The sequence below is a fragment of the Dipodomys merriami genome, unplaced genomic scaffold (genome assembly GCF_024711535.1).
Source record: "Dipodomys merriami isolate MVZ:Mamm:240054 unplaced genomic scaffold, mDipMer1.0.p SCAF_37, whole genome shotgun sequence".
NCBI lineage: Eukaryota > Metazoa > Chordata > Mammalia > Rodentia > Heteromyidae > Dipodomys > Dipodomys merriami.
The window spans coordinates 7,472,916-7,545,004 of NW_027205270.1; the positions used below are offsets into that span (position 1 = coordinate 7,472,916).

The 72,089-nt window shown below is 37.6% G+C and overlaps 3 protein-coding genes and 1 pseudogene across 3 annotated transcripts; all 4 read right to left on the bottom strand.

The window, feature by feature from the left end:
• Positions 1-15,046: 15,046 nt before the first annotated feature.
• On the bottom strand, positions 15,047-18,954 carry LOC138804576 (lithostathine-1-like). Its single transcript, XM_069988896.1, has 6 exons — positions 18,868-18,954; positions 18,475-18,578; positions 16,701-16,822; positions 16,264-16,401; positions 15,466-15,577; positions 15,047-15,272 (listed from the first exon to the last, which is right to left on the bottom strand). Exons 2-6 carry the CDS (start codon positions 18,542-18,544, stop codon positions 15,205-15,207), a joined length of 510 nt encoding a protein of 169 aa, XP_069844997.1. The 5' UTR covers positions 18,545-18,578; positions 18,868-18,954; the 3' UTR covers positions 15,047-15,204.
• A 17,472-nt stretch (positions 18,955-36,426) lies between these two features.
• LOC138804577 (regenerating islet-derived protein 3-beta-like) lies at positions 36,427-38,678 on the bottom strand. Its single transcript, XM_069988897.1, has 5 exons — positions 38,603-38,678; positions 38,016-38,134; positions 37,684-37,821; positions 36,961-37,087; positions 36,427-36,692 (listed from the first exon to the last, which is right to left on the bottom strand). The coding sequence occupies exons 1-5, from the start codon at positions 38,676-38,678 to the stop codon at positions 36,625-36,627; spliced, it is 528 nt and encodes a 175-aa protein (XP_069844998.1). The 3' UTR covers positions 36,427-36,624.
• A 1,406-nt stretch (positions 38,679-40,084) lies between these two features.
• Positions 40,085-44,793, bottom strand: LOC138804602 (eukaryotic translation initiation factor 3 subunit E pseudogene; annotated as a pseudogene).
• A 339-nt stretch (positions 44,794-45,132) lies between these two features.
• LOC138804578 (regenerating islet-derived protein 3-beta-like) lies at positions 45,133-54,427 on the bottom strand. Its single transcript, XM_069988898.1, has 6 exons — positions 54,399-54,427; positions 47,308-47,354; positions 46,851-46,969; positions 45,774-45,911; positions 45,426-45,552; positions 45,133-45,200 (listed from the first exon to the last, which is right to left on the bottom strand). Exons 1-6 carry the CDS (start codon positions 54,425-54,427, stop codon positions 45,133-45,135), a joined length of 528 nt encoding a protein of 175 aa, XP_069844999.1.
• Positions 54,428-72,089: the final 17,662 nt, after the last annotated feature.

Below are 72,089 nucleotides of genomic sequence, written 5' to 3' on the forward strand. Positions count from 1 at the left end.
TCATGTCATCTGCAAAGAGTGAGAGTTTTATTTCTTCTTTCCCTATTTGGATCCCCTTTATGTCTGCATCCTGTCTTATTGCTGTAGCTAGGCATTCTAATACTCAATTGAAGAGAAGTGGAGAGAGTGGGCATCCTTGTCTTGTTCCTGAGTTAAGAGGAAATGGCTTTAGTTTTTCACCATTGAGTATAATGCTGGCTGTAGGTTTGTCATATACAGCCTTTATTGTATTGAGGAATGTTCTATGGATTCCTAATGTTTCCAAAACCTTCATCATAAAAGGGTGTTGGATCTTGTCGAATGCTTTTTCTGCATCTATTGAGATAACCATGTGGTTCTTATTCTTGCTCCTGTTGATGTGATGAAAAATATTAATTGATTTGTGTATATTGAACCAGCTTTGCATCCCTGAAATGAATCCTGTTTGATCATGGTGTATGATTTTTTGGATGAATTGTTGAAGTCGATTGGCCAAAATTTTGTTGAGAAGTTTTGCATCAATGTTCATCAAAGAAATGGGTCGATAGTTCTCTTTCTTTGATGAGTCCCTGCCTGGTTTTGGGATGAAGGTTATGATGGCTTCATAGAATGTGTTGGGTAGTGAGCTTTCTCTTTCAATTTCATTGAAGAGTTGGAGGAGTATTGGTGTGAGCTCTGCTTTAAAGGCCTTGTAAAATTCCGCTGTAAAACCATCTGGTCCTGGACTTTTCTTTGCTGGGAGGTCTCTTATTGCTGTTTCTATTTCAGTGCTTGATATGGGCCTGTTAAGCTGGTTTAACTCATCTTGGTTTAGTTTTGGCATGTCAATATTTGCTAGGAAAAGGTCCATTTCTGTCAAGTTCTCAAACTTATTAGCATAAAGTTTTGAGAAGTATTCCCTTATAATGTTCTGAATCTTGGTTGTTTCCGTGGTGATGTTTCCATTCTCATCTCTGAGTTTATTAATTTGGGTGTGTTCTCTTCTTTTTCTGATAAGATTTGCTAAGGGTCTGTCAATTTTGTTAAGTTTTTCGAAGAACCAACTCTTTGTTTTGTTGATTCTTTCTATAGTTTTTTTGGATTCTAATTCATTTAATTCTGATTTAATTTTGATTATTTCTTTCCGTCTACTGGATTGGGGTTTATCTTGCTGCTCTTTTTCAAGGAGGTTTAGATGTGTCATTAAATTGCTAGTTTCAGATCTCTCCAATTTCTTGATGTAGGAGCTCAGAGCTATAAACTTGCCTCTGAGTACTGCCTTTGCTGTGTCCCAGAGGAGCTGGTAATTTGTGTGTTCATTTTTTTGAATAGCATGAACATTTGAATTTCCTTTCTAATCTCTTCCAGGACCCACTCTTGATTCAGCAGTGTCCAATATTTTTTGTGTCTTTTTTTTATTATGAAAATACTGTACAGAGGAGTTACAATTACATGGGCAAGATAATGAGTACATTTATATCAAGCCTTGTTGCCTCCTCCTTTGTATCCCCTTCTCATCCCTTCCCATATTCCCTGCGCCCCCCACCCAATGCCCCCCCCAATGAAAGTTGTAAAGTTCGTTTTTGACAAATGGACTTGTACATCTCATTGTTGCAATGGGTAAAACTGTATCCCTATTTAAAAGATTTGTTTTTTCCCTTCCCCTCCACAAATTATACCAACATCAAATACAGTGAAAACAGGGATTACACTGTGGGGGAGGGACATACAAAGCAACAAAGAAATAATCTTATAAAGGTGTTAGAAACAATCACATGAAAGAAAAAAAGATTTGAATACATATCTTAGGGTTCATTTTCCTAACATCACCTCATCTGACCTTTTCTGCTTGACTCAGACATATACTAGATATTGCAAATAAGGGAAACCATGGGACCTATGTTTCTTTGGGCGTGCCTTACTTCACTTAATATAATTTTTTCCAAGTCTTTCCATTTCCTAACAAATAGGGCAATGCCATTCTTTCTGATGGAGGCATAGAATTCCACATTATATACCACATTTTCTTGATCCATTCATCTACTGAGGGGCATCTGGGTTGGTTCCATATCTTAGCTATTCTAAATAATGCTGCAATAAACATAGTTGTGCTGGTAGCTTTAGTGTGGTCTTGTTTGTAAACATTTGTGTAAATGCCCAAAAGTGGGATTGCTAGGTCATATGGGAGCTCTATGTGGAGTCTTTTGAGGAACCTCCATACTACTTTCCAAAGTGGTTGAAGAAGTTTACACTCCCACCAACAATGCAGTTAGGCTCCCTTCTGTCCACATCCCCTCCAGCATCTGTTGTTTTTAGAGCTCTTGATTTTAGCCATTCTAACTGGAGTGAGGTGGTATCTCAATGTTGTTTTGATTTCTTTTAGGGCTAGGAAAGTTGAGCATTTCTTTATGTGTCTATTGGCCATCCTGCTTTCCTCTTCAGAGAAGTTTATCTTTAAGTCTTTTGCCCACTTATTTATTGGGCAGTTGTTTCTTTGAGGATTTGTTGTTAGGGGATTTAATTTTTTGAGTTCCAAGTATATTTTAGATATGAGACCTTTGTCCATTGTATGGCTCGTGAAGATCTTCTCCCAATCTTGGGTTTTCTATTGATCTTGCAAGCTATGTTGTCCTTTGCCATGCAGAAGCTGTGCAATTTCATGCAATCCAATTTGTCTAACATTTCTTTGATTTGTTGTGTTTGTGGGTCTCTATTAAGAAAATTTTGGCCTGTGCCAAGGAGACCTAGGGTTTCTCCTATTCCATCCTGTAATGTTTTCAGAGTGTCTGCTTTGACTCTGAGGTCTTTGATCCATTCGGAGTTGATTCTGGTGCAGGGTGATATATAAGGTTCTAGTTTAATTTTCTACAAGTAGTTAACCAATTTTGCCAGCACCATTTACTGAAGAGGCTGTCTTTCTTCCATTCTATTTTTTAGTTCCCTTATCGAAGATTAGATGGCTATAGCTCTGTAGGTTCATTTCTGGGTTTTCAATTCTATTCCATTTGTCCTGAGGTCTGTTCTTGGACCAGTACCAAGCTGTTTTGATTACTATGGCTTTATAGTAGAATTTGAAATTTGGTATTGATATTCCTCCAGCAGTTTTCAAGCTCCCAGTATTAAGGCACCTGACCAAGGCTTCTGAGGTATAAGAGAAAGATCTAACCATTCAAAAATGAACTTACTTTTCTTTTGTGTTTCATGACTATTGATTTCCAAAGAACTGGTTCATATTCTTAATCAATTTGCTTGCCTTTGAGATATATACATAATGATCAAACATAGATTATTCATTATGGTTCTACCAAACATTTCACTGAAAGGATTTAAATCTTAAATGCTCTCAGTGAACCGATCCCATTTGCAGAGAAAGTCTGCCAAATGCAGCATTTGTTCAACCCCCTTCGACTAGGAATTTGATATTTGTCTAAGAGTAATGGTGCTCTTCCTTCTTCTTAAATGGGACCTGTAAGTGAGACACAGTTTTTACCGAACAGGAAACCCGATTCCTAAGACATCTACTGAGGCAGCCTCCCATGCTGACCTTGGCTTTAGTTCTGACCTAGATATCCTTCTTTGCCTACTGACATATTATCTCAGGTACCTTAACTGTTCCTGACATCAGACTACACTTCCACGAATTGTCCAGATGGCTACTACACTCACTAATCTCCTTGTATTTATTCAATCCTTATTTGGCCCCAATTATGTATTTTACCTGTTACAGTTTAGAGTTTTTCCCTGTCGTTGTGATGCTGTGATCCAATGAACTGGACAAAGACTTGTACCAAGTTAGATTAACAGACTCTCTGAGACTCCTGGATCTCTGGTCATTCCCTCTATTTCTTACTTGGCTTTACGTGAGTCAAAACTAGCTGATAGCATTATGGACCCTCAATACATCTTGGCAAATTACTTGAGTCAGAGGGTTCTGTTTTCTGGTATTTCTTAATATATAAGATGATAATACACCCGTTTTAACATTGAGAGTTCTTCCTTCTTTACTTTTACTAATCCTACCACCTATCTGCATTTGTCCATTCTTCCAAACTGGTTTATAGAAACACATACTAGCATACTACTGTCAATTAATTGCATATATCACTACTATAATCTATATGCATATTGCGTACTTTCTTTGTACTTACTTGTCATAACTTAACTTGAATTCCTTATAATGTCATTTATTGAATAATCATCTTTGATCTACTTACAGATTTGTTTAATTTTGCTGTAAGAATATATTTTATAAATACTCCTTCATTGTATACTTAGGGCATTCTAATGAAAACTTAGACTTTTCCCAAGTTGTTGTGTGAAAACCTACTAGAAAGTAATAGGGATTTGTTAGTTTTGGGGTATTTGGCCAAGAGTGGCTTGTTATTTTGTGTGTGCATTGACATTTTCAGTATACTATTGAGATATGGTTTCTAACTTTGTGATGATTCAAATTGTTATATCAATTTTGTAAAGAATAAGGATTTTCTAAATAAGCAAATAGAGAATACTACTGTATACTCTTAGGGAAATGTTATGAAAATCTTACAAAAGTGTTATGCTGGGTGAAAATGTTATTATGATTTTATGTGCATATGTGAATTGTATTACATAAAATTATTCTTTTGAATAGCACACAAACTTATAAATCACTGATCTAGAGCATAGACTTTCAGTTAATTCTGAGTGGATTAAACAAACCACCACTAGAGGGAGAGTTGGACCAGCACTGAGTCTGGTTCTGAGAAAAATAAAAAATTGAGCTGAGTAATAGCTAAAGATTAAGAGCTAATAATAATAATAATAATAATAATAATAATAATAATAATAATAATAATAGTAATAATAAAGACATTAGGAAAATAAACATATTTGATCTTCTTGTATACCTTCTAAAAGTAATGTCTACTATAGCCCTTTCCACAGAACTGAAGGACCAATCTTGCAAAAGAAAATGTACAATAAATAAGTAGCAGAGGGGTCAGGAATCAATTGTTCTTAGCTCCTTAGCTAACTAGAGAGGCAGCAGATGCAGAATGCAGTTTGCAAGAATAACTGTATAACCTAGAATTCAAAAGGTTCCTTACATATATGGTAACTGAATCACCTGCATGCCTGGACAGTCCTTTGCCTTCTTTACAATTTTTTTCTTCCCTTTGACTATTGAGAGGGAAGGAGACCATTTCCTATGTGTTGAAGGAAGCTCCCTAGTGAAGTTCATGGTGAGGGATAATGTCAGAGCCACCACTATAGCAACAAATGTGGCCATATATTCTATCTCCAGAGTTCCTGATCTCTCCCAGACTTCCTGAGGCTAGGGGCCTGGATATGATCCCATCATACCATTGTCTTATATTACCCAGGGATAGCATAAATTATTAGTGAGACTAGCATGGGAGTGGATCCCTCAATGGTAACAATAAAAGCCCTCTACTTGTAACTGTAATCAAGCATCATAATTAATTTGATCTAACTTCATGACCTTGACTGTAATTTAAACTGCCTAACTTACCTACTTTTTTTCTTGTTTTCTACACATGATTCTCCCTGGCTCTTAATGAATCTTGGTATAGTGAATAACCTTTAGATGTTGTCTGAATTGTATAGCCTTATGGAGGTCACCCTGGTGACTTGCATTTATCTAATAGACTATGACAAAATTCACAGAATTGTATGCTTATAATTAAGCTACAAAAGATGTGAGTTCTGTTTTGCCTTCATTCTTTTATCTCTTGCTGGCATCTTCTCTTTCCTGCTTAGGTATCCACTCTGTATTTGATGTTGGTATAATTTGTGTAGGGGAAGGGAAAAAACAAATCGTTTAAATAGGGATATAGGTGGACCCATTGCAACAATGATATGTACAAATCATTATGTTGAAAAATGAATTTTACAACTTTGGTTGGGGGTTGGGGGGGAGATGGGAAAGGATGGGAAGGGGAAACAAAGGAGGAGGAAACAATGTTTGATAAGAAATGTACTCATTATCTTGCCCATGTAATTGTGACTCCTCTGTACGGTATTTTCACAATTAAAAAAATAAAAAAAAGGAAAAAAAAAGACTGCTAATATGTTGTGAGTTCTTAAGAACTCACAAGAGAACTTGGAGAGGATCCCTTGGTAAGGAACTGAAAAAAGATATCCAGAGAGAAATGGGTAATATGTTACGAAAGAAAAAAAAAAAAACTTAGACTAAACTAAGATAGTAGTGGCCTAGTATAATAAAGAACTATAATAGTATAATAGTATAATAATACTCATTTTTCTAGGAAAGCAGTAAATTAGATGGATTCTTGTGCAAATGAAAATATATAGCCATTGTTAACTTGAATTCAAATGTCTAAATTGGAATTTAGTTCTTTACTTAGTCCTATAACTGTAGCATAATATTTTATATTATAGGATATTTGCTATCCTGTAGTAAATATTTGCCTAAACTCTATTTTAAATTTTATTTTCTTTAATTTTTTATTGTGAGAATACCGTACAGAGGAGTTACAATTACACGGGCAAGATAACAAGTACATTTCTTATCAAGCATTGTTGTCTCCTCGTTGTTTCCCCTTCCTATCACTTCCCATACTTCCCCTCCCCTACCCGTTCCTCCTCCCCCCGCCACCAAAGTTGTAAAGTTCGTTTTTCGACATAACGACTTGTATATCACATTGTTGCAATGGGTCCACCTCTATCCCTAGTTAAACAATTTGTTTTTTCCCTTCCCCTCAACATCAAATATAGTGAAAGCATGGGTTATATTGTGGGGGAGACACATTAAAAATATCTTTAGGTGTGCAAAAGAATTTCAGTTCAACATATCAATTTATGAGTACAATGTCTTTAATCATTCGCCCCAAAGTCTCCCAACCCCTATTCAATTGCCTAGTTCCATTTTTGCAAGTATGCACTGAATGTTATGTTTGTATTCTCCACCCTGTTTGTTCATAGCTGGTTGCTTGACTATTCTATGGCTGTTATATTATTTCCTGTCTGTCTATAAAGGTGTGTGTGTGTGTGTGTGTGTGTGTGCGTGCATATACATGTATTCATGTATGAGAGACAAAGAAAAAGAAATAGAATTAGAGAGTTCCTTTGTTCACAGTGCCTACTGGACATTGTGACACACACCTTTTATCTCACATGCTTGAGAAGTTCATCCAGGATGATCATGAGTTTTACATCATCTAAATAACAAGTTCCAGATCAACATGAGCTATATAATAAGTGAAATCATGTCACCTAAAACAAATAGAAAATCATAATAAAGCAAGTATATTAAATCTAATCATCACTTCAAGTTAGGAATAATCAAGAGTGATGAGAGATGGATAAGAGCAATCCAAATCAGGAAATGGATGTTTCTTGCATGATGCCAATTATAAATGAATAAGATCGATATGTGCAGTGATTTTGTACATTTTTCTCTGAGCATCTATGAGATAGGGATAAATAATCTATCATCATGAACACTAAGTGAAAGCTGGACTTAAGAGTTGCAAAAAAGAACTCAGGAATAAACTTTATGTTTAATGGGAAGGAATCTCTCTCCTTTCCAAAATTTCTAATATTTGGTCTTAAATTCTGGAAAAGAAAGGCATACTCTAGTCCTCAATACTCCAAATTTGTCTCTACCATCACAAAGGAGCTAATTAGAAATGCTTATCTTTAGTTGCCACTTTCAAATATCTGACATAATGTTTGTAAATATGATTCCCATATATCATAAATAAAAATTAAAGTTTGAGATTTATTGTCCCAGAAAACTAATATTTTGGACAGAATTACGGCATCGAACTTCAGACCAGGTAGGTAAACATCCTTTGTGCATAGGCTTTGGTCTGGGAGACTTTTATGGGGATGGGCTTATAGAATGTCAGTGTCTACCTCTTGCCATTCAAATTATCTTCCTATTGTCCACTTTCTTTGTATCAACACCATCTTTGAAACCCAGCCTCATTTCAGAAAATTCTGGGAGCGTTTAAAAAGTAGTTCTGTCTGGTATTTTCACAAAATCACTTAGTAAACAGCAGTGGCAACGTAGGTGAAGCCAATTTAGACATTTGCTAGAAGTGTCTGTGCTAAAGAAGAGGAACAATGTTAAATGATGCAGATGCAGGGGTGGGGTGAAGTAGTATTCCCTTTTGGCCACAACCCCTCCAGCATGTTATTGTTAGTTTTCTTGGTAAGGGCATTCTAATTAAGGCAATATGGAATCTGAATGTTGTTTTGATTTGCATTTCTTTTATGGTGAACAGTTCTTCATGTGTTCATTGGCCATTCTTACTTCTGAGACATCTTTCTTCCAGGCTTTAGCTTATTTATTAATTGGGCTGTTGTTTCTTTGAGGATTTGTTTTGGGTTTATTTTTAATCTGGGCACTGGAAGAACACCTAGTTCCCTGTGTTGTCTATCTGCACAGTCACAGTCGCCTTTCCTGCTTATGGGAGGCACAGCCCCAGGATTGTCGAGAGGCCCCTCCAGCAGAGGCAGCAGAGTAGAGGGCTAGTTGTTGAGATCCCCCTCCATTGGTTTGTCAGAGGCACTGGTTTTGGAGAACTTGTAATACAACCAAAGATGGATTTCTATAACTTTTTTTTCCTTTTATTTTTGTTTAAAGCAGCAAATTTTGTGCTTTTGTTGGTTTCCTCCTCGCCTTCCCCACAGATCCCATCTTAAATCATTCTCTTCACACCAATAGAACAAGTCAAAGAGAATTGAAAACATCTCCCACCTTCTTGCTTTTCTTGTTTTTATTCTTTTTATTCAATATTAAAGTTTTCTATATCATTTGCATCTTTATTAAAACTGTGAACTTGCTTCGCCTATCTATGGGCATGTCCATATATGAAGGAGATGGGTGGGTCAAAAGGGGATATTAAATGAAGTGAGCGATCAGCCCCAGTTGAGGAGGCTGTGGCATAGGCCTAGCAGGTGTAACACTACAATTGATGATGTAAAGTATAAAGGTCTTTTGTGTCTTAATGAAAAAATATTATGATGTGTTTTGAGGCAGGTTTACAATAGTGCAAGTCTTAAATCTAACTTTCTTTGGTGTCTCTTCTAATGCCTACTTGCAGGTCAGCTCTTGGTAGGGAGGTAGTAGGTGATGGGCATGGATAGGAGAGTTGGAAAATAATATAGATAACATATGGTGCTGAGTTGCTGATTATAAGCAAAAAGTCATTCAAGGAAGACATCAGATTTTACTCAAGTACATAATAGCTTACCATTAAAACAAGAAGTGACAAAGCATATGCTTGTGACTTAGAAAAACTGCTAATTAAACAAAATATGCACATGCCAGAAGCTTACTAAATGTGGTATGCCACCACTTGGATTCCTGGCATCCACAACAACCTCCACCTCCATCTGCCAATGGATTCTGAGCTCTGAAGACTGTATTCCATCTGCTTTTTCACCCGGCAATGCCCACTCTCCCTTGAGTAAAACCTCAGGAATGCTCACCAAAAAAGAGAAAAGGGAAATCTTTTCAAATCCCATCTACTTCATGGATCTCAGTATGAGGTGTGAACAGCTGGTAGAGAGTCTTGCCAGCCTGAAGCTGACAATTCTCAACACCATCAGGCTCCAAATAAACTGTCCTTTGAAAGGAAAGAAGCAATCACTGGAAGTGTGTCAAGGTTGGCACCGGCTGTTTATCCTTCCCTAGATCTAAAAGCACCCATATCCTACTGCCAAGCTTCAAAAATGTTTAGAAACCTGCAGATTCTCTCAGGTAGAAAACCAATTCCTTCTTTACATGGAATCTATTAGGTGCAATGCGCTCTCATATTTCTGTCATGTTCTAGGTGCTTTCATGCTGTTTATTTCTTTCCCTCACTCTGCTCATCCCACTATAAATACCTTTGGTTTGAACATTCTATGGGATAAAAATAAAAATGTCATTTCAGGCAAAAAGTAGCGTGTGAAGTCTAATGGAAGGGGAAGGGATTTCTAAAACAAATTCTACTCAATCCTGAGGACTCAGAACACTGAGCTCAAAGGTAGTCATTAATCTATCTTTTAGGAAAATTGAAATAATCAAGTGTACTAGAGTTTTAGTATCCAGGCCCAAACTTCAAAGTTCCACATGGCAGGCTGGAATCCCAACACACCAATCCTAGAGATGAGTGATACTCAGGACAGAGGGCTTACTATACAGCACAGGGATAATGCAGGAAACGGTAAAGCAAGCACTTTGGCTCATCTTAAAAGTGCAAACATGAGCGTTGGTTTAAACAGAAAATAATTAAGGACAGGTAGAAATGAACATTGTTACTGCTAGTCAAATGTGGGATCTGGTTGAGCTTTATCTCAGATTGGAGAGGTGTTCAGAGAAGTTATCAATGATCACTTGAGGAAAGAAATCTGATCAGGATAAGAAGTCATGTTTGCCTAATTAGTGATTAGTGCCTAATAGCTCTGCTATTTCTTTAATTGTGGGCAGTTTTCTCAATCCCTCCTAATAAAGATATTGTAAATTAGTATTATGCTTCAATTCGGAAGTGGCCACAAGATTAATGTTGCTGAGCAAGGACAGATACAAAGATGGATGCAGGGATGCCATTCTTTTCTCCTGCTTTCGAAATTCATGGGTCCAAGTAAGAAATCAGTGCTTCTTCAAAAATGCAGCTTAACTACCTGTTACAAAAGATTAATTTTACTTTCTTCATGAATGAGCCACCAACTGACCCTGCTCACCACTTTCAGAATCCATTTTTAATTCCCACTCGAAGGACAAAATTTAGGCAGTCTTCAGTGGCTCATGCCTATAATCCTTGCTACTGAGGAGGCTGAGAACTAAGGATCAGGATTCAAGGACAGATCAGGAAGAAAAATCCATTAGGCTCTGACCTCCAATAAACTATTCATCAGAAGCCAGACATAACACTGTGGTTCAAGTGGTAGAGCACTACCCTTGAGCTCAAAGACGCTCAGGGACAGCAAGTAGACTCTGAGTTCAAGCCTTAGGACTGGCATAAAAGTAAAAAAAAAAATCTATGCTCTTAAAACTCTCCCTTCCAGAAGAACCATAATTCTACAGGAACACCTGCTGAGCAACCTACTCCCTACTGCCTTTCAGAACCAAATTGTGTGAAGTCACAGAAGAGAAAAAATAAAACTGTAATATTGATACTTTGTACCTTGGGGATATGTGACTACATTTCTTCAATTAACTTTCCTAAAACACACCCCTTAGAGCAACTATTCACCAAGAATTGTCCTAAAGCTGTGACCTGTAGTTAAGAACAACAGGCATTAAATTCTGTTTCAACAGATCCTTGTTACACTTGATGTTATAACCCTGGGTATGGATTTTTTCAGGATTGCTTTAGGCTTTAGAAGTACATGGCCCATAATGTATAAAGAGAGATCCATTTGGGTTTTACTTTTAAATAGGAATTGCATAGACAGAGTAATAAAGTAAAAAAAAAAAACCCACCAAAATACATTATACAAATATATCACATTGAAACATCTTTCTTTCTATAGCTAATATATGCTAATAAAATATTTTTAAAAACTCAATAGGTATTGTTTTTATCCAAATAAAAATCAACCAGTATTAAACTTGGATCAAGTCTCAGAGATTTTATATAGCCTTTATATGTATTACCTTACTTAATTATTACATGAAGTATGTGAAGCCAGTACTCTTACTGTTACATGTTACATGTTAGAATACAAAACTACGCTAGCATGAAGTTCTTAACCAAGGATTATTATGAACTAGTGAGGTCTTGGGTCTGACTCCAAACTATGGGTATAGGAAGAAAGAGCTCCAGCTCACCATCAGGCATCTTTCTACATTGAGCCATCCTTAATTGGTAAATTATATAGAAAAGAATCTAGTAATCTCAGCTTACTATGAGGCTTTTATTTTACAAAAATGAGAATGATTACACTGCAGTGCAAAGGTTAACATTATTCAGTTTGACAGGTGGGTTAGTTAAATTAGCTTTAAATTTGTTTGTTTTGATGTTGACTAGAAATCTGCATGATTTACTTAAAAGCTAGTAACCAAGGAAAGATATCTCTTTTTCTCTACAAATAATCATATTCTTTAAACTTATCAGAGAATGGAAAAGAAAAGGTCCAATATAGTTGAAACCATGACAGGGATATCTTGTTGAAATAACAACTATTCAAGCAATTAAGCCACAATGTATTTACAATATATTGTGAAGTAACTTTAATAAGTATAAGAACTATTGTTTTACTTGAGGAAAACTTCAAATAAACAATGATGTTTTTAGGCACAAGAATTCTACTATTTAAAAAAGCATGCTAATCTAGATAGCCAGTGCACTACAAAATAAATAAAGTTTTAAAACAAATAACAATTGACATAGCTTCCTCATAAAAATCTTTATTGTCCCAATAACTGCATACCCATTAAGATTATTACACTTATTGCTTACAGGTAAGACCAAGCTAAATTCCATGTACAAGTTAAGTTAATACATCTGAGGCTTTTCCTGGCAGCTGCTTTGATTCCAAAATAATGCCTTCTTCAGACAAGTCATATTCCTCAGCCATCAGGATTTATCTCATTGTCCCCATAATCCTCAAGATTCAATCCTCTGACCTAATTTGGCCAAAGTTCCAGAGGCTCATTTCAGGCCATTCCTTCCTTATTCCATCTGGGAGTCTTCTGGGAAGGAGAAAGCAATATTCTGGATATTTAGTGTTCATGGTCTCCAAGTGGGCAATTTCTTGATAAGGTTGTAAAATAAAGATAAGGATATTTCAAAGGTTACAGCTTATGTTTGGTGATGTTGAATATCTTATTTGCTTTTCCACTTTGTAATAGAGATTTCAGAGTTATTGTATGGTATTTATTTCCCTCTTGATTGAATACTTGGCTGGCATGTGAATAACAGGGTGCATGAAAAATTAGACTGGAGGGAAAAGGGGTGAAGAAGTTGTAGATAAATGGAGAACTTTGTGCTTCTACTTATGCTCTGTGGATTTAAGGAAACCTACTTAAAACTTGAACTTTTCTGCTTCAGAGGCAAATTCTAGTTTACTTAATATACTTTTATCATGTACTTTATGTGCCAGACACATTTCAATGTGCTTTACAAACAGAAACTCATTTAATCCCCATGACAACGTGATAACATAGGTGCTGTTAGAAACCCTATTTAACAGATGAAGCAGCAGAAGGTCAGAGAAGTATTAAGTAATTTATCAGATATCACACACAGACTGTATATAGTATCAAGGTCTGAACACAAACAATATGGCTTTAGGAACATTTAATTATCTCAAAAACATCTTGCTGATTTTTTTTCCTTAATTTCATTAGCCATGCATTCAACCTCTTCAATTCTATGAGACCTAATCTATTCCTGCAAATAACCAACCATAGATCATAGCTATGGCCACAGGCCCCACAAGAAGACTTTAAAAGGGATAACTGTTAAATCTTTGAGCATTCAGTTGTTAGTCTAAAATATTTGTTGTTTTTTTACATAGAACAAAAGCACAATCTGAAGAATCATGTAAATTTTTTCTAAAGATCAAGGCAATATGATAAGACTGAATTGGGAAGAAGGAGAGAAGAGTTTGTTAGAGGGGTCATTATGATCCAGAAATGAAAACCCCTTGCACAAATAATTATTATCAATAAGAAAGTATTTTTAAAGAAAGAAAATATTAAAGAGAAGGATAGTGAACAATACAGAGGTATACAAAGCAAAACTGGACTTCTTGTCAGAATGCTTTTTCCTTAAAAGTCTCAAAGGAAGAAATCAATCCTCTTTAGCCACCTATGTATTAGGTGACCAGGCCCAGAAACTAGGAAGTACAGTCTTTTCATGATACTGAGCTTGACTTGTTTGGCTGTGAAATGTCAAAATAAAGAAAGTAGAATGATGGTTTCCAACCTTGGGAGACTGTAGAACACAGCTCAGTAATATTTTGTAAGTCCAAAAATAATAAGGAGAAATAAAATATCTCCCTAGAAACCTATGCCAAATAGGTTGTATGTGCTCTGAATAAAAGTGAATGTTTTATAATATAATCTCTGTCACACCAATTTGCCAAACTGGATTTAAGTAATATCAGAAGGGTGGGCTTATCCTGGACACTGCCAGTCTGTTGTTACCAAGTTTGCTTGTTTTTTCTTGTGGTAGGGGTTTGCTGCCCTTTTCCCCAGGAAACTGTGGTTGAAACAGCAAACTTTTTACTATTCTCTGTTGCCTTTTTGCTTTTTCATATACTTCAACTGTCCTGCCAACTCTTCCTTGATTCTCCATTCTCTTCTTTGAAATATTTTCTCTCATTTTTTTTTACTTTAATCTCATTTCTAGAATCATCTGGAAGAAGCTTCCTATCTGCTATCTTGATCTATTTTGTATTTGTAACACTAAGGTTTTTTTTTGTTTTTTTGGGCGGGGGGGTGTCCAGTCGTGGGGCCTGAGCTCTGGGCCTGGGTGCTGTCCCTCAGCTCTTCAGCTCAAGACTAGTGCTCTACCACTTGAGCCACAGCACTACTTCCGGCTTTTTTTCCTTTTTGCTTATGTGGTGCTGAGGAATCAAACCCAGGACCTCATGCATGCAAGGCAAGTGCTCTACCACTGAGCCACCTTCCCAGTCCCTGTAACACTAAGTTTTAAGAGATAGATAGATAGATCTTATATGTAAATCCCTTGCCAGATTCATGATTTAAAAAAATTTTATGCCATTCTGTGAGATGTCTTTGACAATTATGGCTATGTCACCTTATGTGAAAAAAATTTCAATTTTGACAAAGCCTTGCTTAATGGAATATAGATAATGGCATCCAGATGACTCAAATATGTGAATCTTTTTACAGTACCAGATACCTCAGCCATTCCTAAGCCAATAGTGTAGTAATTCATATAAATTACAATGGATCCACAAAAATGAATGAATTGTACATGGCATTATTGTTCTATTTCTTCTCATAAGCAGGGCCACAGCAGGTTCATAAACTAACAGGCAAACTATGTGGATAAAGTTTTACAATCAGCTAACGGAAGCTCTAGTACAGTCACATCTGCCTCAACCACCCACATTGGTAGTGAACATAGTGGATACAGAAGACAATTCAGTGAGAGACACATGTTTATTTTTTACTGTGTTAGAGTTCCAGAGACTGGGATGGGTCAAATTATTATGGTAAGTTCAACAGAGTCTGTCTGATTTGCTGAGGTCAAGTTTAATTTTTTATTCCATAGTAATTTCAGGAACAGGTCAAAAACATCCATTTTCTAGATGCCTTTAGCCTTTGAACTTACAGACAAAGGAATAAGTTTGTTCACAAGACAAATCCTTCCATTTCTTGTATCCTGCAAGCCAATGAGAAGAATCAGAATGAGAATCAGGAAAGAGAGTAGCCCTCATAACTCTAGGACTCAGGAGAGATAATTTTCCATTTCCTGAAATTTGCATTGCCCTTCTTCTTGACTCCCACTCCCAGGTTCATCATAAGTGTGAAAATAAAGAGGAAAGCAAAATGTGTGTGGATTTTCTGCTTCTTACCTTCATTGGAAGCCAGTACTGCACAGTAGCCAGGATTGTTATTGTTTGGAGATCCACTGGCCCAGGCTTTGTAGGTAACTGGGGAACTATTGCTCCAGTGCCAACGACGGTTCTAAAGAAGGCCCAGAAAAAGGACATATATCATCCCCAAAGTGATATGTGAGTGCACTCAGAATTCTACCAAGATTTATGACAGAAATAAACTCATTGTCCACAATCCCTGAATATTATATGATTTCTTTCGCTTTTGGTCTCATCTTTCTTTCCCTTTCCCTTTCAACACATTCCTGAGATCAGGAGACAGTCTGGCTTTCACACAGCCCCATAAACACTCCTTACAGAAAGTGGTTCCTGATTTTGCAAACTTGAGGCCCAAGTTCCTCATAGCACATCATGTCATTGGCTGTTATCATATTGTTTGATATAACACCAGTTCACTCATGCCCCTGCAATTGATTATCTTTTGGAAATCACTTTTTTTCTATATACTCTGCAAAGAGCTCTCATATAACATTGATAAGAAGAAGGTAGGTAAGTGATGGCATATAAAAATGTTTTAATAGAAACAAACAGAATTATTTTTATCCATGAATGCATGAAACACCTAGGAAATTCAGCATTCAGCTCTCTTTCCAGCCAGCTACAGCAAATCTCAATACCCCCAAACACTGCAGAATCAATTGAGAGATGGTATTTATGTGAAAATTATAATAGTTGGTTTTTGTGTTGTCAGATTTTATTCCCCAGCTTTCCTCACATCTGACTTTGGGGGGAGAGTTAAGTATGCTGCAGACTAACCTTTTTGGGATCATAGAAGCCAATCCAGATAAATGAGTTACGAACACCACTGTCATTAATCAAAGAGGCCACAAAGTTGCCTTCTGACTGGTTGAGTACAGATACAAGGTGGCCTGATTCAAAGGACTGACAGTAGATCTGTGGGGAAAAGAAAATGGAAATATTTAAGGAGTGAGAAAATTTAGAAATGTACAGGGTTTTCCCAAGGGTTATGTAGCAGTATAGCACTCATGATGATACTGTCATGGGCCACCAGCAGTCCTGTGTGTGATGGCCCAGATTGATAAGACAGAGTAGAGGGGACAAGCTTGGGGTTGGTGATAGGAATAAGTCCATAACTATTCTTATCTTACCAAAGACACTGATGACACTGGAAAATGGAAACTGCCCCCCTACCATCATGTGAATCCCTCCCCTACATTGCTCTCCTCACTCACATCTGCATCAGCCCAAGTCAACTGGTCTAGGTAGTTGTAATAGTAACAGTGGGAACCATAGAAAATGGAACCTTCTGGGCAGCGCATGCGAGGAGATGGGAGGTCAGACTCAGCCTCCTGGCCTGGGGAAAAAAGAATAAATTATAATAGATTCATAGAGACATGCAAAGGCTGGAACATGAAAGAAGAGCTTTTGAAGTTTCTTTTTTTTATTGTGAGAATACCATACAGAGGAGTTACAATTACATGGGCAAGATAACACGTAATTTCTTATCAAGCATTGTTGCCTCCTCTTTGTTTCTTTACAGGAGTCTAAGGATGCAATGTGGGCATGGACTGACTACTGACTTCTGCCCTCCTGCATACCTTTTCTGTCTCTGTCTCTGTCTCTCTGTCTCTGTCTCTCTGTCTCTGTCTCTGTCTGTCTGTCTCTCTGTCTGTCTGTCTGTCTCTGTCTCTGTCAGTCTCTCTGTCTCTCCCTCTCAATCTCTCTCTTGCTCCGACATCAAAAAAATACCTCACTATAACTTGGCTTAAGATATTTGTTCCCAGTTCTTCTTCCTCTTTCTTTTCCAGAGCTTTTATTCTGGCTGGAATCTTTCTCATTCTTTTTTTGTTTTCCTTTATTTAAAAATATTATTGTTGTGAAAATACCATACAGAGGGGTTACAATTACATGGGCAAGGTAATGAGTACATTTCTTATCAAGCATTGTTGCCTCCTCTTTTTTTTCCCCTTCCCATCCCTTCCCATCTCCTCCCCTCTCCCCACCCCCCCTCCAGCCAAAGTTGTAAAGTTTGTTTTTCGACATGATGCCTTGTCTATCTCATTGTTGCAATGGGTCCACCTGTATCCCTAGTTAAACAATTAGTTTTTTTTTCCCTTCCCCTCCACAAATTATACCAACATCAAATACAGAGAAAGCAGGGGTTATACTGTGGGGGGAGCGACATACAAAACAACAAAGAAATCATCTTATAAATATGTTAGAAACAATTGCATGAAAGCAAAAACATTTGAATTCTTATGTTGGGGTTCATTTCACCTAACATCAACTTATCTGACCTTTACTGCTTGTCTCCGACATATACTAGTTATTACAAATAAGGGAAACCATGGGACCTATGTTTCTTTGGGCCTGGCTTACTTCACTTAGTAGTATGGAGGTTCCTCAAAAGACTCCACATAGAACTCCCCTATGGCCCAGCAATCCCACTTTTGGGCATTTACCCAAATGATCACACACAAGACCATACTAACGCTACCAGCACTACTATGCTTATTGCAGCATCATTTACCATAGCTCAGATATGGAACCAACCCAGATGCCCCTCAGTAGATGAATGGATCAAGAAAATGTGTTATATATACACAATGGTATGCCTCCATCAGAAAGAATGACATTGCCCCATTTGTTAGGAAATGAAAAGTCTTGGCTTTCCTTATAGAACCCCCCCTATACTTCTCCATCCTACGAATGACCCTCTGCATACAAACTTCCCCAAATCTGATATCACACTAATTTAATATGGTGAACTATAATTGCTTAGTGAATAGATTAGGAGTAACTTTATATTTTTCCCCAAACTTCTTAAGAAATTGAGGCTCATTTAAAGAGATTAGAGCAGAAATAAAGGTGAGCAACAACATCAAAAATCCTGTTTGTTGTTGTTTTTTTTTTCTGTCTGCCTTTTCTCAAATGTATTACTACACATGGAAATGCAGTGAAATCTTGAGGCCTGAGTGGATAAGGGGATTGTCATGGGGAGCTCACCGTGGCTCACAGACAGGAATATCAGGCATGGAATCAGGATCAAGAATGTGTTGGTCTTTGCCATCTTCATCAGAAAAGTTTCTTGCAGAAGGATTAGATAATCTCTAAAAAGAACACAGGAATGACGGCTGTAGACATGCAAAGTAGACCACTGGTTATCTCTCCTGTCCTCTCCTTTCTCAATTCCTGAGTTCACAAGTGCTTAAAGGCCCTGGAAGAAATACAACACTTCCCTTGAGAGTTTAGGGATTACAGTCTGTAACTTTGAGGCAGATTTTGTTCCTACTAAGGCTTCAATGATACTACAACTTTGTACCCAAACCACCCTGTATCTTCTCCCAGATTTCAAGAGAACAGCTGATGTTAGCAGTGCTCTCCTTCTATAACACTTACCTTTCTGCTGCTTTGGTCTGAAGTGTGTTGTCAATGTAGACCGGGATTGGTCCTATATAACAGGAAGGTCCAGAGCATGTGAGTGGGGGAAGGAACACGGACTAAGTATCAGCAGGTCTTCATGGGAAAATGACAGACAGAAATCCTGGAATTAGGAGTAGTCTTTACTAGAACATCCTGAGAAAGGTCACAGATGAACTCCTCTTCCCATAAACAGATTGGCAAGCATTCTAAGTCAAAGCCAGGCAGTTCCCTTCCCCAGCAGCTGCCACATGCCCGGTTCCCACAACCTTAGAGCAGGTCACGTAGGAAGCATTCTTTCCAAAATAAATTAATGGTGACTCTCAAGAAGAGCCGACAGCAGAAATAAGGGTAATGAGTATGTGAACGAGGAACGGAATGATCTTTCTGTCCACCAGGACAAGATGTAGAACAAAACTTACCTGACTTGTCCAGTATCATACTGTACAGGAAAAGGGGGCTCTGCCTCATCGCCTCTCTTCCAGTCTTTCTCCCTACCCCCTTTCTTTCTTTTTATTTTAACATCCCATGGATTTTTTTAATTCCATACAGAGGGGTTACAATTATATGGGCAAGATAATGAGTACATTTCGTATCAAGCATTGTTGCCTCCTCCTTTGTTTCCCCTTCTCATCCTTTCCCATCCTCCTCCCCCACCAAAGTTCGTTTTTCGACATAACGCTTTGTACATCTCATTGTTGTAATGGGTCTACCTGTATCCTTATTTAAACGATTTGTTTTTTCCCTTCCCCTTCACAAATTATACCAACATCAAATACAGTGAAAACAGAGCTTATACTCTGGGGGAGGGACATACAAAGCAACAAAGAAATCATCTTATAAATATGTTATTTCATGAAAGCAAAAACATTTAAATACTTATCTTGGGGTCCATGTCACCTAACATTAACTTATCTGACCTTTTCTGCTTGTCTCAGACATATACTAGTTGTTGGTGGGAGTGTAAACTTGTTCAACCACTTTGGAAAGCAGTATGGTGGTTCCTCAAAAGACTCCATATAGAGCTCCCCTATGACCTAGCAATCCCACTTTTGGGCATTTACCCAAATGATCACAAACAAGGGTATACTAAAGCTACCAGCACAACTATGTTTATTGCAGCATTATTTATCATAGCTAAGATATGGAACCACCCTAGATGCCTCTCAGTAGATGAATGGACCATTGATTCTTTTTCTCTTTTTCTTCCTCTCCAAGTATTAGTGACTCACAGATTACTGCTCAGGCCTTGTTTTATCAGCCCTCCTTGTTGTCAGTTTCCTAAGCAGCCCTTTGCCTACACAGCCTTTTGAGGATCTTCTTGCACAGTTAAAACCACTCAAGACAATGTTGCCACTTTAACAGTAGCTAGAAGGCCCATGCCTTTCTTTATCTGTTGAGCAAAGAGACTGATCAAGGTAGTGTTCTCCCTCATAAAAAAAAAAAATAACTAGCAGGTGCTTTCTTAGAATCTTCTTAAATAAACCAGCTAACTTTTCCTCAGATTCTGCCCCCTGAGTAGAATTTTTTAAATTATATTGTCAAGGTAATGAACAGTTACATAAGTAACATAATGATTACATTTTTGCCTAACTTTTTACCCTTCTCATTTTTCTTCCTCACTCCCTCCCCTCAACACCCCCTCAAGTTGTACTGATCATTTGCAACATATTGTCTTGTGACTATCACTATTGCATTGGTTCCCCCTTTGTCCTTTGTCTCACCATTTTGTTGTTCCCTGGATATATACAATATCCAGGGTACCAAAATCAAATGTAATGACAACAGAGGATAAACCATGGGGGGGGGGAATAAAACACAAAAGGTAAAAGAAATCATGTAGTACATTGAGAACAACAACAACAAAGGAAAACCTCTTGTCTCAATGTCTTGGAGTAAAAATGAAACTCATTTTCTCAGATGTGTTTGGAAAAAGGTTCTTACAAATCTCAACAATTGGGGGCTGGGAAGGTGTCTCAATGCTAGAGTGTTTGCCTGGCATGCATGAGGCCCTGGGTTTGACTTGTCAGCACCACATAAGCACACAAAAAAAATAAAGCCAAAGTGGTGTTATGGCTCAAGTGATAGAGCACTAGCCTTGAGCTGAAGAGCTGAGAGACAATGCCCAAGCCCAGAGTTCAGGCCCCACGAGTGGGGAGAAAAAAAAAGAAATTTCAACTATCCTTAAGGGGGTGCCATAGACAGTAGACACTGTGTCAGGGTGAAGTCAGTAATAAGAAAAATAGGAAAAGGAGAGATATTTCTTGACATGGCTAAGCTGTGTACAGGTATGCAGGACATTGTGCCAGAATAAAGCCAGGGCAGTATGGCTGATACATACATGCATACATATATGCACATACATGCATATACATATATGTAAAATACATACATAAAACATATACAGACATATATACATGGGTATATATTAAAAACATGCAAATTATACTAGGAGTCCAATGGAAACAACAATACAAATTAGGAGTTATGGCTCGAATTGACTTAGGTAAGGTAATTTTCTTCTAGTGCACTGCAAAACAAGAGGTTGGCTGAGGAAAATCAATGAAGGCTCACTGATTTTACTCTACTTTGAAACTAAGTTAGTCTTCCACAGTTTCACTGATGCTGACAGAACACCAGGAGCATAATTCCTTACTGTGTGGTGCAGGAGCAGCAGCACATTCGCTCTTTCCTCACCGGCCAGGATGTCATACAGTTGCATACCTACATGGGCAGATGTGACATCATACTAGATGAATATTATGCTGCAGTTAAGTTCAGAGAGTTAGAAAAGTTGAACCACAAGGATACTAATCAAAACGGACTCCAAGATACCGAGGATTTTTTAAAATTTATTTTTTATTGTGAAAATACTGTACAGAGGGGTTACAATTACATGGGCAAGATAGTGAGTACATTTCTTATCAAGCATTGTAGCCTCCTCCTTTGTTTACCCTTCCCATCCCTTCCCAGCCTCCCCCGACCCCACCTAATCCTTCCCCCCCCCCACCAAAGTTGTAAAGTTCATTTTTGACATGACAACTTGTACATCTCATTGTTGCAACGGGGCCACCTGTATCCTTATTTAAGCGACTTGTTTGTTTGTTTGCCTGTTTTTGTTTTTTAATGTACTGTGTGAAGTTAGTTCTTTTAATTTTTCTTTCTTCTCCTTTCCTTTGGTTTATCCCCTGTTGTCACAGTTTTTGATTTTGGTACCCTGTGTCTTGTGTATACATTTATATGATTTAAGGTAGGGAAGGGGAATAACAAAATGTTGAGAGCAAGGACAAAAGGTGATCCAGTGCAACAGCAATACTCATAAGATACTATGTTGGAAATGATCTTTATAACTTGGGAGGAGAGGAGGTGCCCAGAGGAGGGAAAGTGGGGGGGGGAACAAGGGAAGGGGTAACAATGTTCAACAAGATAGATACTCATTACCTTATTTATGTAACTGTAACCCCTCTGTACATCACCCTTACAATAAAATTAATTTTTTAAAAGTCAAATAAGTAATGAAGACCAAATAAATAGGTAATGATATTTTAAAAAAAGAAAAACTCAACAACTTATAAAGGGCAGTAAGTGATTCCCCTTTTGCTTCACAAAGAGACTTCATTATCATTCTGGACAGAAAATTTGTCTATCTTCACCATAGATGGAAATACAGTTTAAATCTTTCAAGAGTATGCACAGATACACCCATTGCTGTAGGGGAGATGCCATTTCTATTTTCAGAGGTTCTTGAAAGTTCATCTAGAATAAAAGTATCTGTGACTTGCCTTGAAAGAGGCAAAGAAACATGAAAGACACATGAGAATTATCTGTCAACTGGGCATTCTTTTTTCCCAAATAAAGAAGAGGTCTTTTTCACTTAAAACCTCTAAAGTCTTTGTTTATTTCCTTGTTTATTAACATATTATTTTCCACTGTTGAGTAAATAATCTGAGGTCATCCAACCTGTTAGATAACCACTCTCCCACCAAGTCTATAATATTCAGAAAAGGATACATAGGTTCATACGTGTCTAATCGCCTTGAGATGGTTCTTTAGAAAGATGGCAGCAAACAGATGATGAAATATTGAAAAACTTTAAAAAATGATGGAATTGAAAAATGAATGTACAGAAAGCATTATAAAACTGGTACCTGAGATAATGTAGGTATCTCGTGCATCTTCAGTTAACATTGTTCTTATAGAACTTTTCTTAGCTAATCATTTCCTGAACTCTACACAATGTGTACCTCTCTTAGTGCAATGTGTTCAGCCAAAGCTTAATGGAAAATATATCAATATGTATTCACCTCAAATATAAATCCTTTAAAAATGTTAAAAATAGATTAAATCTTATATGTACATTGCAAGCACAAAGATGTAGATAATACATTGAGAAGAATACTGAAGGTCAAGAAAGAATTCATCCATCCCAAGTGTTACAGGAGCAAAATGTTGCAAAGTGGGACCACGGCAACTTATGCAAAAGTTATTGCTTCTTGAAAAATACATTTTGTCAGGCTAGAGTATAATTCTAATTGTAGACTACTTGCCTAGAAAGCACAAAACCTGTAGTTCAAACCACAGTCTTGCTAAATTAATTAATTAATTAATTAGAGAGTTGTCTAAAAGTCAGAAGGCCAAATTCTAAAAACTATTACATCCTATCACAGAAAAAATTATATACATAGACATTTATCATTTTAGAAAATTAGTTGGAGCCTTGGAGGGTAGAAATACAAATAATGAGATAAAAGGTCACATGTGGAATATTTACACTTAATATATTCTAGTGATTCACATACTTGAAGTCAACTAAAATATTTCATCAAGTTTTTATTATTTTCATGGTCAAGTATTAACTAATCAGTTTGAGGTAAAGGGTAAAAACAGGGTGGGGAGAAGTAAAGAATCATCAATAAGAGATAATTTTTGTCTACTCTCCCTACTGCTTTTCTCTCCCATGAATCTTCCCCAAATGTCTGTATTATTCTTAGCTGGATCCTTGTGTCCCTTCCTCAGTTACTTCATCCTTCCATTTGTAAATTTCCAGGCAAGTGTTTTCTTGTTCCTTCTACCTCTTAGGGACATGGGAACTGTGAACCTGTGAGCATTCAGAAGGCACTACTGCATTTCCCAATGCTACTTTCATCTGAAGAAAAGTTTGCTCTGACTGAGGGAAGGCTTTCTAAACCTTGGGCAGTCCCAGTCCATGCCCATAGGGGAATGCCATCCTGTAGGGAGCCGAGGCGAGACTCCGCCCACTCCCTTGCAGTTTTGAGGATTACCACTCCAGACGGTGCTTGGCGGGACGCCTGGGCTGTGCGCGTGCGCGAGCCCGGTAGTGTCCCCAGAAGACCCGTGTTCGAATTCCCTATATAAGCGGCTGCGTTTCGGGTGCACGCTCTCTCGCGCCCAAGCTCTCCTACAACTAAAAGGCTCTCCAATAAAGCGTGATCTGAGAAGACTCCTGGAGTGGTGGTCGTTTTTCCTCGCTGGTCGAGTAGGCGGTCACTACAACTGGTGCCGAAACCCGGGAACGAACCTGGGACGGGACCCGCGCGAGAGGCCGAATTGGAGCCAGAACTCAACACGCGGAGAGGAGACGTTGGTAAACATCCCCCGGTATGCTGTTCACTGTAGATTTAGATATTTATTGGTTGCTTGCATTGCTTCTTCCCTTGTGGCTTGTCTTTTTGATGGTGCGCACTTGCCTCGAGGAGGGAGGGTTTGATTTAATCCAGGAAGGACGCAAAGTACTAACGCAGCAACAGGATAGTCTATCAGAGTCAGTATACAGTAATGGGGAGGAAAAGAGGCCTAAAAGAAAAAGGGAAAAAAGACAGAAGGATCCTAAAGAATTGAAGCGAGAGGGGCTGCAGCCCTCACAAAAGGAGAAGGGTTTTAGGGAGGGGGTCTCAAGGAGACCTCCGTGCCCTTCTTTAAAAGCAAACCGGTTCTCAGCCCTACACGTGGAAGGGCGGGACCAAGAATATAGTAATCTTGTGAGTGACTCAGAGGAAGAAATGTTAGAGGAGGAGGGAGAGCAGCTCGATCCAGCTGATAGTGAAGAGTTAGAAGAGGCTGCGGCGGAGCACGTGGCAGACAGATATGGAGGGTGGCGCCCCCTAGGGGTGGGAGTACCGCAACAGCCAGGGAGAGGAAACGGAGCTGGCCCTCACCCGTCGGCCCCCCCCCGCCGTGCCCGCCTGCAGGGAAGAGTCACTTTATTAAAGAAAATACCTGGTCGCAGCTGGCAGCTGCTTTCCCAGTTTTTGAAAATCCGATTACTGCTGAAAGAAATTTTGAGCCGGTTTCCTACTCCCAGTTAAAAGATTTAGTTGAGGCAGTCAGGACTTATGGGGTGATGGCCAATTATACCACTGCCTTGCTTCAAAGGCTAACTATTAATGCTATGATTCTGTGGGAGCAAAAACTGTTCAATATTTTCCTGAATTAGTGGCTAAACAGGCAATTTTGATCTGAGAAAAATAAAATAAAATAAAATTAAAAAAAATAAAAATAAAAAAAAAAATTAAAAAAAACAGGCAATTTTGGGTATAAAGTATTGTTTAATGCATTTTGCAAAAATTCCAGATAAATTAATTATTCCATATACCCGTGAGCAAGTTGAAATTTTAGGTTTTAAGTTTTGCCTTTTTTGTTTTGTGTTGTGTATTCTACTACTGACTAAATGGTTCTAAAATACTGGGCATATCTATGCTAAAATTTTCATCACATCTAATGAGTTTTGTCATTTCAGAATATTTGTTGGTCAATTCTTGATAAGAACCAGGTAAGCTCTACTTATTCTACTTGATCTCCATGTTGCTTTAATTGAAAATAATAAAGGGCTTTTGTGGCAAAGATTTCAGTTCAAAGCCAGTTCGGGCTAAAAAATCCCTAAGACTCCATCTCCCAGCTAAACTCTGCAAGTGGTACTATAACTCAGTGTGGTAGAGTGCTAGCCTTGAGCGGAAGCGCTCAGGGACAGTGCCCAGGCCTTGAGTTCAAATCTTGAATACCAACTGGGACAAGCCATCCCAGCAACGAGCACCTAGACTCAGCCAGTCTAGGGAACAAGGGAACGTGGAAAGGAGTAAGAGGAGATGATGTCACATCAGCTACTTTGTGCCTGCCCTTTCAAAATTAACCTGAGCCGGGAGGTCAGTAGAAGTAAGAAGCCTGCCCATCCAATGTCTATACCTGTCTACCTATTAACTGAACAGGGATTTATATTCTTGCCTTTGTCACCTGAATTCTCTACCTAGTCGCCAGATGTCAGAAGTAACTAGGGACATTTCTACCAACATTTTCAGCCCCAAGTCCTTCCTCTTGCCATTTATTTGCTCTCTAGTATTTTTTTTTTTTCCAGCCCCTCAATGCTCATGAGACTTCTCCAGATTTCATCTAAGGACTCACGCAACCAAGGGACAGCTGCTGTTCACTACCTTCTCTGGGAGGAGACCAAATTCCAGCCTTTTACCCCTATTGTCGACGCCCCTTGTCAGCAGGAAGTAGCCAGAGAGAATCCTCGCCCTATTTCATGATTATTAAAAGGCTGGAATGTAAGGTCCGCTCCTGGATGGCGAGCAAGTTGAAATTTTAGCAGCCACAATGGATATGTGGGCAATTCTTGTTTGCTCATTTCCAAATGTAATTGATAATCATTATCCTAAGCATCCTCTGCTTGCCATAGTTAACAAAAATTTAGTGTATTTTCCTGTTGTCACTTCAAAGGAGCCCTTGGCTGATGCTCTGACCATCTTTACGGATGGATCAAAATCTGGACAAGGTGCCTTTTTTGTTCAAGGACACAAACAGCCGGTAGTTTTTAATTTTCGGCCGAATGTCCCACAGGCTGTTGAATGTTTAATTGTGCTTGAAGTTTTTAAAAGATTTGATCAACCTTTTAACTTATTTTCTGATTCATTATATGTTGTAAATGCCGTTGCTTCTCTTGAAGTTGCTGCTTCAGTTAAGCAGGCCAGTACAATTTCTAATGTTCTGTTACAGATTCAATCCCTTATCTTAAACAGAAAACATCCTTTTTATATTGGACATATTCGTGCCCACTCTATGTTACCGGGCCCAATGGCAAGGTGTAATAATTTGGTGGACCAGGCAACTCGGGCTATGGCTCTGGTTGCTGCTGATCCTGTAGAATTGGCAAAAGACTTTCATAGATTGTATCATGTACCTGCTAATACCCTTAGGAAAAGATATAATTTGTCCAGGCATGTGGCAAGAGATATTGTTAAAGCCTGTAAATCTTGTGTTACCTTTCTTCATCCTCCCCATGTGGGGGTAAACCCCAGGGGGTTGAGACCAAATGCCCTATGGCAAATGGATGTTACTCATCTGACGGAATTTGGTAAGTTGAAATATTTACATGTGTCTGTGGACACCTTTTCCGGTGTCATTCATGCCACACCTTTGGCAGGAGAAAAGGTGTCTCACGTCAGAATACACTGCTTAGAAGCTTGGGCAGCTTGGGGAAAGCCCCTTAGACTCAAGACGGATAATGGCCCTGCTTATACTTCCCATGGTTTTCGCGCCTTTTGCGCACAAATGCAGGTTGCCCACACCACTGGATTGCCCTACAATCCTCAAGGACAAGGTATAGTGGAAAGAGCTAATAGAAGCATAAAAGAAATGCTTCAAAAACAAAAAAGGGGAGTTGCTGAGTCCGCGTCCCCCAGGGAAAGACTTTCTCTTGCGCTCTTTACCCTTAATTTTTTTAATTCTAAATGACAACGATCAGTCTGCCGCAGATCGGCATATGACAAGAGACTCCATGGATACTAAAGACATGGTTATGTGGAAGGATGTTATTAATAATAAATGGTATGGACCGGATCCGGTAATAACGAGATCCAGGGGAGCTGTTTGTGTTTTTCCACAGAGTCAAGAAGTACCTCACTGGGTGCCAACGAGACTGACCAGGCCGGTGGAGACTGCAGCAGAACCCGCTCTTGAAGATGCAGCTGATCTTCTTGCTGTTAGCAACAGTGCTAATAGCAATCCCTGTGATAGCTAAACCAATGATGCTGTGGGCTGTTACAATTTACTGACTGGATTGCCTCTGTGGTGTCCTTTGTCAAAGAGCGGGTGGGAGTCGGAATGTTTTTAGCCTGCTGCTTGGGAGGATGCGTGGTCTGCCTATGGTTGGTCTGTCGCCTTCGAGCCCAAACCAGAAGGGACAAGGTTGTTATCTTGCAAGCATTAGCCGCTTTGGAGAGTGGATCCTCACCCCAGATCTGGCTGTCGGCCCTAAGAGGCAGTTAAGCCTTACCATCCTGCATAGCCTTAGCACCCCGAGGGATCAGGGGATCCCATTGCACCGGGACAGGTATGCAATTTGCAATTTGGGACAGGGTGCAAGGCAAGTGCACTGCACTTGAGGAGATGGTTCTCATCTCCTCAAGAAGAGCATGCTGGGTTGCAAGTGGGTTGATGCCCAAGATCCCACCTCTGCAAAAAAGGCATCGGACGGGCCTGGTCATCACTGGGGAAGGCGCCCCTCAGGCGAAGGCCAGTGCAAGGTCCTCTCATTAATGTCTTAGACAGAGGCCCAACCTCTACTCTTACCTGTTGCCATAAAACAAAGAAGGGGGAACTGTAGGGAGCCGAGGCGAGACTCCGCCCACTCCCTTGCAGTTTTGAGGATTACCACTCCAGACGGTGCTTGGCGGGACGCCTGGGCTGTGCGCGTGCGCGAGCCCGGTAGTGTCCCCAGCCAATCCCATGACACCTGGTGACGGTAAAAGGCAGGCGACCAACAATAGAAAAGACCCGTGTTCGAATTCCCTATATAAGCGGCTGCGTTTCGGGTGCACGCTCTCTCGCGCCCAAGCTCTCCTACAACTAAAAGGCTCTCCAATAAAGCGTGATCTGAGAAGACTCCTGGAGTGGTGGTCGTTTTTCCTCGCTGGTCGAGTAGGCGGTCACTACACCATCCCACTATGCCAAGAATGTTGTAAGCCTGCACACCTGTGTGGAAACACCTTGGAACTGCCTTGCACACTTTTCCACTTTGATTGCTGTTCTTTTCCCTTGGGTGCCATTTTCAGAGCTCTTCTCCATCTATCCTTGTAAAAGCATTCAAACTGGGTTTTGAATGACGGGATAGGAGAGGTGGTTTTCTAATGCTTCCATCTCCTTATCCTGTCAAGTCCTCCTTTCCTGATTTAAAATATATGAAAATTTTAGTGTTGTTTACAATGGTTATTTACCTTCACTTTAACACTTGTGGTGCAAGAATATGAATAACCATAAACACTTGGATTCTTTTCTCTTTTTTCTTCTTTTTATTGCTATTGTAAAGGTATGGAGGATTACAGTTACATGATAATGTATGTAGGGACACAGTTACATAAGTCAGGTGATGAGTACATTTTTTTTTGAACAGAAGGAGGAGGAGGTGGGGAAGAAGGTTCAGGAGGCAACAGAAGTAACCAAAATTATGAGGAAAATTGGAAGCAATTTTGGTTGTTATTTTGTTTGTATTTTTGAGACACGGTCTTGTGTGGATAAGAACTCACTAACTGCCTGTAGCTGCCTTCCAAGTACCATAATGACAAATGGAAACCACCACACCTGGCAAGGAAAGTTATATTTTGTAGATGTCACAAGTTAATAGTAAACTGACAACAAGAAAGAGGCCTAATGCTGATTTGAGGGCTGCTGAATTTGAAATGCCTACCCTTCTGGACACATCTCTACTTTGATATTATGGAAGAGAGAATATAATGTTTAAAAGTAACCATTAACAAGAAAACCACAAATCATTTTACAGACCTTTTATTCCTGTTTGACCACAGTAGCAAATTTCCCCTTCCTCTAGTTGTCTGTTTGAATAAGAAAGCAGTGATTTTCAATGATTACATCTCTGGCTTCATTGTTCTTTCCCACTTCTGTAATATAACCCCGGTATTGCTGTGAAGACACACAGCCTTTCCTTTTTCCTTGAAGTAACCTCTTTTAGCCTTAGACTTAGGTCCTGGAGTGTTGATAGCTTATATGATCCAAAGAACATAAACATAGCTTCTTTGCTGAAGTAATGATTCTAAGATTTACATTAACTCACTTCCCCATCACTGGTCCAGCACATGGCCTGGCTATGCTGATTTTCTCAGGTTTATCTAAAAAGATAGAGGCTTAGAAGTTTTTTTTTTTTCCCACATTCAGAAAATAGTCTTATATTCTCCCTTCTGGGACAGATGAAGAAAAAGTAGCTCAGTTGATGCTGGCAACTATTTTAAGCTATGAAAGGAAGCCAGTGAAAGGAAAAAGCATACAGATGACAGAGCACAGACAGGAGAGCCCTGGGTAAAGAAACACTGTGTGGGCACTCTGAACAGTTTAAGAACCACTTTACAGATAGAGTTTCAGTTATTTGATCCAATACAGGCCTTTAATTTTTTAAGGCCTACCTGTCTAGCACCTTTCTAATGTATAAATAAGACCATTCAGTTTATAGTTCTTTCATTTTTTTCATATCTTGGAGTTCATTTCAATTAGCATCATTTTATATGCTTAGACCTATCTTTTTTACTATTTTAATTTTATTGTCAAGGTGATATAAAGAGGAGTTACAATTACATAGGTAAGGCATTTCAACATTTCTTGTTGAACTTGTAACCCCCTTCTTCATTTTTCTCCCACTTTTCCCCCAAGTTGTACAGATCATTTCCAACATATCGTCTTGTGAGAATCACGATTGAATTGTTTCACACTTTGTCCTTTGTCTAACCATTTTTTGTTCCCCTTTTGTAGTTCTCTTTCTAATTTTTTGAGGAGCTTTCATATTGTTTTATGTAATGGTGTTGCATTGTTTTAATGTAATATAACTGTATTCCCACCAACAGTACAAGGGGATTCCCCTTTCTCTTCATCCTCACCATTTGTTTTATGTTGTTCATAATAGACATTCTAACAGATAAGGTTGCAGTTTTGCTTTTACTTTGCATTTTCCTGTGGGTATTTGTAGCTTCTTTTGAAAAATGTCTGTTCAAATCCTTTTCCCTTTCACAATGGGGTTAATTTCTTCCGAATATTTACTTGTTTAAGCTCTTTATATAGCTAGTATAGTAACCCTTTGCATGGTGTAGGGTTTGCAGTTATTTTCTCCCACTATTTTAGATTTTAGGTTCACCTTTTACTTTATAGACATTCTTTCATCATATGCATTAGTCATATGTATACATATATATGTATATATACATATATATTCACCTAGATGAATATATATACTCATTTATATACTTCTGTGAATTGTTTATATATATTTCAGTAAATTACTAATGAATTAATTTCTTCATCATTTGATAATAACTTTTAGTCTCATCATATTTTCCAACTACATCTTCAGAGGTAGGCAAATACTGACCCTTATTCCATGGATAAATCTGAATCCTGATCTTGTCGGAGTTCAGATGGGCTCTGGATCTGTAAGTACTGGCCTGATGTTGAAAGGTTCAGCTTCGAGGCTAGAGTTAGAGGGCATTCTATTGATGTTCACTGGGATAGGACTGACCGTCAGTCTGCTAGCACATGGGGCCAGCCAGAGGCCAGGAAGTTATAGTGCCTAAGCAAGCACTAGACAGACTGAAAGACTGGCTGAAAGCTTGGACTTCTGGACAGGTCCACAGATGTGGCCTGATGTCTGTGGTCATAGAGGCAGCACTGGTGTGCCTAGAAGTTTTTCTCTGCAAGGCCAATTATGCTAAAGCTTCAAGTAGCCAAAAACTGGATCTACATGAGGAAGCTTAGTGTGTAAGACTTCCACCAGAAGGTGAGATGGGCTTAGAGACAAAATCTGTAGGGATTTTGAACATGGAGCCATGAGAATTCTGGTAACACCAGTATGGATCTTAGGACTTACATCACGGGTTCTGAAATACAGGGACTATCGGGGTTTGAGTTTAGCTGGAGTAAACCTGTTTGTGGGACCTCATTTCACTCTCTTTCTACCAAGAGCAGGGTACTTCCTCTTTGTGCTTCCTGAGTTTAGAGAAGGGGTAAAATACATAATGGGAAACTATCCTTCCTGCTATCTTCCATACATCAATTCCTTCTTTTTCTCTTTCTTTTCTTTGTATTTGTTTTCTATTTATTTTTATTTTTTGGTGGTTCTGAGGCTTGAACTCTGGGCCTGGACACTATCCCTGAGCTTTTGTGCTCAAGACTAATGCACTACCACTTGAGCACTACCACTTGAGCCACAGCTCCACTTTAGGCTTTATGTGTGTGTGTGTGTGTGTGTGTGTGTGTGTGTGTGTGTGTGTGTGTGTGTGTGTGTGTGTGTGTGTGTGTGTGTGTGTGTGTGTGTGTGTGTGTGTGTTAATTGGAGAGAAACCTCTCAAGGACTTTTTTTCCTGGGCTAGCTTCAAACTGTGATCCTCAGGTTTCAGCCTCCTGAGTAGCATGAACCATCAGGTCCTGGCCATATATCTATTCTTATTTCGTGCTGCACAAATGTATTGAAATCTCTTAGGGCAATTGCACATCACAGCTATCATCTTTCCACTTCAAAAATTCTGAGAGAAGAGAAGCAGTTAAATGAAAGGCATTGGTAACTATTGTAATATAAAAAGGGAGGCATCTTAACATTCTGATCTATAAAGCACCTCTTTCATCTCCTTGGTGTCCTGTTCCAGGAGATCCAAACAAATGACACTTTAGAGAAGTTGATAGAGACCAACCTCATTGCATTTTTCTAGCCTAGCAGAAATCCCAGTGGCTCAGCCTCAGGAAGTAGGGGTGAGGGAGTAGAAAAGGCTGGTCATAAGTAGGTTCTCTGTTTCTTTCTTGTGACACACTACCACAATAACCACAATCTGAGGCACTGAGAGGATTTCTATCCCAGTTAGAGTAATTGAGCATATCAGAATTACTCCACTCCTATCCATTAAGCTCTTTACCATACTGAGTAGAGGATGCTGCCATGGGAAGAGAATGGTCATTAAAGTTCTACTTACATAATCTCAGGTAGAACACATAATTCTCCCTGCCCCAGCTAACCATATACAATTTGCTCTACTCATCTTGCATGCTGACGAATATCTATTATCAACTGCTACACAATTATCATAAGAATCTTGCAACCACTCAAACATAGTATTTGATAAGCAATAAGTGTATCTGAATATCTAAGAAAATCTTAGATATATAAGAGATAAACATAGACTTTTGACTTAGGATTTTTCTCAGAATAGAATGCACAGACCCTCAGAAGCTTATCTATCAAACTCAAGTGAGAACTGAGTAAAATTCTCATTCATTTAATGCACATTAACTTTAATGATACCTTGGCATCTGGTCTCCACAGAACTCAGATTTTTAGGTGGCTTCAAGAAATTTGCTTTGCTTTAAATGTCACCTGCTATCTCAGCCTCACATTTCCTGGAGGAAAAAAAAAGAAAAACAGGAGAGTGGGCATGGGCCACAATAACCACTTGAGAGATAACAGCTCCATTGAGCACAGACATTTCTGGCAGGGGAAGCATGTGAGGGAGGGTCAGAATTAGAAGTAACCAAAGGCATCACTGAGGAATGAAGGGGAGAAGTGATACTGTGTGAAAGATATGGAGTCCTCATCTCTCCACTCCTATGACTCGCAGCACTCACATCTGCATCTATCCAGAATTTTGGTGTTCAAAATAATGCAAAACAATAGAACTTAAAGGCCTGGGAACTTTGGAGATAATTGTTATTCACAATGGGCAGGTCCGTCACAGAGTCTTCATCTGCAGTGGGGGAAGATGAAGAGAGGGATTAGATGAAATGAATAGGGTCTCCAATAAAGTGGTGTACTTGGGTACACCAAGTACACACAATGCTTGTGAGGCTTACCTTTTGTAGTAGAGTCAATATTCAGACCACTCTTACCTTTTCCTATGCTTTCAGGTTTCTACTTATTTTTTTTATTCCACATTATGTAGAGAGATATTTCATTTTTACTTTTTTCTTTCATTCCTTCATTTTACTTTTTTCTTCATTCCATTACTCCCCTACTCTGGTCTTACAGTTTTTATATGGGGTCCTCCTATTTCTCCTTCCCTTTAGTTCATTACTGATTTTTCACACTTTTCTCTTTCAAATGATTGATGGAAATTAGAACTTCCTGGCAAGATGTTGAATTAAAAAAATTGATTAGAAGGAAGGCTGGAAGAGGGAGGAATTGCAGGTCATTTCCTGCTGTGAGAGTCTCAACATTACCACATGATACAGTGTGTGAGATGCAGAGAAATCTCATCTTGTGCCTAAGACAGGGGCATCAGGCAGGGCAGCAGCATTCAGGACATTCTGGGGAGGGCCGTAGGAGGCAGCATCTTGCCTGTAAGCAAGGAGGCAATGAGTGTCACATGCCAGCAGGCCATAGAGGGAACCTACAGAGACCCCTTACCCTGTGTCTAGTCCTATATGGATTTTTGAAATAATTGGGATGCATTTGCAGGTGAATGATAGACCATAAGTAGTATTTGACATGCTTTCCAGAAGTTGTCTAACAAGAATACAAGACTCTTGTGGGCAAAGTCTGGGAATAGTCCAGATGTTGTCTGTTTGCTGCTGCTCTAAGGTCAGAGATTTCCCCACACACAGCTAAAGCCTGAAACTTCCCAACATTCTCTTTTAGGAGTATACAGACAACCTCTTGGTAAAAATTAAACTCTTATTCTAGTCTGATAAGTGTTATTCCTTGTTTTGTTAAGGAATAAAATATTATTAGAGATATTTTGATCAACTTGAAAAAATTATTTGTATAGGCATGTAGGTATTTATTTTTACCGTGTAATTTAAGTTTAAAATAAATTAGTGGGCTGGGAAGGTGGCTCAGTGGTAGAGTGCTTGCCTTGCATGCAAGAGGCTCTAGTTCAGTTCCTCAGCACTACATAAGCAGAAAAAGCCAGAAGTGGTGCTGTGGCTCAAGTGGTAGAGTGCTAGCCTTGAGCTGAAGAGCTGAGAGACAGCACCCAGGTCCAGAGTTCAGGTTCTGTGACTGACCAAAAAAAATAGGATATAAAATTGGGTAGATTAAGAATTCAGGTGAAGAAAGACAAATACTAAAAGGGTAAATTGTTGTTATATCTTTATATAAAATCGTTTAGCAATAATGGGGAAATTGTCAGAATAAAAATGGTGTCCTGACATATACGGTAGAAGTGTCTAGAATAACAGCAGTGATGAAAAGATTGTGAGTTTGAGCTCACACTAGGCTTCATGGGAAATTCCAGTCCAACTTTGACTACATAATGGAACCTTGTCTCAAAAGTACAAAAAAAATGCAGTCACTTGTGTCAATCCTTCAAGTAGTACTAAAATCTAAGATTCTCTGTCACAAGGTGAAGTCTATTATTTAATTTAGCCTTACTATTGTAATTTGCTTTATAATGGTGCTTCTACATTTAAACTTGAATAAACATCCAAAAGAATGTGTTACAGGTGGACCCATTACAACAATGAGATATACAGATGTTATGTCGAAAAAATGAACTTTACAACTTTGGCGGGGTGGGGGTAGTGGGAGTGGGGGGAGGTGGTGGTATGGGGGTGTGGGGGTGGGGGGTGGAGAGGGGAAGGGAAGGTATGGGGAAACAAAGGAGGAGGCAACAATGCTTGATAAGAAATGTACTCACTATCTTGCCCATGTAATTGTAACCCCTCTGTATGGTATTTTCACACACAAAAAAGAGGAAAAAAATAGAATGTAACTATTTTTTCCTTTAAGCAAATATTTTTCAACACAATTAAAAATGCGATAAAGTATTTCATCATAACTTTTCTCATAATTTAATGATTTTATTTCATAAATGTGCATTATATGATCATCATTATAGTCTTTTATTCAGAACTTTCTAACTTACTTTTAGGAAGCTCTACTGGAAACAGATTCTCTCAGATGTTGCTTATTAGGAAAGTATTGCTTTCACATTTGACTAATGTTGTGGTCTCTAGTTTTTTTAAAAAATTCATTTGAACACATTCAATAGTTGAATTCCTCTCATATTTGCTGATGGAAAGGTGGGTCTAAAAATTGTCTTTGTTTCATGTAGGAAAGCTATTCCTTTCATTTCTGACCATGTTCATGATGTGCTCTTTGACAATGGTGTTTTGTAGGTTGAATACAATATGTATAAGTTTGTTTTTGTATTATTTAATTCATTGAGTATTCCCTGAGATTCTAGAATCTAAAACATAAAATTTATCTTTATATTTAGAAAATAAATAACCAATATCTTTCAATATTTTTCTTCTGTGAATTTCTCTTTTTCTTCTCCTGATACTGCTATCATTCATGTTTTACCACATAATATGTATGGCTGTGCCATAAAGAGGACAGGTAGGCGCTGTGTAGGTGGAAGGGCTGTATTTATCTGAGGACAATATGACCCTCTCTGTGAGCATTGATGGGGATGCATCTTCAGGCATATTCCTTTAGGCCTGGGTAGAATGGAAGAAGCAATTCCCAGAACTTCCTCATATAAACCTTCAACCCTCCTACACAGTCTTACTACTAAAACAGAAAACAAAAGCCAAAAATATGAAAAAAATTCTTTAATATGGATTTTTCTGACCAGAGTCCACCCCAATGGTAAAGAGATTGTAAACTGGATAGAGAAAAGAGAAGAGGGAAAGTCAGATCTAGATGTGGGAAGACCATGGCCTTCTTAGTCTTCACACTTGTTCTCTAATCTATGATGAGCTTCTTGGTGATGCTGGATGCAGATTCCCATTTTCTTAGCCCTTGAATTTGCAGACATAAGGTAATTGTGTATCACAATTATAGTCTCTCCACCTCAGGAATCCTTGAGAGAAAGAAAAGAAATGAAGTAAACATTGGGGGAGGTAGAGTTTCTGTGGCATAGTGAAGCATTAGATCTGACCTAGGCTTTACAGTCCCATTCTATCTTTTTCAGTATCACATTTTATAGGAAAGGAGATTCAAAGAAAGGAGAGTGAGAGGAGATGGAAGAATTCAACCCCACATTGCATACCCACAGCATAGGAGAAACAGGCACAGGGAGATAAAGTAGGGAGGGGGAAATGGTTGGAGGTGGCTCTTTAGTTTCTTACCTGAGTTTCGTGACAGGGTCCCACAGTAACCACGATCAGCATAAATGGAAGGGTTCCTTTCCCAGTTCAGATAGTTCAGCACATCAGAGTTACTCCATTCCCAGCCATCTCCATTGGGTTCCTCACCCTATTCAGAAGATGCAGCCATAAGGATGGAATGTCACTGGTTCTCTGCCTCCATGGTCCTTTGCCTGCATAACCTCTGACTTAGAACTATTTCTTCACCCTTCTATAAAGCCTCCACCTTTGATTTGTCCCTCTGTGGGATACTCAACCAGAATCTCATTGATTGGTCCCACGCAATTATGAGAAGAACTTCAAACCACTTGAAATAATATGTTCCTCTTTATACATGCACTGCATTTTTGGTTTTCTCTGAATCTCAAAAATAGTGTTTTATTTTATAGCAATAAAACATAAATCAGATCTTCACTTAGACTTATCTCAATGTGTATGACCTGATCTCCTGAATTTCAGACATCTGCTTATTAACATTACCTCCTGAAAATTGTGTCAAAGCTGACTATAGGCACATTCATTTCTTCTGAATACTAGACACCTTCACAGAACTCTGTTCTTCAGAGAGATTCAGAGGTTTCTTTTGATCTCAAATGGCAACCATAGGTTGCCTTCTTTAGAGTCCCTGGGCTTTTGCAATACAGGCAAGAAGAGTGGGGCACAACAACCACTTGAAATAACCAAGAGGAGATGATGAAATCTCACCAGTGTGGGGTCATGGAGCCCCATCCAGACATATTGGTAGGTAGTCGCTGTGTTCTTGACCAGAGTGGACACGAAGGATGCCTCAGCCCCACTGAGCACAGACACAAGGTGACCTGAGGGCCGCTTCTGGCAGGCCAACTGTGTAAAGGAGGGAAAAAAGAGAGGGAGCCTGAGAAGGTCAGAAAATGGTAAGTATATCTTCAGGACATAGATATTAACTCAGATATGCAGATAAGGATGTTTACTGGAGTCCCCAGGAAAGCTGAAGGTTGAAGTCCAAAATTGTGTATTCTCCCTACTACCCATATTCAGCCCCACCTCTCAGCACTCACATCGGCACTAGTCCAGGATTTGGGTGATTTAAACAAGGCATAGCAGTAAGAGGCATATGCCTGGGAGCCTTTGGGACAGCTGATGCGAGCAGAAGGTCCATCCTTCTGGGAGTCCTCACCTGAGGTGAAAAGAGATAATGACAAGGAAGAAATGAAATAAGTACCCAGGATTGAGTAGAGAGCACAATGAACAGTAAAGTCTGTTTAAGGCCTGCCCTTTGGATGGAAAATTCTTATTGTAAATGTGGCCGGCATCTTTATTCATCTAATCATACTTTGATATGCCAGTTCTTAACCTTGGACCTCCAATTATTCTCTTTTTCTCCACTGACTTTCCACACTTTCCTGCCTTCAACCCACCAAAATCAATAAATCAGAGTAACCAGACAAAATGAGAAACTATTTCATTTCACTGATGAAAGAAAGCTGTTAAGGTCCCACTATAAGTAATGAAGGAGAGATATTGAAGGTGCTTTCCTTATGTGTGGATTGTCTTCAGCATTACTAATTAGACAGAAAGGTAACATAACTCTCCTCATTCTGGCTGTGAACCATTCACAGGGAATCCACTGCACGATAAATCTCACCTTGCACCTGAGATAGGAGCATCAGGCAGGACAGAAGCATCCAGGACATGCTGGAGAAGGTTGAAGGAGGCTGCATCTTGTCTGTGAGTGAGGAAGCCATCAGCATGATTGAAGGAATAACCGGAGAGAGGTAAAGGGAGACATAGACCTGGATACACACACACACACACACACACACACACACACACACACACACACACACACACACACACACAGAGGATATAAAGATCCCAGCCTTTTGTCCTGTGTCTACTCCTTTATAGATAGATTGATGTTGATCATATTCATCACCTTGTGTATTTTCCAATTGAATTGAAGAATCTATATTCTCTGTTCATCTAAGACTCCAAAGGCAGCCTTTGCTGATTCTCATATCTCTTAGGTTCTCTGAGCAGACCACCTTTCCCACAATCTTAATGTGTAACATAAAAAATCTACCCAGGCTTTTCTTTTCATGCAGTTCCCGCTTACCTGTCTGTCAAGAACTGAAGATGGTTTGTCAGCACAGAAAACACTGGGGCTTTTATAAAGGGATCTGTGGGAGGGTGCTTTGAGATAGATAACTGGACTGTGTATAAAGGTCAAAGATCATGAATTTGTTTGACATATATTCCAGGAAAGTCCCACAAAATGGAGGAGGCGCTTCCTGGCAAGAGAATATTAACAACTAATGTTGCTTCTTTCCTGTTAATAGATCAGCTACTTTTCTCAGGTACAGGTGAGGTTTGAACTTTAACTTTTCTCACTCTTTGCAGATATTCTGTTCCAAGAAATTTAGGAGTATCCATGTAGTCTGAGGTGATAATTATGTTGTTACACTACTTTGAAAGCCTTATGGCCTTGAATTGTTCTGGGAAATAATTATCAGCAGTGGTTTTATCAACCTGCGAAAACTAACTTTTTATATTAACCTGTAAAAATAACCTATGCTTATAAAAATATAGTAAGTTTTGAAATAAATTTACCCACCAGTTCTGTAATCTCAGCAATCAGTAGCTGAGAAGAAGTATGTTTGTACAGCTTGGGCTATGCAAGCTAGTCTCTGTCTTGTAAGTAAGTGACACAAAAATGTAAAAATTGGTTGAGGTAGGGATAAGCATATGAATTAACTTATGGAAAGGGAAATACTTATACAAAGGGAAGAAGTAATACCTCAGATTTTCTGATCCAACATTGTTGCAAGGTCATTTGGTATGATAAGGGACACAAATCTGCGGGGCCTGAAATGGTGAGGCTGAGGTATGAAGATTTCAAGTTCAAGGCCACCTGAGTTACATGCTGAGAGCTATCTCTACAAATAAACAATTAAAAACACAAATATTGGAAAACACATTAAGAGGTGATCTTGTAGATAAAATCTTATTTTTTAGAGACAGGATCTCAATATGTGATAGCCCAGGTTGACTTCACATTAACCATTCTTCAGTTTCATACTGTTGCTGCGATTGTGAAAGTATCAACATATCTCACCTTCCATCCGCATTATAAGGAATCATAGCCAACACATTTGCCTGCTAGCCACTTCTTTTGTGGGAAATCTGAGAGTAATTATTTTATTATAAGATCTTAGTAAAATACAAAAAAAATTATACTTTGGCATAATTAATTAAACAGCACTCTAATCATTCACACAGTGAGATCAAGGGAGAATATTCTTAGGAGAGGATCATAAGTGTGGATCACAAGAGCTCTATACCTATGTGCATATGATCCTATAAAATGGTGATTCTTAAAATGGTATTTCTTGTGGTTTATGACTTTAATAGTCATAATTTTACTAAATAGTATCTGCTATTTTATTTTTTAAGAATCCCATCAATTTTTATTCAAATTTTCCAAAATTTATACCAGGTGTGTTGGCTTCTAAATGTATGACATTGCCTATTTGAATATTTTGTCTTTCCTGTATGCTTCTTCCTTATGTATAATTCTTCAATAGAAACCCAAATCTTCCCCCACAGTATAACACCTGCTTTCACTATATTTGATGTTGGTATAATTTGTGGAGGAGATGGGGAAAAACAAGTCATTTAAGAATACAGGTGGACCTGTTGCAACAATGAGAAGTACAAGTTGTCATGTCGAAAACGAACTTTACAACTTTGGTGTGTGTGTGTGGGGGGAGGATTGGGTGGGGGGCGGGGGGGGAGGCTGGAAAGGGATGTGAAGGGTAAACAAAGGAGGAGGGTGCAATGCTTGGTAAGAAATGTACTCATTATCTTACCCATGTAATTGTAACTCCTCTGCACAGTATGCTCACAAAAAATAAAAATTAAAATAAAAAAAAAGAAACCCAAATCTTGGGTTGCCCAGTTAGGAGCCTCTGACCTACTATTCTGATTAAGTTTCTTTTCAATCTTCATGGCCAACATCTGGCTTATAAAAACAAGCTTCTTGGTCTTTTCTATCATTTGCTGATAGGGTGATACTACATTGTTACCAATAAATACATGCCCTAATTTATAATCAATCTTGGCATCCAGACCTGCGTTTTTTAAAATCAAATTCACAATCTGCCTTTCAGGTTCCTCTGGAGCCCTACCAAGTTTATCTGACACTATAATAATGCTTGTACACTGATGAACTTGATAAAAAGTCTCAAATATGAGTAGACAGGCATTCTGAGTGAAATCGTCAAGAAAAGTCACTAAAAAGAAGTCATTCACAAGCACCAATTCACATTCCTTCTGCTTTTTCTGAACCCCATCAAAGTACAAGTTAGCATTCAAGCATTCCACAAACTTGGCAATTGGGTCTTTATATGTGTAAGACTGTTGAATAATTTTTACTAGCTCTTTCAGCACTTGCTAACATCTTTGATAGGAGTGTAGTGGACAAATAAGGAGAATATGTACATACTTCTTCTGAATTGCATTAAAGTACTGTGGCTGGTAAAGGAAGACTTGATTAATAATATTATGGTGACTCCTGGGGTTGTTGAAGAAAACAAAGACTAATGAAAGAGTCACCTTCTCTGCTGAAGAGACTGGAGTGTCCACTCCAGTCTCACCGCAGAATTATTATCTATGAGTTTCCCGTGGCCCCTCCCAGTTACTTGCTATTTTCATTGTGTGGAGATTTGTTCTTATGGTGTAAAAGAAATGATGTGTAAATGATTTAGTACTTTAGCATTAATAAGGCAGTGTCATTAACATGTGTCCTTTCATGTTCATACACTTATAAGTAGATAAAAAACATATATCATCATTTTACAATGCCCTGAAGTTGATGAAGCAGGGTAGGTAATTAAGTAAATCTTAGTAATGAACTTCCCTAGTTTATAGTCTCTCTGACTAAGTAGGAAGTTTTATGATGAAGTGCAGGAGTTATCTTGTGAAAAAACAAAAAACAAGTTTAACACTGATTTGTAACTTACTCTTCTCATAGAAGATGCTTTGTATTGGGTAATGGTCTGAAAGACAAATTATTCACACAGTTCTAGATGATATATTTTCAAAATCGATCAATATAAATTAAACAAATTAATGAGTTTCACTGTGTTAAGCAATATATATTCTGACAATCTAGCCCAACTATTATTTCTCTCTTCATTTTCTTTTCTCTTCCCTTAACTTCTAGTCTTATTTCTTAATAGTTTCTCTTTTATTTTCAGTCATTTTTAATGGTTCCATACTTAGGGGAGGCCTGTCTTTCTATGTATAGCCTATTTCAATTAACAGGATGTCCTTTGATGCAATCCACTAAATTTGAATAAATAGTGATCTTTGATTCAAAGGTTGAACCTTGCTATGTCACCTAGACTGGCTTAGGGCCATTTGCACTTCTGTTTGTTTAAGTTTTTTTTCTTTTTCACCTTACTTGCCTATTGTTGACTAGATTACATATTGTTTTAGTGTATAGTGTTTAGCACTTTATATATTCTCTATTTTCAGATGAAGATTTTTTCAAAAATTTTCTCCTATTCAGTAAATTGTTTCTTCATGCTGCTAATAGTTTTCTTTGCTGTGAAAAATCTTTTTAATTCAGTTTAGTTTCACTTGTTAAAGCTTGTTTGGGTTTTATAAACTATTGATATCCTACTTAGGAAATTATTGCTTATTTTACTATCCTGAAGTATGTTTTCTCTGTTTTCTTCCAGTATTTTCAAAGCTTATGATGTTCCATTAATGTCTTTAGAACATTTTTAGGTATTTTTAATCATGGGTAGTGATAGGAGTCTAATTTTGACTTTCTGAATGTGCCTAGAACTGTTTGTCAAAATGGCTGTATTTTACCCATTTTTTTGCTACCTTTATAGAGACTCTATTGCTAAATAGGCATGGGTTTATTTGAGTCTTTTATTCTGTTCCATCAGTTTATATGTTTACTTTTATACTAATACCATGTTATTTTATTAAGATGGCTTTTCAGTTTGTTCTAAATTAGACATAATGTTATTGCTTTCACTGTTCATTTTGTTAAGGATTATTTTATGCTAAAGAGTGCATTTTAATATTTTTGTAGAGAGGAATTGCACTGTGTATATACATCATTTGTAATAATATGGCCCTTTTCATAATATGCATATCCATGAATATGAACTGTCTTTACATCTTTTAGTGTCTTCAACAACTTCTTCAGAATTTAAAATTTTTCATTATACACCATTCTCACCCATAAGTTGGATTTACCACTTTTTTGAGGTTGTTGCTAATGATACTGCTTCCTTAATTTCTTTCTCAAACAGTCATTAATGGGGTACAGAATAGTTTCTATTTTTTGTTTTTACATTTTATATCCTGAATTTGATTATCAATTCTAAGAGTCTTTGGGGTTTTCTTAGGATCATACAACAGAAATAACAGAAACCTATTTATTTCCTACATATATACTTTTGTTTCTTTCCCTTGCATTATTGATCTTGCTAGCATTTCTACTACAACATGAGTAAGAGTCATGTGAGTAGAAACTGCAGTCTTATTGGTAATCTTAGATGTTATGGGTTTATTCTGTATAGCCTTTGTAACGTTGAGATATATTATTTTAAGGTAATAGTAATTTAATAAGAGCTTTTACCATAAAAACATTCTAACTTTTATCAAAGTCCTTTCAGCATCTAATTTGCACCTATTTTATGCATGTATAGATTCTTTCTATAGTTGCTTATTGTATGCAGTACTGTTTGGTGTAACATTATGTTTACTTGTATATGCCAAATCAGTTTTGTCTCTCTACTATGAAATTTGCTTGACCACATAGATGATCTTTATAATGTGCAATTGAAATGGGCTTCAAGTGTGTATTGGGAATTTTGCATTTTCAGGGCTATTGGATGCGGCACAATTTTGGTAGGTCGAATGTGCTTAGAAATGTATCAATTTCCAGTTTGTTAGAAAAAAGTGTTCTCAAAGAAGTCTCTAATTATTTTCACAATTTTATTGGCCTTTGTATTTGTACCACCTTTTTCCTCTCTAATGTTATAAATATGTAATTTTCCCTTCTTGTTTTGGTCAGTTGGTTAAGAATGTATCACTTGTTTATCTGTTCAAAGAATTAATTTTTGATTCATTAACTCTGTACATATTTAGTTTCTTGTGCATTAATTTCTGCTCTAATATAATTTCTTTCAATCTATTAATTTGGAGTTTGGTTTTTTAAATTTTTGTAGGAGCTTAAGGTCCATTATTGAGCTATTCATCTGAGATATGTCTAAAGGTTTTCAAGTGAACTCTAATAAGTATAAACTTTCCTCAGCCATGTGCTGTTCAGTATCACTGCATTTGAATATTGTCTATAGTTCTTTTTTGTTTATTTGTAGTTTTATTTTGTTGTGATGTGATAGAACACACGGGGTTAAGACAATTTTTCATGTTAGTAAAAACTTGCTTTATACACTAAAATGTGATTAATTTTGGAGAAACTTGTGTTGAGAAGAATGAGTATTCTGTAGCTGTTGAGTGAAATCGTCTGTAGATACATGTTAAGACCTTTTTGGTCTACAGTGTTACTTAATATTCAAGATTCTTTGTTGATTTATTTTTGCCTGGAGGACATATGTAATGTTATCTTATGATGGATGTCTTGGAGTATTTCCAAAGTGATTGGTGTAATTCTTAATGACATTAGGTGCATCAAACAATGAAGATAAATGTAGGCACTGAGCATGGGAAAGGCAATTTCTACTCTGTCCGCTGTACCATACTATGCAAGCAGGAACACCCTCTCCTCACAGAGCACTGGGTGGAATCCATCGTGAATCATCATATATTTTCCTAAGATGTAGATGAATTTGAAGAGGGAAATTCCAGAGCTCCTTCTCTAGTCACTCAGCTACACTCAAGTAAGCCACATTATAAAAAAGTGCGCACAAGTGTTGAAAAATAATAACAAAGTTTTTATTGCATTTGTCTGACCATCATCTGACCAATAATAACACAGGCAAAGGATTGAAAGAATGCTGGAGAGGAGGGAAGAGGTTGGAAAATCGGATCAAGTGTTGGATATGGGGAAGAAATGTCATTCCAGTTGAGATTTGCATTTGGTCTAAAGTCAATATTCTTAAGAAACTTGGCTTCTCAGGTCCCACCTGCCTATCCTTTGAACTTGCAGACATAGGGTAATTGCACATCACACTGAACATCTCTCCATTTCAGAAATCCTGGAGAAAGAGAAGATGTACTGTAATTACAATAGGAAGGTAGAGATTAGTATCCTCACATTGACTAGTGACTCACTCTGTAAGGAAGGATATTCAAAGAAAACAGATATAAGAAAAGATGAGAGAGATTAAATACATATTGTATCATTTTAGCTTCTAAGGGCAGGCCCCAGGATACAGGGTAAGGAGAGATGGCTGGTCAGTGATGGTTCCTATGTTTCTTACCTGAGTTACTTGATAAGCTCCCACAGTAACCACGGTCTGGGGCAGTAGAAGGATTCCTATCCCAGTTGAAGAAGTTTAACACATCAGAATTACTCCACTCCCATCCATCTCCATTGGGTGATTGTCCCTATATAGAGAAAGTGCCAGCAAGGAAAGTTAATGGACTTTAGAATCTGCATGCAGGATATATTAGCTGGGACCCTGGATTCATCTTTTCACTTGTTCTTCAGGACTTTTCTTTACCCAAAATATTATTCTAAGTCTCTGATCTCATGTCCTTCCAGAAGAGTGTGCCTGGAGCATATTAGCTACTGGAGAGATAATAGAGAGAAGACAATGGGATCTCACCAGTGTAGGGTCATGGAGTCCAATCCATATGTATTGGTAGTTGTTCACAGTACTCTTCACCAGAGATGACACGAAGGATGCCTCAGCTTCAGTGAGCACGGACACAAGGTGGCCAGAGGGCCGCTTCTGACAAGCCAACTGTTAAATGAGGGACAGAATGAAAGGTAACTTGAAGAAGGTCAGATTAGATGTAGCTGTCTCTTCATGACACAAATATTAACCCAGATATAAAACTAAAGCTCCCAGCACAACTATGTTTATTGCAGCATTATTTACCATAGCTAAGATATGGAACCAACCCAGATGCCCCTCAGTAGATGAATGGATCAAGAAAATGTGTTATATATACACAATGGAATTCTATGCCTCCATCAGAATTCTATGCCTCCATTAGAAAGAATGACATTGCCCCATTTTTTAGGAAATGGAAAGACTTGGAAAAAATTATATTAAGTGAAGTAAGCCAGGTCCAAAGAAACATAGGTCCCATGGTTTCCCTTACTTTCAGTAACTAGTATATGTCTGAGTCAAGCAGAAAAGATCAAATAAGTTGATGTTAAGTGAAAGGAACCCCAAGATAAGTATTCAAATGTTTTTGCTTTCATGTGATTTTTTCTAACATATTTATAAGATGATTTCTTTGTTGCTTTGTATGTCCCTCCCCCAGAGAATAAGCTCTGTTTTCACTGTATTTGATGTTGGTATAATTTGTGGAGGGGAAAGGAAAAACCAAATTGTTTAAATAGGGATACAGCTGGACCCATAGCAACAATGAGATGTACAAATCGTTATGTCAAAAAACAAACTTTACAACTTTGGCAGGGGTAGGGGAGGGGGTATGTGTGGGGGAGATAGGAAGGGATGGGAAGGGGAAACAAAGGAGGAGGCAACAATGCTTGATAAGAAATGTACTCATTATCTTGCCCATGTAATTGTAACCCCTCTGTATGGCATTTTCACAATAAAAAAGTATTTATGTAAGTCCCAAGGAACAGCTGAAGTTTGAAGTTTGAGATCTTGTATTCTCCCTAATATCCTTATTTGTCCCTATCCCTAACCCCACCTCTCTGAACTCACATCTGCCTTAGTCCAGGATTTTGGTGTCTTAAACAAGGCATAGCAGTGGGAGGAATAGGCCTGGGCACCATTGGGACAACTGATTCTTGGAGAAGGCAGGTCCTTCCGTGGGTCCTCACCTAGTGGGGATGGAGATAAAGAAAATGAAGTAAAATGAAGAATGAAGATGTGTGGTGATGTCAGCTCAGAGAATTTTTATGAAGCCTGTCTTCTATTTCTTTAACTCTCCACTAGTTAGAGCATTCTGACAAATTGGAAGTTCGTTTCATTCAATTGATGATAGACAATTGTAATAGGTCCACCATTAGGGACATGATATAAGGTAGAATGGAGTTTCAAACAATTTTGTTGTTTGCAGTAGATTTTATTCAACATTACTAAATGGGACACTCTGATCATTCCTCATTGTTATTGTGAATATTCACAGAGAATACAGGGCTAGTCAGAGAAATTTTACCTTGCACCGGGGATAGTAGCATCAGGCACAGCAGCATCCAGTACATGCTAGAAAATGCCATGAGAGTCTGGGTCCTATAGTTGATTGAAGAGGAAATCTAGAGTCACTCAAGGACAGGAGGCCTTAGAGAGAACACACAAAGTTCCTTCTGTCTCAGCTCTTTTTCTCTGATGTAGTCCTGAAAGGAAGCATTGACCGTGATCACATCTAACTAATTTTGTAATTATTGTATAAATGGTGGAATGTACAACCTCTAATAGCTCCTATAGGCAACATTACCAGTTCAATGAATTCCTGCACTTTGTGATCTTCTTCAAATGTATAGAGAAAATGTCCTGTCTAACAATCTCATCCTGATGCACCTCTACTTACCTGTGTTGCAAGAATCTGGGATGGTTTTCAAGGAAGAAAGAATGGGGCTTTTATAAGAGAACCTGAGGGAAGAACATTGAAATGAATTGCAGGAATGCATATGCATGTCTAGAGTCATGTGTACTGCTTATCATGGACTCCAGGAGATTCCCATCAAGTGGAGATGTTTTCTGGTAAAGCCTGGAAATAACCACAGATGTTGTCTTTTCCCATTAGCAGGCCTGCTCTGTTCCCAGGTGCAGGTAAAGTTTAAACTTTCCTCATCCTGTATCAGATTTCTTGTTCTGGAAACATAACACTGTGATGACATACATGCTATTAATGATGTTGATACAAGGTTTTGAAAATATGAAAAGTGTGCATAGTAAATTATAATATGTATCAGCAGTGGATTTTGATTCAACCCAACAGAACGTACATCTATAGGCTTTCACATATCTTACTTTATACCTAGTGATAATATTTAAGTAAGTTCAGTAGTGAAATACCAGTATGTTAGGCTTTAAATATATTTACTACCTGGGGCTGGGAAAATGGCTCAGTGGTAGAGTGCTTGCATTGAGTGCATGAGGCTCTGGATTCAATTCCTTAGCACCACATAAGCAGAAAAGCTGGAAGTGGCTCTGTAGCTCAAGTGGAAGAGATGAGGGACTGCACCCAGGCCCAGAATTCAGGCACCACGACCGACAAAAAAAGAGGATATATTTACTACCTGATAGAATAGCAGTATTGATACCATGAGAAGGAGTAACTATTCTGTTTGCTGCTTCCTCTTTATAGTAAGTTGTAAATTCTGCTTGTGCATCAAAATTTCAGCCAGGATTCTCAGGAAACACAGGCAAACAGAGCTGCCTTCCAAACACCTCGCTGATGGAGAACTGAACAAGCAGATCGAGTTTACCATGGTGCTGTGTCAGAGGGATTTCCTCACTATCTGATCAGGTTTGAAGTCATTTGGTTGTGTTTAGTTATAAAGCAAAACAAACAAAAATACCAGTTCTAACGATAAGTTGCAATTCACTATTTGCATGTGAAATGGAAATGGGTTAATGAACAAATTCCAGTTATTCACAAAGGTGTATTTTATTGACATTTCTCAAAAATGTTCAATGCCAGTAGTTAATAAATGAGATTTAAACTTCTGTTTTATGTATAGTCATATAAATACAAATAATTCATTGGGAAAGTAATTTGGTGTCTTCAGTAATTTTGAAAAATGGAAGAGCACCCTGAGGTGTGCATAGTTTTAGAGTGCATGATTAGTGTTTAACATTTACTTCATGGAAATAAATTAGATGAGACAGCTTTGATGTTGGAACGCATAAGCAAAAACAGCAAAATCCAGAAGTTGGGGAAATTAGTCTTTTCACACCAAAGAAAAGAAGAAAATAAAGCAATATATATGTATATATATATATATATATATATATATATCTTACTACATAAATAGTACATCTATCGAACTCAGTAAGTGTATCATGGTCCAATCATAATTTAATTATGCCTATAAGAAAAATACAACTCTGAAATAATTATATAAAAATTTATTTCTCAATATTACATAACATTACTGTCGCACATTTTGATTATTCTTGTGCTGAATGCCCCCAAGCCTATTATTTGTATTCTGTTAAGTAATAGCTATCTTTTTACTTATTCTAAAAATTGAATACATAGCTCCTTGTTCCTTTTTCATACCTTTTAATACAGTTCATCAACACATGCGTGTTATTGAACCTCTATCCTTTCCCTTATTCAAGACACCCTGGATACATTTACTGACCTATCTTGTGGAGCAGGTCTAATGCAGATGGATTCTTTCAGATGTTGTTTACCAGGTAAAGTCTTTATTTCCTCCTCTAACCCTACACTCCTTTGAGATCCTATGGATAGAATCTAGGAAGCAAACTGAGCACCTGTTCTTCCATACTAGTAAACCCTTACCCTTTTGTTTTTGTTTTGTATTTTCAGTATCTCTCTATTATTTCAGTGGCTCTCTTTGACTAGAACAACATCCTGCTCCTAGTCCCAATTACCTACGATTATAGACTTATCCCCCCTCACCCAGTCTTCTCCTTTTGTTTAGCTCTAAATGATATTATTATGGTCTACAAAATTCTAGTTTGGTCATTTTTGCTTTGTTTTGAACACATCCCACAGTTGATTTTCCTTCATGTTAATGGAAGAGAAGTCTAATTATTATGCTTAGTCTACAGGGGTAAGTAAACTAACTTCTAATGTTCTGGCTTCTACAAGATTATCTTTATCCTTGGTGTTGTACAGCTTAAATTTAATTTGTTCATTTTTTTTCTTTATTTCTTTGTAGTTTTTATCCAGTTGGTTCTCAGTGAGATTCCTGGACCTAGGTGGAGTGTCCGGCATGCCTATTCATTTCGGAAAGTAAATTTCCACTGTTTCTTAAAGCTTTTATTTTCCTCTTTCCAATAACCTTGTTTTACACAAGTTTTACCATTATAGCTACCTCTCAAAACTTTAATATTCTGTTCTGCATTTCTAACCAGTTTTCTGTTTGTATTTGTGTAGGGGAAGTCACCAAATCTTTAAACTCCAATGTTTTTTACTTAGTAGAATATCATTGATTATGAGCAATAAAAGATACTCCCTCCATTTTTGTGTATTGTGCTAATTTGTAGCACCTTTTATTCGATCATAAAGTTGTGTTTCTCTGTTACCTTTATGTTTCTCATTCCTGTTTTCTATGTTTTTGTTCTTTGTGGGGTTTTTTTTGCTTTAGATCCCTTACTAACATAAGTGTACTTAATTCCTCACCATTATCTATTTCTTTACAACATACACCATATATAAGATGAATTTTGTTATTTACTTTCACCATTCTTAATGTGTGTGTGTGTGTGTGTGTGTGTGTGTGTGTGTGTGTGTGTGTTTGTGTGTGTGTGTGTTTTCACACAGTCCTGAAGCTTGAACTTTGTCTTATACTCTATCTTGGGTTGTTGATTCAGGCCTTGTCAGGGCTTGTGCTGTAAAACTTGACCCATGTCTCCAGACTAGCTTTTCGCTGGTTAATTGGAAATAGAATCTTTCTGACTTTTCAGCCGGGGCTGGCTTTAAACCATAATCCTATAGATCTTATCCTGCATGGCTAGATGTATACTCATGAGCCTTCAGCACCCAACCCTCAAACTCCTTCCTTTTCATAAAACAAGTTTTATATTTTCTATTGAATCACTGATTATATGGTATAGTATGAAAAGGAAAGGGTGTTTTCTCAGTAGGGACATGTTCATTTTACTTACTGAAGAAATTCACTTTTGCTATCCCTGTTGCCTTTAGAATTTCCTAAAATCTCCCCATGATATAGAGTCCATGTTTCACAATTCTTTCAGTATTTCACTTACCATTACAGCAGACTGGAAAGGTGGAGGAGGCTATAGTCAGATATTTTACCAAAGATATGATAGATATATTTTACTAGAACTAAGCCTTCATAAAAGAGAATATTCTAGGCTGGTACCAACTGATTGCTTTCCTCCACCCTTAGAGCCATGAGGAGATGATTCTTGGCCCTTTATTATCAGAACTTAGTGGTTCCCTGGATACACACCCTATGAAATTGCTGGGTCTTTACTAGGACATTGATCTTCAGGAGTCTGTCACTATGAATACTCCTCCAAACCTAGCATTCAGACATTCTCAGAGTTATCTTGGAGATATTCTTCAGAGTATCTGGTTCTAGATATGTCTATACCCGGTGAACAGCAATGAAAGGGTTCTGAACTTACTGCCTTTGTAAAATTCATCAAAAGGTTCTGCCATACTACTTCAACCTTGGGTTAGACCCCAAACTGTTAATGATTTAAATTCATCTTCAGATTTTTTTCCTTGATAAAGGAAGAAGCAAAGTTCAAGAATCTTTCTGCTGACATTAACTAAAGCATTTTTACTGTTTTGTTTTTCTGTGTTGATCCTTCAGTAGAACTAGGTTTGAACTCAGAAGTTTATGCATAGTAGGGCAATATTATACCTAGCAATGTATACCCCTAGCCCTTTATTGTTTTCTTATAATTCAAATTAGGTTTCAGTTTTCCTGGAACATACTTGTACCATGATCCTCCTACCAATGGCTTCCCATAAAGCTGGGATTGTAGACCTGGACCACCATACTAACTGGTTGATTGACATAGGATATCACTATCTCACAGCTTTTAGAAGAGCAATTTCTACACCTATAAATAGTGCCATCTTTATTAATTAGAGCTATCCTTTCACCACAGGGTATTTAATTATTATGTATTTACATTTAAATGTGGGTAGAATGTGGAAGAAGCAAGTCCCAGAGTTCCTTTCCCAGCAAGCCACAATATAAAAACAAGAATATAAATGTTGTAAACCAAAACAAAATTATTAATGTTCTCTTTCCTCAGGTCACAACAATACAGATAGAGGATAGAAGAAGGTTGGAGGGAAGGAAAGTGGCTAGAAAGACTGAATGGGGTGTCAAGATTGGCAATGTGGGAAGTACATGAACTTCTTGAGTGAGACTTCAAACTTGGTAAATAGTCAATAGAGAGCTCCTTAAGAAAGCCACCTGATGAGTTTCCACACATTTAGCTCTTGAGTTACAGACATAGGGTAATTGAACATCACAGTGAACGTCCCTCCACTTTAGAAATCCTGGAGAGAGAGGAAAATAAGAAGGTAAAATGAATACAACATGGAAAGTGAGTCTTGGGAATATAAAGAATAAATAAATCAGATAAAGGGCTAGGTTTTAGCTTTGTTTCTTCAACCATGATTCACTCTATAGAAAGGACACTTAAGAAAAAACCAGTTATGAGAGGACATGAACAAAATCAAGTTTAGAATACATCACCTAGCACACCAGGGTCCATGAAGTGCAGGCTAGGGGTGTGGGGGAAGGGAAGATCACTGATCAGGAGGGATGCCCTGATTCTGAGAATCTTGACAGGCTCCCACAGTAACCATGGTCTGAGACAGTGGAAGGATTCCTCTCCCAATTAAAGTAGTTTAGTACATCAGAGTTACTCCATTCCCATCCACTTCCATTGGGTTCTTCACCCTGTATAGGAGAATAAGCCAACAAAGGAAGTTAGTGAACATTAGAAACTTGATGAAGGATCTTCTAGCTGTAACCCTGGATTTAATTCCAGTCTACTTATCCATGTCCTGCTATGAGCCCCTAAGTGGGTTATTCTTCTTACATTCTTTACTTGTATTTGGAAATCCCACTAAATTATCAGAAGAACACTGAATGAAGTATAACTTAAGTATTCCTTTATATGTATATGACAAGAGTATCAGTATATATGACTGATATTTGCAAATCCCTCTGTGCCTCAAAGACAATATCTATTCTTTAGAAAGAAATTATGGATCTTATCTTCAATTAAGACTCTTTCACAAGAGTAAATTTAGAGCCCCTGGAGTTCAGATAAATGGTTTCCAATATTTCATATAATAATTGCATGCTAATTAACAACAGGCACACTAAATTTATGTGAAGCCTAGAGGTCTCCATAGAACTCAGCTTTGTAATTATTCTCCAGTACTTATCATTACTCCCAAATGTTACCCAGTATCTCAGCTCCAGATCCTCTGTGCTTTTGCTCATGTATGAATAGAAGAGTGAGCCTATGGCAAAACAATCCCTTCAGACATAATAAAGAGAAGATGATGGAGAGTTACAGTGTGGGATCATGGAGCCCCCATCCAGACATATTGGTAGCTGTTTGCAGTGCTTTTGACCAGAGAAGACATAAAGGAGGCCTCAGCCCCACTCAGCACAGACACAAGGTATCTTGACCGCTTTTGGCAAGCCAACTGGGAAAAGAAGGGATGGGAATAGGAGAAATCGAAAAGATCACTAAAGGAAAGATGGGGATGAGGTGGGAACGAATGATGTTATCTGAAATAAAAAAGGTGGACATCTCCCAGCAAACAGTGGTGATGTTTTTAGGCTACTTTCCCTGTGAGCCACTGTCTAACAAAACTCTTTCCCATCTCTCAGTACTCACATCTGCAGCAGTCAGGATTTGGGCATCCTAAACAAGGCAGAGCAGTGGGAGGCATAGGCCTGGGAGCCTTTGGGACAGCTGATGAGTGGATAGTCTCTTCACAGAGTTCCCACCTAGGATGGAGGGAGACAAACACAGAATAGTAATGTGAAAATGGGAATTAAGTGGTCAGTCAGGGAAGGAATGTTTATGAAACCTGTCTTTGAAGAAAAAAGTCCTTTTATTCTCTATCTGAAGAAATTCTGTATATCAAAATAGATGTCTTAGTATGTGGAGGAGCATCTGTTTTTCATTTCTGCTTCTTTTCTACTCCATTGTCTACTGCCCACTTACTACATGCTAACAGATATAACATTCTCTCTTGCATGGCTGTTCTTTTTCTACCTCTTAATAGTAGTTTTTCCTACTTTCCTTCTACAACCCACCAATAAGTGAAAATACCCTAATGAATTAGATATCACTTTCTTCGTGTTGATATTGGATGACTGTGGTGGATCCACCACCAATAACTTGAAGAAAGGCAGGAAGAAGGCAGGACTGTAGACAATTTCCTAGTGTATGGATTCTCCTCACCATTACTACATGAGATACTCCAATTATTCTTCCTCTTGAATGTGAACCATATTAGAGAAACCAGTGCCAGATGAAGAGAACCTCACCTTGTCCCTGAGATAGGAGCAGCATGAAGGACAGCAAATCCCAAACATTCTGGGGAGGGCTGTAGGAGGCAGCATCTTGTCTGAGAGAAAGGAGAAAATCAGAAGCCCTGAAGGAATGGAGACCATACAGAGGATAGGCAGAGATCTGACTTCCTTGTGAAGTCAAGAAAGGATATATTGACTGTATCTTTTTGCAAATATTGAATTAGTGGGTATTGTACATTCTCTTCTTACCCTTCTTCACTCCTTTTATTCTTGGAATTCCTATGTTCTTTGAATATAGGGTCACTAATATAGTTTCTTCTATATATCTGCAATAAAGCCCCTTCTAGGAATCTCATCCCAATGCATCTCCACTTACCTGTGTTGCAAGGATCTGAGATGGTCTGTCAGCACTGGATATAAACTGAGGCTTTTATAAGGGGACTTGAATGAGGAACATTGAAATTTATAACTGGAATGTGTATTCCAGTCAGAAGTCATGGGCACTGCTTGGCATAGATTCTAGAATATTCTCAGCAAGTGGAGGAAATACTTACTGGCAAAGTCTGGCAAGCACTAAAGATGATACCTTTTCCTGTTAGCAGGCAAGATCTATCCCCAGGTGCAGATGAAGTTTGGGCTTTCCCCACCCTGTATCATATTGCCTGTTCCGGGAACTTAAAGCAGTGATGGCAAACCACGCAACAAATTATGCCAGTAAAAGGTTTTCAAATATTTACTCTTGGTTAATTAAATAATATAAATATTATCAGGGGACTTTTGATGAACCCTAAATAACTCACAATAATCAATATGTGTATATCTTTCTTTGAACTGAAATCCAAGTGAATTAGCAATTGAATATTTGCTTATTTATTGTCACCAATATAAGGAGTAAATATTCAAATATGGTGCTTCAACATTGAAGCAAGATATAAATTCCATGGAGTCGGTATTCCATCCAGGATGTTAAGGAATTGCAAATGAACTGATCGTCCTTCCAGAAACTTCTGTGCAAGAAGAATCAGCAATAGGACCCAGTTCACTCTGGTATTGAGTTCACTCTGGTATTCACTCTGGCATCCTCAGATTTTAGATACTTGTGGAATCTTATGGCCTATATAAATGATGGTGAAATCTTAACCTTCATAAAATTACTAAATGTTAACATATAGCCAATTTTTGATGGACCACGGAATGGAGACTTGACAAATGATCTGGTACTAAAGCATGAAATACATCAGTGTCATCAACCTGTGCTTTTCTACTTGCAAGTAGTAAAATTATATCATCTTAAATGCCTTTGAACTGGATGCAAGAATGAAGGTAGCTCATATACATAAACATTGCTAATTTACTAGGTTATGCAATTAAAGTGAAGTCTGCTTACTAAAGTTCATTGGTTTTCTTGGATTAAAACAAAACAAAACAAAATAAGAATATGGTATTGTTCAAAACAAAATTCACTCTTTATCTTGTGTAACTGTAATCCCTCTTATATAACCTTTGTAATAACAATAAAATGCATGAAAAAATAATATTTTTGTGTTGGAAATCATTGTTGTAATGTTGAATAACTCTTTCTAGAATAACAAGTCATCAAAGATACCCAAGGCATTCACATAGGTGTGTTTTGATAGGCATTCAAAAATGATTAATATAAATACTAACAATTTAAAGTCATGCTTTAATACCTTGTAAGAATAACATCAATAATTTTCTGGAAAATTAATTTGGTATTCTCAGTAATTTTCTATTTTTTGGTCAGTCGTGGGGCTTGAACTCTGGGCCTGGGTACTGTCCCTGTGCTCTTCAGCTCAAGGCGAGTGCTCTACATCTTGAGCCACAGCGCCACTTTCGGTTTTCTAGTGGTTTATTGGAGATCCAAGTCTCACGGACTTTTCTGCCCAGGCTGGCTTTGAACCGTGATCCTCAAGTCTCAGCCTCCTGAGTAGCTAGGATTATAGGAATGAGCCACCAGCACCCAGCTTCTCAGTAATTTTTAACAGTGTTAAAGAGTGTTCTGACATGAGACTATCTGATTAATAGTTAACACTTACTTCATGGGAATACACAAGATGAGATGATTTTTATGTTAGAGTACATGAATATAATCAGCATGTCCAATAGGTGGGAAACTCTAGTGTGAAAAGATTCACTTTCCTACCAAACAAATGCAAAAAAACAAAGCAACATGAACTCTTCTTTTGTAAGAAATAAATTTATCAAATGCAATATGTGGAGCATGGTTCAGTCACAATTTCATCATACCTATCAGCAAAAAAATAATTTTGAGACAATTGGGCACACATTTCTTTCTTCTATCTCATAGAATAATATTGCCATTCATTTCCTTTATGCCTCAACAATCATACTCCTTTCAGCAATAACTAATTTCTGACTTTTTTGAAAAATGGAAAATGTATCTCCTTACACTTTTTCATGATTATTTAATGCTTTAAATAGATATGTGTTATTGGGCTTCTATCCTTAACTCTCTTTCTGTACAGTGACAATATAGACAAATCCATAAGCTCCTTGATTCTTCAAGTGGACATGTCCAATTCACTTATAAGGAAATGAAAGATAAATCATATATATTATTTCTGATCTGTAGCATTGTGTTTTTCTTCTTTTTATAGAGTTTCATTTCTCCATTGTTATTGAACATTTCTCATCTCTATTATCTGTTTTTCACATTGATCCCTAATTTATCATATTAAGAACACTTAGTTTAAATTTCCTGCATTATTGATAGCTCCATATCTTATGTTGTTTGTAATTGTTGTACTCCCTTCCACTTCTTTTTGTTGGTCATGGGGCTTGAACTCAGCCTGGGCACTGTCCCTAAGCTCTTCAGCTCAAGGCTAGTGCTCTACCACTTGAGCCACAGTGCCACTTCCAGTTTTCTAGGGGTTTATTATGTATCAGAGTCTCATGGACTTTCTTGCCTGGGCTGGCTTTGATCCGCAATCCTTAGATCTCAGCCTCCTGAGTAGCTAGGATTATAGGCATGAGCCACCAGCACTCGGCTCATTTATTTAATCTCATGAGACAATCTAAAAGGAAACATGCATCTATTGTCTACAAAAGCAAGTTTTTAAAAAGCAGCAGAAGAAACTTCTTTGAATATATTGTTTTAAACCTGTAATGCAATTTTTCATTTAACAGACCGATAACAAGAAGATATACTTTAAAAGTTTAACAAGTAAGATATCATGCTAACTTGAGGGCTGAGATAATTTGAAGATATTTTTAGGCATTAAAAAGTTATTGGAATCAGGGAGGGGTGGCTCATGTCTGTAATCCTAGCTACTCAGGAGGCTGAGAACTGAGGACCACAGTTCAACGGAAGGTGGCGCTGTGGCTCACCTGGTAGAGCATTCACCTTTAGCTGAAGAGCTGAGGGACAGCGCCCAGGCCCAGAGATCAAGCCCCACAACTGACAAGTAAATAAATAAATAAATGAAAAGTTATTAGAGAAGAAATGTAAACACAAATCCAGAATGGAGCTTATCTGAAGCTCTTTAACAATTCAGAATCACTAAGAAAAGAATAATTTAGGGTCAAAAATTTGAAATAATATGTAAGTAATATTTAATAAGTAAATTAATTGAATTTTGTTAACATAACATTGCAATGCAGATTAAAAACATGAATATGGACTGATATTAGGTTATGCTGGAATTTTAGTTTCTTCTCTTGTGATTTTACTATAACTGGAAAATTTCATATATTGCTGCTAATTGTGATAAAGTATTTGTAGTATTTCATAAAAGTACTGTGGTATCACAGCTTTCAAACCATTAAGAATAGTATGTGTATGTGGAGAGAGAAACATAATGAGAGCTTAGGGGAAAAGGAAGAAATAAAATATTTAAAATGTTAGCAAACAATAACCAGGTGAAATATGCAAGGCAGTTCATATTTATTTTTAATATTTATTTTTAATATTTATTTCTGAATGATTAAAAGTTCCCCCCAAATCATATTATATATAATACCTTATATAATAAAACTATAATATAACTTAGGAAACTCCCACGTAATAATACCATCTGTACTTTTCTCATCATTATTATAAATTAGAAATGGAACAATACTTATTATACAAAATCATATATGTACAAAAGAAACTTTACAAATCAAAAAAAGAAAAAAACAACAAATTATTATAAAGAAATCCAGTATGTGTTCCAAAAGTTGGGCTACTTAATACAAGATGATTTAGGCTAATAAATTAAGAAAAAATCACCATGAAGTAATGAATATTTTGGATCCAATTAAAAGAAAATCACATCTTCAGAGTTAAAAAGAATGCTTAAGACATCAGATGTCAGCGCCTGAGCAGTTGTTAAAATGTTATAACTGTCAGCTGGGTGCTGATGGCTCACGCCTGTAATCCTAGCTACTCAGGAGGTTTTGATCTGAGGATCGCAGTTCAAAGCCAGTCTGGGCATGAAAGTCCCTGAGACTCTTATATCCAATAAAGCACTTGGAAAACTAGAAGTGGTGCAGTGGTTCAAGTGGTAGAGCGCTAGCCTTGAGCTGAAGAGCTGAGGGACAGCATTCAGACCCAGAGTTCAAGCCCCATGAGCAACAATAAATAAATACATAAAATGAATAAATAAATAAATATCATATAACTATTAATCTTTCACTCATCTGTAATCTCTTTCACTTCTGGCCACACCAAGTTTAGATTCTGAGATCTACAAAGATGTAGATCACATTATAGAGCACTCTCCATAATCTTTCACCAGTCTTTTACTTGCTTTACTCTATGCCCCTATCTGTTCCCATACCAGTAATAAGTTAGTTAAACTCAGAGTATTATTAAAGTTCATTACAACTGAGTCTGGTTTAATTTTAGTTGAAATAAGATACTATAATAAATCTTACAATTGTGATGTCCTTCACTGTAATGTAAGATTTTTATTTCCTATCACTGACTCATTGAAGTCACTCAAGTTGAAAGTGATCTGTATTTGTTTTATTTGTACTTTTCTTTTCAAACATACCTATCTGCTATATACTGAAAAGCATTTCAACTTCTATAAAAAGTTCCTTTGGAATAATTTAGAATCCCCTTCTTGGCAAGAAAGAAGTCTTTATTCTTAGAATAACAATAACAAATGCAATCTGCAGAAATCTATAGTGAATATAGTCTAGATTGGCAAAGAACTAGACCGGTTATAAACGATGTGCAAAATATGCATAAAGAAAGGGCAGGTGAATTGGTGTCCTATTTCCCCCTTCTATTGCAATTTTATCAGAATGAATTTTATTTTTTCCTGAGACATTCATGTTTCAATATTTATCTTCTAGTGGGGTCTTTAAGTAGATTTCTGAAACATTTTATTTAATCTTGTTTTTCCCATTAAAGAGATCATCTTATTAATACAGCTGAGGTTTAGAATCATAACCCCAGCAATAACAGTGCCTCCTCAGAGTTACTACTGCCTCCCCTGGGTATGCTTCAGTTCTTGCCCTTAAATAAATGAGGCTCAAGTCATAGCTCTAGTGTATAATAAAAACAAATGAGTCAACACATTGTGTAAAACCCACTAATATTTAAAAATAGTCTCATTGTGTTTAAATGCAAAAAGGAAAACTCTTGCACTTAGTTGTCCCTGATTTAGAAGCTTGACATATTCATATGCTGAAATTTCACTGATGAGAAATTAGCAAGCCACTCCTTTATAAGAAGAATTGGTCTATATTATTCAAGTTGGAAGCAAGAAAAATATGAAAATCAAAAAATATCATTCCAAACAGGCATTCGTGACTCATGCCTGTAATCTACATTAATTAGAAGGCTGAGAGTTAAAGAGTACAGTTTGAAGCCAAACAGAAGAGACAATTAACCATCAAAAATCTTCCCCCTAGGTATTTCCTCTGTTGTTACTGTATTTGATTTTGGTACACTGGTATTGTATATAGTTTTTTTTGAATTAAGGAAGAGAAGAGGAACAACAAAAAGGACAAGAGGGGACTAATGCAACAGCGATATATAACAAGACAGTATGTTAGAAACAATCTGTACAACATACAGGGGTTGGAGGAAGGGAAAGTAGGAAAAAAAATGAGGGAAGGAGTAACAAGTTTGACAAGAAATGTACTTATTACCTTATTTATGTAACTGAAACCCCTGTGTCTATCACCTTGATAATAAAGAAAATAAAAGAGGAATCCAGAAGTAGATGTATGGCTCAAGTGGTAGAAAGCCAGCCTTGAGTTGACATTTCTAATGGAGAATATGAGGCCCTGAGTTCAAGCCCCTGCGCGCGCGCGCACACACACACACACACACACACACACACACACACACACACACACACACACACACACACACACACACACACACGGGTACCTTTGTTTCCTTCTTCCAAAACATAGACAGCCATGATATTCTCGCTTTCTAACTTATCTTTCTAACTTATCAACCTCATGACCATGCCTGGCTAGCTGAGTTGCCTGGCCTTCCTTCAGACTGCCTTCTCTCCTTGATTCTATCATGTTAAAAAGCATAAAGAGATATAGACACCTACTGTGCTCAAACATAAAACTGATTGACATTATGACTATGAAAGTGACTCACTGATTTCTGGCTCCATGTCAGAGCCCAGTGAACGTTTGTGCCCATCCTATCCAATCACAGTAATAAATGTAGCTTCTTCTGACAAGGGACCATCATAATTGATGGCTGTGTTTCAAAGACAAAATAGTCAATATCCTACACCAATATTCCCATCCATTTCTCATAAGCCATGCATGCAATTTATGACCCTTTTACCTCCAGGAATCTATTGATTTTTTTTCCTAACCATATAGTAAATGTCTTTGATTGCTGGCTCTCAGCATGGAGCTGATATTTAACCAGCAAAATTATTTTAGCCTTTACACATTAGTAAGTGATCTGCAATTCTTATCCAGTGTGCCACTTTCTGAAAGCTTCCATTTATAAGAGAAGCAATGATTTTCGGTCTCACATTGAAAATAATTTAAAAAAACACAGATCAGCATTTCTTCAATCTAGCAGCTCTGGTGAACATAATTATCCAAAACAAACCCCAAGGTTTCTGCTCTATTTCATTCAAACGGAAGTTATGAATTACTCTGAAAAATATAAATAAAGCTATTAATCATTTGATCTTAAAATAAAGAGATCATATTGCACAGATTAAATAGGCCCAAAGTAATCACATGAGCACTTCAAAGCAGAAAAATAAGCATGAGAATGGCACAACACACCTGAAATCTAAGATGGTTGGAAGACAGACATAGGAAAATCATGGTTCAAGGCCAGCCCTAGGCAAAAGTATATTCCATTATATGAAACACACTAAAAGATTAAAAAACACTAAAAAGACTTAAAAACATTAAAACTATGTCTAGACTGGTAGAATTATTGCTTACACCAGACCTTAAATTCGATCTTTGGTACTGCCCCACCCCCAACAAAAAGGAGCAGAAGATAAAGATAAAGTCAGAAAAGGAAAGGAATGACAAAACAGAATTGGAGGAAGAGATATTTTAAATAGGAAAAGAATTGCACTCATAATTGATATCTAAAAACAGGAACAGGGAAATGAGCTAAGGAATGGTACTACTTTCTAGCTGTAAGGAACTGCCAGCTGACCACTAGCAAAGCAGAAGAGGGCTGAGTCCGGACATAAATAACTATATTACACTAGCAATCTGAATTAGCTTGGCAGCAGCTTTATCTTCAAAACCCACAGCAAACAATACAAGCCTAAAAAGATGGGTGAAACCTGAAGGAAGATATGCTATGTCCTAACTGCTCATCTACAGGACCATAAGATTCTAAAAGATTTTTAAGTTAGTAAGTCTATGATCATTTGTCATAGAAGCTTTCCATCACTGTCACAAAATACCAGAAAAATCTAAACTAGAAGTGGAAAGACTTGTGATTCAGAGTTTTCAGTGCATAGTCTCTTCTTGTTGCTTTGGGCCTGTGACATCACAGTACATCATGATGGAAATACATGGTGGAAGAGATCTCTTTTACCTCCTGGTAAGTGGGAAGCATGGAGAGTGGAAGGGGAAAAGCTGGAGTGCTGATATCCCTTTCAGAAGCACATCCTCTCTTCCTCTACGTCACACTCTGAAAGGTTCCTCCATATTCCAATAGCAATCACAGACTAGTGACCAAAACTTGAACCACAGGCTTTTGGGAGAGATTTGAGACCCAAACAACAAAAGCAGCTGTACAAAATGTAATACTTAATAATTTTTATATAAAAGGGAAGATTTTTCTACAGAACATTAAACGTATGTCTCATCCTCACCTTCATGTGCCTCATTCCATCATTGTCCCTCCTATGTTGTCCACATCACGAATTTCAATAACATTATCATTAAATGTGTTCCAAAGGTTTTTTTTTAAAGAATTTTATCTTTTCAGGTGCTAGTGGCTCACACCTGTAATCCTAGCTACTCAGGAGCCTGAGATCTGAGGATTGCAGTTCAAAGCCAGACCCAGAAAGAAACCCTGTGAGACTCTTTTTATTTTTTTATTGTGAGAATACTGTACAGAGGAATTACAATTACATGGGCAAGATAAGGAGTACATTTCTTATCAAGCCTTGTTGCCTCCTCTTTGTTTCCCCTTTCCATCCCTTCCCATACTCCTCCTCCACACACGATTCTCTCCACACCCCCAACCAAAGTTGTAAAGTTCATTTTCTACATAACAACTTGTACATCTCATTGTTGCAGTGGGTCCACCTGTATCCCTATTTAAATGATTTGTTTTTGTCCTTCCCCTCCACAAATTATACCAACATCAAACACAGTGAAAGCAGGGGTTATACCCTGGGGGAGGGACATACAAAGCAACATAGAAATCATCTTATAAATATGTTAGAAACAATTGCATGAAAGAGAAACAACAAAGAAACATTTGAATACGTATCTTGGGGTTCATTCTCCTAACATCAACTTATCTGACCTTTTCTGCTTGACTCAGACATATACTAGTTATTGCAAATAAGGGAAACCATGGGACCTATGTTTCTTTGGGCCTGGCTTACTTCATTTAATACGATTTTTTCCAAGTCTTTCCATTTCCTAACAAATGGGCAATGTCATTCTTTCTGATGGAGGCACAGAATTCCATTGTGTATACATACCACATTTTCTTGATCCATTCATCTACTGAGGGGCATCTGGGTTGGTTCCATATCTTAGCCATGGTAAATAATGCTGCAATAAACATAGTCATGCTGGTAGCTTTAGTGTGGTCTTGTTTGTGATCATTTGGGTAAATGCCCAAAAGCAGGATTGCTGGGTCATAGGGGAGTTCTATGTGAGTCTTTTGAGGAACCTCCATACTGTTTTCCAAAGTGGTTGAACAAGTTTACACTCCCACCAACAATGCAGTAAGGTTCCCTTCTGTCCACATCCCCTCCAGCATCTGTTGTTATTAGAGTTCTTGATTATAGCCATTCTAACTGGGGTGAGGTGGTATCTCAGTGTTGTCTTGATTTGCATTTCTTTTATGGCTAGAGAGGTTGAGCATTTCTTCATGTGTCTATTGGCCATCCTTCTTTCCTCTTCAGAGAAGTTTCTCTTTAAGTCTTTGCCCACTTATTTATTGGGCAGTTGTTTCTTTGAAGATTTGTTTTGGGGGGATTTAATTTTTTAAGTTCCAGGTATATTTTAGATAAAAGATCCTTATCTGCTGTATGGCTAGTGAAGATCTTCTTACAATCTGTGGGCTTTCTATTGATCTTGTTAGCTATGTCCTTTGCCATGCAGAAGCTCTGCAATTTCATGCATTCCCATTTGTCCAACCTTTCTTTGATTTGCTGTGTTTTTGGGTCTCCAATAAAACACCAGAAAACCAGAAATGGCACTGTGACTCAAGTGGTAGAGTGTTGGCTTTGAGCTGAAGAGCTGAAGGATAGTGTCCAAGAGTTTAAGCCCCAGAACAAAAACAAAAGAAAAAAAATTATCTTTTTAATTTAATTCATTTTGGGGTTTTTTGAGAGTCCCATTATGTTTCCCAGAAAGACCTTAAACTTGCAATCCTTTTCTGCTTGTCCCAGACATATACTAGTTTTTTCAAATAAGGGAAATCATAGGACCTATGTTTCTTTGGGCCTGGCTTACTTCACAAGTATATGTCTGGGACAAGCAGAAAAAGTCAAAAGCTATGTATATATGACCAGATAAGATGATGTTAAGCAAAATGAACCCCAAGATAGAGATACAAGTGGTTTTTTTTCCTTTCTTGCTATTGTTTCTAACATGTTTTTTTTTTGTTGCTTTGTATGTCCCCCACATATACACAGTATAACCCCTGTTTTTTACTGTATTTGATGTCGGTATAATTTGGGGAGGGGAACAGAAAAAACAAAATGTTTAAATAGGGATACAGGTTGATCCATTGTAACAATGAGATGTACAAGACACTGTTGAACAATGCACTTTACAATTTAGGCAGGGGAAGGGGGATGGGAGAGTGTAGTTGTGGAAGTGGGAAGGAAGGGATGGTAGGAGACAAACAAAGGAGGAGGCAACAATGCTTGATAGGAAATGTACTCATTACCTTGCTCATGTAACTGTTACCCCTCTGTACAGTGTTTTCACAATAAAAAACATATTAAAAATTTTAAAAAAAACTTGCAATCTTCTAGTCTCAGGGCTGAATTACAGGCTAAATTTCTGGCATCTGTCACTAAAACTAGTTCTCAGAAAGTGAAGGAAGACTTGTTTTGATAAACCTCCTTGAAACAGTGGTAACTCCAAGTCTACAATTCAAGTCCTGAAACTGAAAGTCTCTCAGTCGATATTAAAATGCCTAATCATGTAACCTGTGAGTCAAATGCAAAGAATGGTGATCACACAAGGAATGAGATCAGTCAAATTATCACCAGGAAAGAACTAAAGAACCACAGTACCCATTTGGGAACACACAAGATCTATTGCCATGTAATGATTACACCCAAAACTAGACGCTTCAAACAATAAATATTTATATAATAGTTTTTATGAATCAAGAATGCAGGTGAATCTTAGAACAAATAGCTAGGGAGAAAATAGTTGAATAAATTTTTGAAACCAGAGTTTTTGACTCCATGCACAAACTCTTGGGATTCCATATGTCAAGTACAGACATTCACCCACATATCAAATAAAGTGATGATCACAGAGTAAAGAGGTTTTATTACATGGCAGATCAACCATGGGAAACAATACTAGCTATATTTGAGTACAGACAATAGCCTGAGTTTTAAGTAGACAAAGATTTAGGTGTCTCACTGTTGATATTTATTTCAATCCCTGTTTTAGAAAAGACTTTCAAGAAAGTTTTTATTATCAGGAGAGTAGTTTTAGTATATAAATAATTCTTTGCTGCCTGGTGTATGGTCTATCCACAGGTGTTCTGACTTTTCTTCCCATAGGGACAGTTTGAGTTCCTTGTCATAAATATGTTAACTAATCAGTTCTGTCATTCCTAGAAATCAGAGAGCCTGCAATGTGGCTATAGAGATAATGGCTTAGAGCAAAGGCAGGTATAAAATGAAGGTAAAGATGCCAAGCTTTCTTGGTCTTTTGGTTAACCAATGGGCTCAATTAATTTGTGTTTTCCAGCAACAGTTATTTTCAAGAATCTCCTATACTTTAATTAAATTAAATGTAAACTGTTTTGAGTGCATATATTTTTAGAAATAGCTTGAGTGCTACAAATATTTTTGCTCCCTCCTCATTTTAATTCAAAAATACTCTCTTCAGTGACTAAAAATTTCTGTGGGAATGAATTTTCCCCTTCAATGATTTATTTAAATCATTCTACTGCTTTCTGGAATTTAATAATTTTTAGATGAGTGATTCTGATGTAAATATTTTCGTCTTTTCTATAGAAGTGTTTATATTTTTCTTAAACTTGAGTGATTATTTATTCATTTTAGCTAACTTATTTACTTTTCATAGTCTTCTTTCTGAAATTTTTAATCTTTCTCAAGCCTGTCCCTGAAGTTATTACTGTTGCTCTCTGATCCTTAGTATTTCCTAACAAACAGGTTGTATTTTTTTCTATTTTTTAGTCAAAATATGATACATATGTGATACAGACAATGAAATTGGAACATTAAGAGTCTGTAAAATGGAAAAAATAATATAAAAAAACAAAGAAAAATTAGTAAAGAAATAATAATTTTAAAAGTATAAAAATTATAAAAGGGCTATATTTGAATAGTTTTCTAAGTTTACTGTGTTCAGAGTAGGAAGGAGGAGAGACAACTTAAAGCTCAATGAGTGTGTTTCAAGAATAAGAAAATGATAGCCATCATCCTAACTTTTCCCTGTGTTAATCTGTCCAATTCTATCTTCAGCAGTCTCTTCCATTAATTGATAGTTTCATGTTCTTTGGAAATGCAAAGAAATTGTTGAAAAAGATCTTTTCTCATTTTTCAATGCCAACATGAATTTTTCCTATGAGTTTTGCTTCTCATAGCAAGTCTTCTGTTTGATACAGCAAATTCAGAGCACAAGTTTGTATTGTCTGCGTTTTTTATTCATCAGAAAACAGAAAAGTTATAACTGGAACACCATCTCTGCCCTAGAAAATTACTGGAGGATTCCATTCAGATCCTATTTTTTTTTCTCCGCATACTTTTCATTTTCTGCTTAGTGCATGAGCAGAAGGGCTGTGCATTGGTGGTTTGTAATCTGTAAAATCTGTGTTGCTTGGATGTGGGAGGTGGCAGCAGTGTCTTGAGTGAACAGGCAAAGCGAGCATCTGGCAGCTGGCATCTAATTTGGGTAAGCTCTCTCTTAGCAATTGCCAAACTTGAAATCCCATCTGCCTGAAGTCTGTGTATGCTCGCTTGATTAGAAGTATTGGGCTACTTCAGACTCCATCCATTCCCCTGCTATGAGAAAAGCAACTCACTTTTCAGAGAAACCAAGGACTGTGAAATTCCCAATAGATGCAAACTTTGTGTTCCATAGTTAGCTTATCTCAACTGAATTTCATCTGAGCCTGAACTTGGATCTTAGCTTATTAAGTTCTGGTCCATCTTATATCATTTAACATATTTTCCAAATGAAGAAATCAAAATAGCTGTAAGTACTTTTTGGATGAGTACCAGAAGTTGTTTAAATGTATAAAAATAGAAGTTAGGTAAAATTTTATTTGAGGCTTTACCTGCTACCAAAACACTCTTTTTCTAAATCTCTGCCTCTGTCAGTTATAATTGAATATTATTAAGTCTGGTTGGTGGAGACATGTTTTATTACATTATTTTCTATCATTTATATACGAATAATAAGTATAAAAGTTAAAATGAAATTATCCCAATGGGGAAATTATGTGTATTTCATCCTACCTTTATCATTTACCATTGTTTTTGTGATATTTTCCTTCTGTGGTCTTTCTTCTATATTCAAGCTGTGAGGAAATGTACTCCATATCTACCTTTGACTTCACACTGATTTCGGTATCTGAACAAGTTTGTCATATACCTGTGACAGGGTGATTAAAAATGAATTGCATCAGGGCCCCAATGGCACTCACCTGTAATCCTGTTTACTCAGGAGGCTGCTATTTGAGGATTGTGACTTGAAGCCACCCAGGCAAGTAAGCCTGTGAGACTTTTATCTCCAATTTGCTACTAAAAAAGCCAGCAATAGAGCTTTGGTTCAAGTATTAGACTGTTAGCCTTGAGCATAAAAGCTCAGGGACAGCTCCCAAACACTGAGTTCAAGCACCAGTGCATATGCACTGGCTCAGAGCCAATTTTTGAAATTTACTCTCCGCTGATAACTCTAACCCTTCTGTTGAAGTTATAACAGTTCTTTCCTGAGGCCATGTTATATAATCTTAGTGATATCAAGATCTCAGTCAAAAAGATTGGAATATCCTTCCAATTAATAAATGAGATTTTTAACATGAATTTCACACTATCATGGCATTATTATTTTACAAAACAATTGGGGATACGGTGTGATAACAATAATATTCCCATAAAAATACCTAGTGACTAGCAGATTCATCTTGAATTTGTAAGAAAGAGAATATGATACTATGGCAAGATGTGTGAGCACCACATAAAGCTGCAATGGTTCTGCTTAATACAAAATGACCCCCATGGGCTCATGTGTAAGTTCTTAGTCCCAAGCTAGTAGCTCTATTTCAGATGGTGGTAGATATTTCAATGGATACTTCTCTAAGCACTCAGTCCTGAATACTAATAGAAATACACAATGAATATTGTGTGTTCATGTGGTTTCAGATGGTAACAAACATTAGTAAGAAAGGAAGAAGAGGCCATTCAGGTTATATTATACCAATGAAATTATTGAACTATTATTTTGGCCTAAGTCTTTGAGGGAGGCAAGGTTTAAAAGTGATGGATTAATTAATCTAGTGGAGAAAAGGATACTGTTTATTGCATAATGGTTTCAGCCAGACTAACAGTAATAGAAAGGACTAGAATAGATCTAAGAAATCCAAAATTTCTTCAGAAATGTCTGTGGAAAGTTTGGGACTAAAGAAGACATAATTTCTAGGGAAGTTAGCAGCATTAAAAAAAAATCAAAGTATTTTGCATAGGCATGATGTCTTCAGTGTACCTTGGAAATTGAGTAGAACCCATCTATCATAGTCTCAAAAGTATCCAACTGTAAGCATGTTTGACAGATTTTCCCTTGAAAATGCTTGTTGAACATGCACATCACACAGGGATACCTATAAATTTGTTTTCCCAAGATTCATTTTGTTGTAAGGAAACTCAGTCATAAGAAACAGAGAAGCCACCACTTAGGCTAAATTATGAATCTTTATTGGAGAGCTAGTAGACTGCTGGTGGACTCTTGACTCAAAAACCAGCAGCCACAAATGCAACTAGCACAAAGCTTATATTGGCCAAGACTATGTAAGATTGTGGAATTAAAGTAACAGTGTTATACATAACCAAAGCAAACCATATGAAGACATTTAAACCTAATAGAAAAGCAAACCATCTAGGGAAGCAATCAGAAGAAATCAAAGGCCAATGTTCTAGGAGAAACAATTACCCATTCTCCTTACTTCAATTTCACCATGCTCTCCCACTCAAGCCAATGAGGCTGTCAGCCAAAGGGACCTAGTTGCTGCTTGAACTGGTAGAAATACCAATTCATCCACCTGATGCTGGTTTACAGGCATGTATGCAGAGTAAGAGTTCCAGGACATGTCCTCTCATATTCCAAAGGAACGCCCAGGAAGGCATAATAGGTGACAGGGTCAGAGTTCCTGAAGACAGCTCCTGAAAGAGCAATGCATGAAGATGTGGGAGTGAAACTGAAGTTGCAGTGGAGACCCAAGTAAGTTGGAGGTGGTAGGAATGTGGATGGTAGGAACAAAACTCCAGATAATAAGGGGAGTTAGTCCAAGAGTGAAAGGCCATATGGGGAACATTACAGTTTACATTACAGTGCCAAGGTCTTTAGTGCTAGATACCTAACTACAGGATTTAGTGTTACCTCTGCTAGATTCAATCTTTCTTTGTTCTTCTCTTCATTGCTAGACTCCTAGTACTTTTTCCTTGGTTTACTTAATTTTGTAATAGTAACTCATAGCTAACAGTTTGCTTTGAGTCTCAGAGGAGACTTTGAACTTGAACTTTTGAACAATATTGGAACTTTTAAGGCTGTGGGGACACTCAGAGATTGACTAAATGGATTTAACATTAAGAGATAAAGGAAGCATGAAGTTAAGGTTGAATATGAAAGGGCTCCCACTGGTTCACATCTTGACTGTTTTGTCCTCAGTGGATGTCATTATTTAAGGAGAGGATAGAAAACGTAGGCAATCAGGTGTTGCTGGCAGTAAGCCACTGGGTGTGTCTCTGGAGATTGTATCTTGTCTTTTAACTCTTCCCACCACCCCCTCTCTTTCTGTCTGCCAAGATAGAAGCTGTTCCTCTATTCCTGATATGCACTGAAACTTCTGAAACCCATGAGCTAAATAAATCTTTTTTTTCTTTTAGGTTGCTTATGTCATGCATTCTGTCACAGTGTCAAGAAAGCTAATATATCTTCTGCTGTTTTAGGCTCAAGCAACCTGAGATTACTTAAAACCTCATTTTAACAGTCATAAATAATTGCAGCTTATATAACATTACCTTGTTTAGACCTGCTCTGGATGGGGTAGGTGGGGAACTGGTTGTACGAAGTAGGTGTCTCTCTCTGTGAATTTTGCTCTGTAATTTGGCATCCCTTGTCTCTTCCTTGCCAGGAAACAAAGCCTCTACTGATGCCAGCTGTCTCAGACTACCTTTATAACATCTTTACTGTCAACTCAGTTTTTCGGCAAGGTGTTGAGTTTTGACTTCCACTCTTGGAATGCTGAAGCTCTAATTTATTTCCATATATCTCTTGCCATTTTCTATGCTCTGTGTTTTAAAACTTGGGTACTTTTCTTACTCAAACTCAAGAAAAACTACCACAGCAAGTGAGGGATAATGTTTAGCCCTCACACACTTTGGGCTACATGGCCCACTGTATAACAAATGCTCTATGCCATTGCATATGATATTATATTTTACATCTCCCATCTCCTTTTTTGAGCTTTGCATGCTACTATGTTTATATCAACTCTTGGCTTGGAGTTAGTGATGACAGTTGTACTGAAACTGCCAACCTAAATACAGTGGTCCACAGATAACATCCAGTTCAATGTTTGCCTTGGAGGTTAACACAAAGGGATCTGCTTTTCAGAGGATAGAGGAGAAATCATGAGCGCATTTGGGGAAAATGCAAAAAAAAAATGTTATGTTTGAATTACTTGAAGCATCTTCAAAAAGTGAACATACATAGTCTGTAAGTGTCACTGCAACTTCTTCATTATAGATCATTTTTTAAAGGGTAAAAGAAATTCAACCTAACAGCTGTTACATTTTAACTTTTAACACCCTATCATCTAGTGCTGAAAGAAGCACAGTCAGCCAAGTTAGGAAGACGTGACTACTGATGCTCTGATCTACAAAGATTTTGTTTGTACCTCTATTAACTTTGAATGTTGCGTAACCATAGCTCCGAATCTCCTGTGTTGTATAATTTGTGTTAATCCATTTCAAATATTTACTGGCTGTATCCAAAGATTAAAAATAAAGAATTTGGTTTCTCTAAGGACGCTAAGTTTATATACATTTAAAATTTCTCTACAAGTTTCTTTTTCATGTATGTTATGGGTTGAAATACCTTGTACATAGGAATAATAATAATAATAGACAGTTTTTTTTCACTTTGTGTTTGTGCTTTGCTTCACTTATAATATGATATAGGCTTAGAAACTACAGCCTCCCATTTCTAGTGCATGAAGTTCAAGACCTACACAAGTGCTGCTATGTTCAGTACTTCAGATACTGGCGCAATGTATATAATAAATGTTAAACTGTGGTCATTGTCATTACCACAAAACAGCCAGTCATTTCATCATGTTGGAGTTCTTTTGAGTAGTTATTTTCTCTCTCTCCCATTTGGGAAGAGATAAATAGCACGTGAAATAGGTAAAGACTATTAGTGAGGGGAAAGTGAAAACAGATGCCATTTGTCCAAATCTGTGCATAAATCAATGACTGATTTAAGATATATCTTATGCAATACAATAGACAGCTTCAGGTCATGAAACTCAAAAACACCTAATTCGTTCTACAGCTACTTTCTGAGCAAAGCTACTTTCAAAGCAAAGCAAAGTCGATTGTTTTAACATTACCATACTTTACACTATTGCTATCTTAAT

Bases quoted from the DNA above. Each gene is read 5' to 3' on its own strand.
- LOC138804576 (XM_069988896.1), bottom strand. From the start codon at position 18,544: ATGAAGATGGCAAAGACCAACACATTCTTGATCCTGATTCCATGCCTG. The intron at 15,578-16,263 runs GTTAGTCTGCAG...GGCCTTCTTTAG, and splicing joins GCTTCTATGATCCCAAAAAG to AACCGTCGTTGGCACTGGAG. The intron at 15,273-15,465 runs GTAAGAAGCAGA...ATTGGCTTGCAG, and splicing joins AGTACTGGCTTCCAATGAAG to GATACAAGAAATGGAAGGAT.
- LOC138804577 (XM_069988897.1), bottom strand. From the start codon at position 38,678: ATGCAGCCTCCTTCAACCTTCTCCAGCATGTCCTGGATGCTTCTGTCC. The intron at 38,135-38,602 runs GTGAGATTTATC...TTTTCACCTCAG, and splicing joins GCTCCTATCTCAGGTGCAAG to GTGAGGACTCCCAGAAGGAT. The intron at 36,693-36,960 runs GTAAGAAACTAA...CTTTCTCTCAAG, and splicing joins GACCCTGTCACGAAACTCAG to GATTCCTGAGGTGGAGAGAC.
- LOC138804578 (XM_069988898.1), bottom strand. From the start codon at position 54,427: ATGCTGCCTCCTACAGCCCTCCCCAGAAT. The intron at 45,912-46,850 runs GTGAGTTCAGAG...CTCATTTAACAG, and splicing joins AATCCTGGACTAAGGCAGAT to TTGGCTTGTCAGAAGCGGCC. The intron at 45,201-45,425 runs GTAAGAAACATA...CTCTTTCTCCAG, and splicing joins GAGCTTATCAAGTAACTCAG to GATTTCTGAAATGGAGAGAT.